General features: G+C 44.3%; 1 protein-coding gene and 1 long non-coding RNA gene across 2 annotated transcripts; both read right to left on the bottom strand.

The window, feature by feature from the left end:
- Positions 1–27,099: 27,099 nt before the first annotated feature.
- Positions 27,100–50,263, bottom strand: ZNF449 (zinc finger protein 449). The gene is made up of 5 exons (XM_047082131.1): positions 49,938–50,263; positions 47,792–48,240; positions 46,003–46,207; positions 30,213–30,326; positions 27,100–30,021 (listed from the first exon to the last, which is right to left on the bottom strand). The coding sequence occupies exons 2-5, from the start codon at positions 48,143–48,145 to the stop codon at positions 29,138–29,140; spliced, it is 1,557 nt and encodes a 518-aa protein (XP_046938087.1). The 5' UTR covers positions 48,146–48,240; positions 49,938–50,263; the 3' UTR covers positions 27,100–29,137.
- Positions 50,264–61,108: 10,845 nt separating this feature from the next.
- On the bottom strand, positions 61,109–61,732 carry LOC124513772 (uncharacterized). The gene is made up of 3 exons (XR_006962528.1): positions 61,641–61,732; positions 61,226–61,271; positions 61,109–61,147 (listed from the first exon to the last, which is right to left on the bottom strand). It is a non-coding gene; the product is annotated as an uncharacterized LOC124513772 (long non-coding RNA).
- Positions 61,733–72,089: the final 10,357 nt, after the last annotated feature.

Here is a 72,089-nt window from a genome sequence, read left to right as displayed (position 1 = left end):
TTGGGGATGTGTCAAGTAAGAAATTGCTACGGCTGAGGTCAGAGAGGTCTTTCCTGCTTTCTCCTCTAGGGTTTTGATGGTTTCCTGTCTCACATTCAGGTCCTTTATCCATTTTGAGTTTATTTTTGTAAATGGTGTGAGAAAGTGGTCTAGTTTCAACCTTCTGCATGTTGCTGTCCAGTTCTCCCAGCACCATTTGTTAAAGCGACTGTCTTTTTTCCATTGGATGTTCTTTCCTGCTTTGTCAAAGATTAGTTGGCCATACATTTGTGGGTGTAGTTCTGGGGTTTCTATTCTATTCCATTGGTCTATGTGTCTGTTTTTGTGCCAATACCATGCTGTCTTGATGATTATAGCTTTGTAGTAGAGGCTAAAGTCTGGGATTGTGATGCCTCCTGCTTTGGTCTTCTTCTTCAAAATTACTTTGGCTATTCGGGGCCTTTTGTGGTTCCATATGAATTTTAGGATTGCTTGTTCTAGTTTCGAGAAGAATGCTCGTGCAATTTTGATTGGGATTGCATTGAATGTGTAGATAGCTTTGGGTAGTATTGACATTTTGACAATATTTATTCTTCCAATCCATGAGCAGGGAATGTCTTTCCATTTCTTTAAATCTTCTTCAATTACCTTCATAAGTTTTCTATAGTTTTCAGCATACAGATCTTTTACATCTTTGGTTAGATTTATTCCTAGGTATTTTATGCTTCTTGGTGCAATTGTGAATGGGATCAGTTTCTTTATTTGTCTTTCTGTTGCTTCGTTGTTAGTGTATAAGAATGCAACTGATTTCTGTACATTGATTTTGTATCCTGCAACTTTGCTGAATTCATGTATCAGTTCTAGCAGACTTTTGGTGGAGTCTATCAGATTTTCCATGTATAATATCATGTCATCTGCAAAAAGCGAAAGCTTGACTTCATCTTTGCCAATTTTGATGCCTTTGATTTCCTTTTGTTGTCTGATTGCTGATGCTAGAACTTCCAGCACTATGTTAAACAACAGCGGTGAGAGTGGGCATCCCTACCCCTGTTGTCTTTATCTTTCACATCGTAGTGATTTTTTTAATTTTTATTTATTTATTTATTTATTTATTTTTTTTGAGAGACATAGAGCACAAGTTGGGGAGGGGCAGAGAGAGGAGACACAGAGGGTCCAGGCTCCGAGCTGTCAGCACAGAGCCTGACGCGGGGCTCGAACCCACGAACCTCGAGATCATCACCTGAGCCCACTTAACCGGCTGAGCCACCCAGGCACCCCGACCTTTCACATCATAGTGATTTCTAAGTACTCTTAAGTTTATCTTTGCCCTGGATACTGCACAAGGTCTTCTCAGTTTTTATTTGCCCTTGTTTATGGCTTTCCCCGCCCCCCCTTGCCGGTGGGCTTAAAAGTCCTTTCCTGGTTTCATCTCATCTTTGTTCTAAAGCACATCCAACCCAAACTTTACCACGTTTTCAAGACTACTGAAGTGTTCAAGCTTCATTATAGCATGACTTTTGAAAAGCTGTCTGCAAGAAGTAGATTCACCATGACCTCGGCCCAGTTTTCACAAGAAGGGCTGGCCTGGGTATTTAGGCTCTCTCAAAATGCCTATTCATCATCACATTGAACATGTGTGGCGTCTCTCTAATGAAGGAACTCAGCAGAGTTATATACGCTTTTTGAGCAATTGTCATACCTACATGGTCATTGGGGAAAAAAGAGAATTTCAGAAACACTAGGTTATTGTGTGGCATCATGGCTTTATCCACAACATAACCATGCACAGGTGTGAATGCATTAAAAAATGCTAGAGCAGATAGATCAAATAATCAACATTGTTTACCTCTGGTTAAGGCAGTGGGAAGACATGCTTTTTTTTTTTACTCTCTGTATACGTATGTATATCCATTTGTATAAGTATTATTTGTGTAATACAATGAAAAACTTCATCATTTGAAAAAGAAGGGCCACAGAAATTCAGGCTTAAGCCACATAGAAACCCTTTTGTTCCAGACTGAATCCAGCCTCATTCACTTCTATAGCTTATTTCCTCTAATCTAATTTCTGAAACCCCTCCTTGGCTTCATTTCATTTATTTTTTTAATTTTATTTGTTTATTGTAGAGAGAGAGAGCTCTGATGGTGGGGGCAGAGAGGAGAGAGAGGGAGAGAGAGAGAGAGAGAGAGAGAGAGAGAGAGAGAGAGAGAGAATCTCAAGCAGACTCCATTCTCAGCGCTGAGCCCGACTAGGATCATGACCTGGGCTGAAACCACAAGTCTGACACTTAACTGAATGAGCCACCCACGTGCCCCATCATCTCATTTATTTGTAACATTTTATTTTGAAATAATTATAGACTCACAGAAAGTGGCCAAAATAGTACGACAAAACCTTGTGCCTTTCACCCAGCTTTCTCAATGGCTACATTTTCTATAGACGCAATGTAATATCAAAACCAGGAAATTGACACTGGTACATTACTGTTATCTAGACTACAGGCGTAATTCAGTTTTCACCATTTTCCTAACCTGCCTTAATTTGTGTGTGTGTATGTGTATTGATCTAGCCATTTTATACCATGTCAGGATTCCTGTAACCACCATTACAATCAAGATACAAAAATATTACATCACCACAAAAGACCTCCTTTGTGCAACCTCTTTGTACTCACTCAGTCACCTGTACATATTTTGTTAGAGTTATTATCTATTTCATTTTATTTGGAGTGGCTGTGAGTGATACTATGTGTTTAATTTTGGTTTCCACATGTTCATTGTTAGTATATAGAACTGAAATTGAATTTTAATTAAATATTTTTAAATTTTGAGATAGTCGTAGATTTGCATGCGGTTGTAAGAAAAAATACAGAGAAATCCTATGTACCTTTCACAGAGTTTCGCACAGTATTGCATCTCTCAAAAGTATGGTACGGTATCAAAATCAGGATATTGACACATCTATCTATCTTGTTCAGATTTCCCCCAATTTACTTGTTCTTGTGTGTGCGTGTACATTTAGCTCTATGCAATTTTATCAGATGTGTAGGTTCATGCACAGTCAAGAAATAGCACTTTCTTCACCAGAGGGATCCCTCATGTTGCCCTTTTCTGACCACATCCACTTCCGTTCCCCTCTCTCCTTAAGACCTGGCAACCACTAATCTGTGTTTTCTATTTTCTTTCAAGAAGGTCATACAAATGGAATCATACAATGTTTATCCTTTTAGGATTAGCTTTTTTTTTTAAGCAGCATCATTCTGTGGAGAGTCATCCAGTTGTGGGGCATGTCTTGTCAATAGCCACTTCTTCTTATTGCCGAGTAGTATTCTTTGATGGTTGCATCAAAGATGCATGGATGTTTGTGTGCCATTCACCCATGAAGGACATCAGGGTTGTTTCCAGTTTTGCTATTAGGAATAAAGCTACTGTGAATACCTGTTTACAGGTTATCGTGTGAACCAAATTTTTTAACCTAAGATAAAGATCCCAGAGTTCAACTGCTGGGTTGTATGGCAAGTGCATGTTTAGTTTCGTGATTCCAGAGTGGCTGTGATATTATACATTCCCATCAGCAATTTATGAATACATCCAGTTTCTCTGCATTCTCATTAGCACTGGGTGTTATCACTGTTTTTTTTTTTTTTTTTTTTTTACTTTTGCCATTCTGGGATCTTTCGTTGTGGTTTTAAAGTTTATTTATTTATTTTTGAGATAGGGTGAGGGGCAGAGAGAGAGAGAGAGAGAGGAGAGAGAGAATCCCAAGCAGACTCCACACTGTCAGTGCAGAGCCCAACATGGGGCTCAATCGCACACCCCTGGGATCATGACCTGAGCTGAAATCAAGAGTCCGATGCCTAACCAGTGCTGGGAAATGTCTTTTGTCATTTTCTAATTGAGGTGTTTGGTTTTTATTATTAAGTTTTGTGAGCTTTTTTTTTATGTATATATTCTACATATGACAAACACACGGTTTGCAAATATTTTCCTCCCAGTCTGCAGGTTTGTCTTTTCATTCTGCTCTCTTGGAGACAAATTTTTAAATTTTGATGAGGTCCAATTGACTTATGGATTGTCGTTTTGGCATCAGATGTAAAAACTGGTTTGTTTAGTTTAGTTTTGTTTTTGCCAGGACTTAGGTCCCAAAGATTCTCTCCTGTGTTTTCTTTGTAAAATATTAGTTTTATTTCACATTTATATCTGTGGTCCATTTGAGTTCATTTTTGTGGAAGGTTTGGAAGTTTAGGTCCAGGTCCGATTTTTGATAAGAATGCCTAATTGCTAGAGCACAATTTGTCAGGAAGGCTATGCTTCCTTCATTAAGTTTCTCTCCCATGTTTGTCAAAAACCAGTTGAGTATATCTCTGTGGATTGCACCATATTCTGGCGCATTGACCTATGTGTCTATCCTTTCTTTAATGCTATACTGTCTTGGTTACTGTAGCTATCTAGTTTATGTTAATATCAGGTGGAGTGATTCCTCCCACTTTCCTTTTCTTTTTCAACAGGTCTTCAGCAGTTCTAAGGCTTGTGTTTGTCCATATATATTTGTCTATGGGTTCAGAAAGCCTATGCTAGAAATAGTGTGAGACTTACCAAGTTGGGGGAGAATTGACATCATTTCTGTTTTTAGTCTTCTAATCCATGAACACAGTGTGTCTATTTATTTATTTATTTACTTACTTATTTATTTATATCTTGATTCCTTTCATCAAATTTTGTGTAGCTTTCTGCATTTGATCCTATACATGTTTACTACATATTTCTTTTCTTCGAAGCAATTTTAAATGATATTGTGTTTTTCATTTCGGTTTCCGTGTGCTCATCATTGCTGTGTAGAAACTCTGTAGAATTAATTAGAAGTATGGTGTTTATTTTCCACATGTTTGGATATTTTCTGGTTAATTTTCTGTTATTAATTTCTAGTTTAATCCAATTGTGATCAGAAATCAAACTCTGCGTGCTTTCAATTCTCTTAAATATTTTTAGATTTATTTTATGATTTTAGGAAGAGCATTACTCTGGAGTGTTTCTAGAGGCAGCCAGTATGGGTGATAAAAGAACTGGGTCCCAGGTGCCTGGGTGGCTCAGTCGGTTGAGCACCCGATTCTTGATTCAGCTCAGGTCATGATCTCGCAGTCATGACATCAAGCCCTGGGATGGGCTCCATGCTGGGTGTGGAGCCTGCTTGGGATTCTCTCTCTCCTGCTCTCTCTACCCCTCCCCTGCTCATGCACTCTTTCTCTCTTTCTCTCTCTCTCTCACTCTCTCAAAATAAATAGATAAACATTTTTTTAAAAAGAACTGGATCCAAGTCTTATGATGAATGATTGAAAGAAACATTTGTAGTTTAGAAAACAAGACTTATAAAGGAGATGTAAGAACTCCTTCAAATACTTGAAGGTCTACCAAGCTTAAAAGGGATTAAACTACTGCTTTATTATTCCATTGTTTAGAATTCAGGCCAATGAGCTGAAACTATTCTTGGTCAACATAAGGAATGGACAGCCTTGACAAGTGATGAGGCTCCCACCATTTTAAGTACCGAGAAGCACGTGGAAATTAATTATTGGTTGGAGATATTGTTAAATTAAGTTTTCCATGATGGAGCCATTAAACTTCAGGGGCGCCTGGGTGGCTCAGGCGGTTAAGCGTTCGACTTCAGCTCAGGTCATGATCTCACGGTCCGTGAGTTCGAGCCCCGCGTCAGGCTCTGGGCTGATGGCTCGGAGCCTGGAGCCTGCTTCCAATTCTGTGTCTCCCTCTCTCTCTGCCCCTCCCCAGTTCATGCTCTGTCTCTGTCCCAAAAATAAAAAATAAACTTTAAAATAAATAAATAAATAAATAAACTTCAGTGGCCTGAGTGATCCTTTACAATCCCAGTCTCATGTGCTTCCAAGTTCACCCATGTTTATGTTCATTATAAAATTAAGTAATTTTATTTTGTAATTTATTTGGATACCTATTTTTTGTACAAGAAGCATAAAACTATGCTTAAATATGAATATATCTTTAAAATAATGTAACATTTGAAGGTTCTTGTAGACAGCATACAGTTGGGTGATGTTTGCACAAAACTCTATCCTGCTAATTTCTTTCGATTGCCATTCTTATGCCGTCTACATTTAAAGTAATTATTGATGCATTACAGCTTAAGTCTGCCATCTTATTCTTTGTTTTCTGTTTGTTCATTTTGCTTCTCATTCCTCTTTCTCTTTTCTTGTTTTCCGGTAGGATGCTTGAGCATTTTTTAGGAACTCCATTTTTATTTACTTACAGTGTTTTTGAGTATATGTCTCTGTAGAGCTGTATATCATTTTATTTTATTTATAATTTTAATATTTATTTCATAGTTTTTTCAATGCAATATACATGTGTACATATTACAGTTTACTGGTGTTAGCACTTAAATCCATGGAGTGAAGTAGAGAAACTTTACTTCCATTTAGGTCCTTTTATCCTCCTTCCCTTTAAATATAAATAAGTTAAGTATTTCCTCTATGTACATTGAACCCACATCAGATGATGCTATAGTTTTTGCTTTAACCATAAAATAGGATCTTAAAAACTCATGAGGAGACAGTGCTTCTATCCTATTTACTGCTACTTTTTCTCACTCCATCAGTCTGTCTTCTTGCCTGGAGGCCCATCCTCCTTATGTTACCATTTCCTTTCTGGTTTTAGGGGACTCCCGGTAGCCATTCTTTAAGCGTAGGTCTGTTGGCAACCAATTCTCTTAGATTTCCTTCATCTGAGAATGTCCTTGTTTCACCTCATTCCTAAAGGATGTATTTGCTGGATACAGAATTGGCAGTTGACACTGAGTGGGAAAGCAGAGGGCCAGGAGGGGATCAGAGTGGTGGGACGGAGGGTCAGCTCCCCACCCACCCTGCTGAAACTGGGAAAATGAGAGGGGCACTTTGGCTGAAGGAAGGTGGGTGTTGTCCAAAAGGTGTCCTATTCTGTGAGGCCACCCTTTTCCTGGCCTTGGCCCAGGGGGAGCAAGCTTTTCTTTGTTGACGGTTCTGGGTTTCAGACTTCCGCAGTGCCACTGTAGGGATAAGTGGCAGGCAAGGAGCAACCCGGAGAACTCATTGCCATGTCTTTCCTCAAGTCCTAAGGTCCCCAGGCAGCCTTGCTTCCATCTTTCAGAGATTTCTGTTTGAGATGTAATCAACATACAATAAAATGCAACACTATTAAGTATACATTTTGAGGAGTTCTGTTAAAGTTACACATCTGTGCAGCCATCACCACAGTCAAGATATAGAACATTCCATCATAACAGAAAGTTCTTTTGTGCCTCTCCCACTCACTCCTTCCCTCCACACCCATCCGCAGGCCACCCCTGATCTGTTTTCTGTCATTACAGATTTGTTTCTGGTATTCATTCCCTTGGGCAATCCACAGCCTTGAACATAGGCTGGACTCCATGACTTACATATAATAGTAACACTTACATTTATCAGTAACACTTACATTTAATAGTAACACTTTTTAATTGTAGCCATCCTACGGGGTGTGTACTGATATTTCACGGTGGTCTTCTTTTGCATTTCCCTTATGATTAATGATGCTAAGTATCTGTTCATATGCTTATTTGCTATTCGATATCTATTTTCTTGTAAAGTGTCTATCCAAATCTTTTACCACCTTTTATTTTACATATTTTTTTCATTTATTTTTTTACGTTAGAGAAAGAGAGAACACATGCGAGGAGAGGAGAGGGGCAGAAGGAGAGAGAGAGAGAGAGAGAGAGAGAGAGAGAGAGAACCTTAATCAGACTCCAGGCTCAGCGCGGAGCCCAACAGGGATCTCAATCCCCTGACCCTGGGATCATAACCTGAGCCAAAATCAAGAAATGGATGCTCAACTGACAGAGCCACCTAGGCATCCCTCTTTTTCCCCCTTTTAAAAATTAGGTTGTCAGGGTTCCTGGCTGGCTCACTCGGAACAGCAATAATCTTTGCAATATACTTCTGTCCTGAGCATGCAGTGAAGGCATGCACACAACTTGTGTCTTTCCAAGGCATCTGCTTTATTCAGTCACCAAGCAAGGTTAACATAATTATAAAGCAGGTTCAGGATTCCCAACTCAATGACACTTCACCATGTGTTTAACTTGGTTTCTTACATGTCACACACAAAGCAAAGCACAAGTCACACAACAAACAAGATAGAACAGGGGGTAGGAAGTTCACAAACCAAACACGTTATCAGGCTGCAGGCACACAGTTGAGATAAGGCCTCAGTCTGGTCCAGGCCAGCTCTCCGGGCTTACTGTTTATTTATGTTCAAGCAGTGACAGATCTCAGGTCTGTTCAGAGATCAATCAGGCAGAGCCCTGGGTAGCAGCTGCCCTTCTGAAGTGGTCAGACATAGAGAGGTCAGTGTCTGAGGAGTCTGACAGTTTGCTGCAAAAAATCCTCTTTTTAAAGGTTTTTAATCAGTCTTGGGCCTCTGCAGACCTCCTCTGTCTCTGCTGCTTATCAGTTCTGAGGGTCTCATCAGCTGGCGCTGGTCTCTGCGATATCTGGTGTTAGCTTCCATGCCCTTAGCTGTTACGCCATCGCTTGACACAGGCTCCTGCTTGACATCAGTGACTCCATCTTGCTCTCCACAATTTCAAAGACCAGAAGGTTTTAATCCTGATAAAGTGTATTTGATCAGTATTCTCCCTACGGTTCATGGTTTTTCGTCCTGTGTGAGAAACCTGTGCCTGTCCCAAAGTTACCAAGATCTTCTCCTATGCTTGACTTTAGAAGTTTTATAGTCTTCTTTTACATTTTTTTCATGTTTATTTTATTTTTGAGAGAGAGAGAGAGACAGACAGACAGACCATGAGTGGAGGAGGGGCAGAGAGAGAGGGAGACACAGAGTCCGAAGCAGGCTCCAGGCTCTGAGCTGTCAGCACAGAGCCCGATGCGGGGCTCGAGCTCACAAACCGTGAGATCATGACCTGAGCCAAAGTCAGACCCTTAACCGACTTGGCCACTCAGGCACCCCAGAAGTTTTATAGTCTTAGTGTTTCACTTTGATCTGTTACCCGTTTTAGAATAATTCTAGCCTGGCTTCCAGAAGTGTCTGTGCACAGGGAGAGAACTTTCCTGCTCTGGCTGAAAAAAAAAAAAAAATTGCGTCCCGCATAAAAGACAATGTCCATTTCATTTATCAGACACCATTAAGGAGGTATAATTGACAGAACATATTTAAAGTGTATAATTTAATAAGTGTTGTCATGTATATCCTCTTGAAACCATCACTGTGCTCAAGTGAATACATCCATCACTCTCGGGTCTCCTCACACCCTTTGTAATTTCTTCCTCCCACGCTTTCCTACCTCCCACACCTAAGCGGTCACTGATGCACTTCCTATCATGATAGATTCATAGGAGGAAGGGCCACTCACCAGGAGCTACAATTGTGGAGGGACATAGCCATTGCCAAAGACACAATGACAAGTCAGGGTTGTAAGAGGCAGGGAGGCAGGGAGGCAGGGAGGCAGGGAGTAAGAACCTTGGCCTCTCCCCTCCCATCCTTGGATTTCGTGACGTTGCTTACCATTGGCCAAACCCAACTACCAGCGAGAAGGCAAAGGAGGTCAGGTAATGCAATCTATGAGGTGCAGCCTTCTAGGGCACATAGCACATAGAGACAGTCACCTGCACATAGCATGTCCAACAGTCCTCTTTTTTCAGGAACTGTTGATGGAAAAGGTCCAGCACTGGTCAGCCTATGGGCTTGTGATGTGAAGAGAGCAGAACCAGAGCTGTCAAGACCAGCCAAACAAGTAAGTGCCTCCCTATGTAGGAGGAGGTGAGGGGTGCCGGGCAGAGGGCAGCCCCTCTCTCCTGTCCTACGTGCCATCATTAAAGATGGTGTTGAAACCCCTTCTCTGTGTTTGTACTGTGCGGTGACATGTTTTCCAGTCTTCATTTGTGTTCCTATGTCCACTGTGTGTGCTGCTGTTACAGACATATCGACTTGGTGTTTCCATGTAGGAAAAAGGGAAAAGATGAGACCCATGGACCAAGTGGAGAGCAGGGAGGGTGGTCTGCCAGTCTTTTCCTGCCACAGTAGAGTAGGCATGTGGTAAGGGTCTTGGAGGCATAGGCCAACAAAGTCACAAATACATCAGTGTTACTCTGCATTCTTCACCTTTGATACACGGTCCATTTTCTTGCTTTGCAGACATTGCTGGAACCACAAAGCATGTCTTACAGGCCTCCAGTATTGGAGTCTGGGAACCCCTTGGCTCATTCCCACAGAACTTCAGCTTCAAGCCTGGGTTTCCTCAGCCATAAAATGGGAATCATGCTTTGCTATGAGGAATGTTGCAAGGATCAAGAGAGATTATCTTTGTAAAGTGCCCAGCATGCAGGAGATAGTCAAGGGATTAGCAGCCCATATCCTTAATCCACATTTCGGGGCAGAACGTCCCGAACCTTGGTTTAGCATTTCTTCCTAGCCAGCCATCTTCCCGCTCCCTACCTCCCACCCCCACTCCTCCTCGTCCAAGCTCTTCAGACTTGATCATCATTTCCTTTGTTTGTCTTTTTTCCCAAGGGCACCAAGTTTCCTCAGGGATTAAATGGGCTTCTCTTTGGAAACCACACTTCTGTAATCTTACTCTGTAATCTTACTGTGAAACAAGAGGTGGCCCAGGACCCCCGGCTTTTCCTTGCTCTGAGCCATGTTCTGCCCCGGTGAACTTGGTTATGTGGAGGCTGACGTGGCTCAGTACCCAGCGCCTGTGAGGACTGTCTTTTCTTGTATAAGGTCACTTCTTTTCTGGGCAGTGATTAAATCATTGAAGATCAGGTGAAGACTTGACAATTAGAGACTGAGGGGTGGGGGGGGTGGAGATGACCAAATACAAATATGAACTATTAGAAAATGTTCTCAAAGAGACTTTTTAAAAAAAAAATTTCTCAAGTTTATTTTTGAGAGAGAGAGAGAAACACAGTGTAAGCAGGGGAGGGGCAGAGAGAGAGAGAGAGAGAGAGAGAGGGAAACACTGAATCCGAAGCAGGTTCCAGGTCTGAGCTGTCAGTGCAGAGAGTCTGACCCAGGGCTCGAAGTCACGAACCATGGGATCGTGACCTGAGTCGAAGTCGGACGCTTAACCAACTGAGCCACCCAGGCACTCCACTCAAAGAGACTTTGACCTTCATTCTCAACAGACATCTCTGGTTATTCTCTTTTTCTATATGCACAGGCTTGATCACCAGGGTGGTATCATGCATCTGATGTCAGGAAAAGCTACATAATTTGCGGGGCTTCAGTGCAACATGAAGATAAGTCTGTCATTCAAAACCTATTGAGAATTTCAAGATAACAATAGCAAAGGTTCAGACCAAACCCGGGCTTTGTTTGAATGCACAGGATGTCCATTCATGAGGCCAGCCCCACACCTAAGATTCAAACCCCTAAATTTCTATTTGGTTAGAAACCAAACACCCAACCTCGCTTTTGTAGAGCACGTTGACATTCCAACATTCACCATAATTTATTAAATAATGTAAAAATCTAGGAATGTGGGGATCATTGTTATTTTCTATCTGTGACATACTGAGGCCTTACATGTTTAGAAAAAGTGTAACCCCAAACCGTTTATTTGAGCCATGGCACTCAAGTTCTTTTACCAGGTGATTTGATGGTGACCAGATTTATAATCTGCTCTTGACCAAAATGTTGCTGATTTGCTCGACCAAGAAAGTTGTGAAGGTGAACTATATCTATAAAACTTCTCTTACCTTAGAAACCCTGTCATCTTGAATGCCTTTATTGTAGGCTGGGGGAAGACATCTGTGAGTTATTTGGTTTAATGAGCAACCTCACTGAGAAGAGGCGTTTAAAAAGGGCAAAGGAGTCCAAGAAGGGTGACTCTAATTGGTGGTAATCTCCAAACGTGGAAAAGTACTCACCCAAGGAAGGGGAAGGTTACTCTCCTCCAAATTTATGACGTCTGGCTCCTTGGATCATTCTTGAGTTGACTTCTAGGCGGGACAAAAAATTTGCTATAAATTAGGAGTGATGTATTCCACATCAAACGAAGTGTTTTCTTTCTCCTTGTTATTGTCCTTATTGAAAAGAGAATGAATTGTCATTGGAACTTTAAGGCAAGGCCATTGACTTAAACCCTGTGGACTACCTCTGGAGGAGGCACTTTTGCTAGCAATTGATGAAAAAGCACAACATATAAAAAGGCTGGCTATGCTAAATTTCTGTTCTATTCGAAATGACTGTTCAAACAATAGATGTGATATGTGCTAATGTAAAAGGTCTAGAGACTTCAGAAGTGCACAATCAGATTTAAGATCACTGAGAATCCACCTACCTAGAATTATACTGGTAGCATTTTAGTGAATTTGTAGTTAAGCTTCCCTAACTCCCTAGCTAGACTGGGCAGAAAGTCTGGGTGTCTCTACCACACTATTACATTAAGTGGCACAGAAGAGCCTAGTTACTGGCAGATTTCCAAAGAGCAGACCTATGAGCTTCTGCTAGAGGTTGCCTCACAGAGTCAGACTTTGCTTGGACCCTTCTCCATCTGATGATGCAGTAATTGATGTCTGGGCAAGGAATTCACCGGAGGGGGCAGAGTTAAGAGATGCCAGCTGGAAGTATGATGGGAAAGGAGCAGAGGGAGAACAGGACTGTTCTTAGTACACAAAGGAACCTGCGTAGCCTCCCATTCAGAGGGCAGCTTCATCCCTTCTCTAAATGTACTCTCTATGGGGCACCTGGCTAGCCCAGTCATGGAGCCTGGGACTCTTAATCTCGGGGTCATGAGTTTGAGCCCCATGTCGGTTGTGGAGCCTACTTAAAAAATAATATAAACAACCAACCAAACAAACAATTGACCCAACAAACCCAATTTCTTCTCTTCACTACTTCCCCCTTGGATGCTAAGTGGCTTCCTCTCTCAGGGTCTTTGTGAAGTGAGGATCTGTGCCAACAACAGAAGAGAAGCCCTATTTAAAAACCATTATAGGTGGGGGGCACCTGGGTGGGTCAGTCAGTTAAGCATCTGACTCTTGATTTTCCCTCCGGTCACGATCGCCTGGTTTGTGAGATTGAGCCCCGCGTTGGGTTCTGTGCTGGCAGCACGGAGCCTGCTTGGGATTCTCTCTCTCCCTCTGTCTCTCTCTGCCTCTCCCCTACTCGTGTTGTCTCTGTCTTTCTCAAAATAAATAAACTTAAAATATATATATATATCTGGATGGGGAAAGGCACTCCTTCCCTCTGCCCCCTGCTGGAAATTTCAGGCCTGTACTTGACCCTCAAGTGCCATCCTCAGTTCTCCTAGTGACTAGGTTGTTTTTTTGGAGCCTAGGTTCCAACCACAGATGGGAGACATTCGCCATGAGAAAAAATGTAGCTGTGTGTGTTCTTTCCTGTAAGAAAAAGCATTCCCGTTAAACCAGCCGATACAGGTACCCAAGCAGCAACAGTCCTTTTGGAAGAGGCACTTACTTGTTGGAAATGACCAAGTCATTGTTGCTGGTTGTGGAGGAGATGGTAATGAGCACACAGCCAGAGCTCCCAATGACTTAAAGCCTGACCGGGACCAAGAACTGTGCCCGGCATTTCATCTGTCTCCATCTTCTCAAAAACCCTATGGGATAAGTAACTACTCTCACCTCCATTTTCACAGAAGAGATTGATTATTCCAGCATTCATCATCATAGCTGACGCTACACCTTGTTTCTGTCACCATCTTCATGCTAGTTGTTCACACACCGAAACTTTAGCTTCTCTAGGGGCCATTTTGTTGCCCATAGTCTAACATGGCACCTTAAAATTATCCCAGCAGCCATCGTCATGCCTCTCGTGTTACATCAAACCTTCACCTTATTGCTGCCTTTCTCATCATGTTTGCTATTTCCCACCGAAGTTTATTATTTAGGAGTCTTATTCAGGAGTCAACGCTATGTGGTTGCATCACCCTGAAACAATCTTATCGTGGCAGTCATCTTTGTTCTTGGCCCACACTGCCATATGACCCTTTGAAGTAGCTGTCTTCATACCTAATGTCTCACACTGAACAACTGCCTTACTTCAGCCTCCATCATCGTGCTGTGGTCATGCATACAACTTCAGCTTAATCTGGTGGTCATTCACCTAGTTATTATCTGACACAATGCCGATTCAACTCCAGTGGTCCTCTCCATCTTCAGGCTGATTGTCTCACCTGCATGTCGTCCTTATTCAAAGACATCTTCTTGGTAGTTGTGCCATACTGAATCTTGACCTAGTGCATCAGTAATATTCTAGATTTTGGACACACCTTAAATCAAACCTTATTCCAGTGACGTTAATGGTTGTTGGGTCACACTGAACTCCAGCCGTTCTCCACCAGTCCTCTTCTTGCTTGTGTTGGCTTGGTGAACCCTAACTGTATCTCGGCTCTCATCTTCATCCTGGTTGCCACTCACTGAACCTCAAAGGTATTCCAGTGTCCTCTTGATGCTTTTGTTGCAGACTGTTTATTCACTTTACTCCAGCGATCAACTGAATGCTTGATATCACCAAGCCAACACAAGCAAGAAGAGTACTGGTGGAGAACCTTGTATCATACTGAATCTTCACCTTGTTCCAGCAGTCCCCATCGTGTTGGTTGTCTCATAAGGATCTTTAATCTAATTCCTATGGCCACCACTACACTTGTTGTCCCTCACTCAAGCATAATCTTATTCAAGCAATCATGACCCTGACACTGTTCAATCTTATGACACTTACCCCAGTGGTCATCTTCAGGTCTGTGGACTCCCACTGAACAACAGCCTGATGGGGGGGGGGTCAGCTTCATGTTTGATGCCTCACAATCAACCTTATCCATCTTCCAGTGGTCCTTTTCGTAACTGCAGTCTCACACCAAACATGTCCTTACTCCAGAGGATCTTCACATTTGTTTTCTTAGACTGAACCCTAACGTTTTTCCAGCAGGCATTTTATGCTTGTTGCCTCACACCGAAGCTTAAACACTTTTGTAATTCACCCGCTTGTTTATTGTTGCACACTGAACCTTGCCCTCATTCCAGCAGGTGTCTTCAGACGAATTGCCACATGTGGAGCACTAATCATATTTCAGGTTTGTCATCTCGTTCTGACCTTCTGTTATAACTGTCGTCAACATGCCTGAACATCGTGCTGAACCTTCATTCCAGCAGTAATCAAATCAGCAAGCCCATTCCTCACATTGACTGTGACTTTATTCCAACACCCAATTCCTAGCTTTGTATTCATTTTAAGCATAGCTTATGTATTACTCGAATTATTTTTTCTAGTTCCAGAACTCTTTTTTTTTTTAATGGTTACTTACTTATTTTGAGAGCAAGAGCGCGCGTGCAACTGAGCATATGGGCAGAGAGAGAGGAGAGCGAGAATCCTAAGCAGGCTCCCAAGCTGATAGCGAGGAGCCAGACGAGGGGCCCGACCTCATGACCTGAAGCAAAACCAAGGGTCAGACGTTTAGCTGACTGAGCCACCCAGGCACGCCAAGAACTCTATCTCTCTTTATTTTTAATTGAAGTCTAGTTGACATACAATGTTACATTAGTTTCAGGTGTACAACATAATGATTGGACAAGTCTATACATCCCGCTGCGCTCACCGCAAGTGTAGCTCCCATCTGTCCCCATGAAGCGCTCTTACAATATCACTGACTACGTTCCCTATGCTGTACCTTCCACGCATATAACATTCATCCCATAACTGGAAACCTGGGCCTCTCATCCCAGCTTTTTGTTGCGCACTCGGAATCACCTTAATTCAGGGGTTGTCTCTACAGTCACCAACTCACGCTGAACATTAACCTTATTCCAGTCGCCACTCTTCACACTATTGTCGCACTCTGATCCTTAACCATAATCTCTCAGCCGTTTTCTTGGTTGCTGTGTCACACTGAATGTTATCCTATGCCTGCAGTGACCTTCCAGCTTGTGGTCACAACTCAAAGCCTTTGCCTTACTCCAGCCGTCAAGTTCATGGTTGTTGCGTCACACTAAACTTTATTCCCCCAGTGATCTTCTTTCTTGTTGTTGCACACCAAACCCAACCTCACCCACCAGTCAGCTTGGATGCTCTTCGTGTCACACTGAGGAACAAACTCACTGTGGCATTTGTCATCATCCTCGTGTTAAACTGAAACAATCCTTTTCTGAGAGGCCATATAATTGCTAAAGCTGCCCGGTGAACCTTAACTTCATTCCTACAGACACCTTCAGGGTTGTTCTTCACACCAAGGACAGCCTTATTTCAGCACTCATCGTACTGAACTTGGTGTCTCGTACTGAACCATAACCTTTTCCCAGTGAGAGTTGCCTGCTTTTGTAGTACAATGAACAAACGGTCATCCTCATGCTTCTGCTTTCAACCTGAATCTTAATTTCACTCCAGTGGTCACCTGCAGAAGTAATGCTGCACCTTCTGACTAGCCCACCAGTCGGGTCTCTAAGCCTGGTATCAAACGCTGAACCCTCACCTTATTTCAAATGCCATCTATACTTGCTGTCTCGCTCTGAACATTAACATACTTATGGAAGTCATTTTAAAAAGTAAATGTGGATGCATTTGTTTGGTGCTAAACATTTAAAATAAAACAATCTCCTGAACTGTTATAGTTTAAAAATAAAATTTTCCAGGGCACCTGGGTGGCTCAGTCGGTTAAGCAACTGACTTCGACTCAGGTCATGATCTCAAGGCTCGTGGGTTCAAGCCCCGCATCGGGCTCTGCGCTGACAGTTTCTCTGTTCCTCCCCTGCTTGTTCTCTGTCTCTCTCTGTCTCTCAAAAATAAATAAACGTTAAAAAAAATTTTTTTAATAAAAATAAAATTTTCCAGTGCGGCCTGGGTGGCTCAGTCCGTTAAGCATCCGACATTTGGTTTTGGCTCAGGTCATGATCTCACAGTTCATGAGTTCCAGCCCCACATCAGGCTCTGCACTGGCAACATGGAACCTGCTTGGGATTCTCTCTCTCTCCCTTTCTGTCTGCCCCTCCTCTGCTCTCTCTCTCTTGCTCTCTCAAAATAAAAAATAAACTTAAAAAACCCCAAATTTTTCCATTCTCTTTTAGAAAAAAACTGTAGCACAAATCAACTCAGTGAAAACAGAATTACATTTAAAATACATCTAGAGGGGCACCTGGGTGGCTCAGTCGGTTAAGCGTCCGACTTCGGCTCAGGTCATGATCTCACAGTCTGTGAGTTCGAGCCCCACGTCAGGCTCTGTGCCGACTGCTCAGAGCCTGGAGCCTGTTTCAGATTCTGTGTCTCCCTCTCTCTCTGCCCCTCCCCCGTTCATGCTCTGTCTCTCTCTGTCTCAAAAATAAATAAACGTTAAAAAATAAATAAATAAATAAATAAAATACATCTAGAAAGCAGGGGTGCCTGGCTGGCTCAGTTGATAGAGCATGCAACTCTTGATGTCAGGGTTGTAAGTTCAAACGCCACATTGGGTGTAGAGATTATTTAAAAACAAAATCTTAAAAAAATGTTTTTTAACTTTAAAATTTTTTAATTTAAATCTGAGTTAGTTAACACATAGTGTAATAATGATTTCAGGAATAGAATTTAGTGATTCATCACTTACATAGAACACCCAGTGCTCACCCCAACAAGTGCCCTCCTTAATGCCCGTCGCCCATGTAGCCCATCACCCCACCCAACACCTCACCAGCAACCCTCAGTCTGTTGTCTGCATTTAAGAGTCTCTTATGGTTTGTCTCTCTGTTTTTTGCTTCACTTCCTCTATGTTCACCTGTTTGTTTCTTAAATTCCACATATGAGTGGAATCATCTGATATTTTCTCTGACTGACTGACTTTGCTCAGTTAGCATAATACAGTCCAGTTCCATCGACATTGTTGGAAATGCCAAGATTTCATTCTTTTTGATCACCGAGTAATATTCCATTGTATATGTATGCCACATCTTCTTTATCCATTCATCAGTCGATGGACATTTGGGCTCTTTCCATGCTTTGACTACTGTGGATAGTGCTGCTATAAACATTGGGATGCATGTCCCCCTTCGAATCAGCATTTTTATATCCTTTGGATAAATACCTAATAGTGCAATTGCTGAATCATAGGGTAGTTCTATTTTTAATTTTTTGAGGAACCTCCATACTGTTTTCCAGAGTGGCTGCACCAGCTTGCATTCCCACCAACAATGCAAAAGGGTTCCCCTTTCTCCGCATCCTCACCAACATCTGTTGTTGCCTGAGTTGTTAATGTGAGCCATTCTGACCGGTTGAGGAGTGGTTTTGATTTGTATTTCCCTGATGATAAGTGACGTTGAGCATCTTTTCATGTGTCTGTTAGCCATCTGGAGGTCTTCTTTGGAAAAGTGTCTATTCATGTCTTCTGCCCATTTCTTCACGGGATTATTTGTTCTTTGGGTGTTGAGTTTGGTAAGTTCTTTATAGATTTTGGATACTAACCCTTTATTGAATATGTCATTTGCAAATATCTTCTCCCATTCTGTCGGTTGCCTTTTAGTTTTGCTGATTGTTTCCTTCACTGTGCAGAAGCTTTTCATGTTGATGAGGTCCCAAAAGTTCATTTTTGCTTTTGTTTCCCTTGCCTCCAAAGACATGTCAAGAAGTTGCTGCAGCTGAGGTCAAAGAGGTTGTTGCCTGTTTTCTCCTCTGGGATTTTGATGGCCTCCTGTCTTACGTTTAAATCCTTCATCCATTTTGAGTTTATTTCTGTGTCTGGTGTAAGAAAGTGGTCCAGGTTCATTCTTCTGCATGTTGCTGTCCGGTTTTCCCACTACCATTTGCTGAAGAGACTGTCTTTTTTTCCACTGGATACTCTTTCCTGTTTTGTCGAAGATTAGTTGGTCATACGTTGGTAGGTCCATTTCTCAGTTCTCTGTTCAGTTCCATTGATCTATGTGTCTGTTTTTGTGTCAGTACCATATTGTCTTGATGATTAGAGCTTTGTAATACAGCTTGAAGTCCAGAATTGTGATGCATCCAGCTTTGGTTTTCTTTTTCAACATTGCCTTGGCTATTCAAGGTCTTTACTTGTTCCATACAAATTTTAGAATTGTTTGTTCTTGCTCTGTGAAGAATGCTAGTGTTATTTTGATAGGGATTGCATTGAATATGTAGATTGCTTTGGGTAGTATCAACATTTTAAATATTCATTCTTTCAATCCATGAGCATGGAATGTTTTTCCATTTTTTGTGTGTGTCTTCTTCACTTTCTTTCATAAACTTTCTATAATTTTCAGCGTATATATTTGTCACCTCTTTGGTTAGGTTTATTCCTAGGTATTCTACGTTTTTTGGTGCAATTGTAAATGGGATCGACTCCTTGATCTCTCTTTCTTCGGCTTCATTATTAGTGTATAGAAATGCAACTGATTTCTGTACATTGATTTTATATCCTGCAACTTTGCTGAATTCATGTTATCAGTTCTAGCAGTTTTTTTGTGGAGTCTTTTGGGTTTTCCACATAGTGTATCATGTTATCTGCAAAGAGTGAAAGTTTGACTTCTTCCTTGCCGATGTGGATGCCTTTTACTTCTTTTTGTTGTCTGATTGCTGAAACCAGGACTTTCAACACTATGTTAAACAACAGTGGTGAGGGTGGACATCCTTGTCATGTTCCTGACCTTAGGGGGGAAAGCTCTCGGGTTTTCCCCATTGAGGATGAGATTAGCCATGGGTCTTTCATATGTGGCTTTTATGATGTTGAGGTGTGTTTCTTCCATCCCTACTTTCTTAAGGGTTTTTAATCAAGAAAGGATGCTGTATTTTGTCAAATGCTTTCTCTGCATCTGTTGAGAGGATTATGTGGTTCTTATCCTTTCATTTGTTAATGTGATGTATCACATTGATTGACTTGCACATATTGAACCAGCCCTGCATCCCAGGTATAAATCCCACTTGATTGTGGTGAATAATTCTCTTAATGTGTTGTTGGATCTGGTTTGCTGTATCTTGTTGAGAATTTTTGCATCCATGTTCATCAGGGAAATTGGTCTATGGTTCTCCTCTTTAGTGGGATCTTTGTCTGGTTTTGGAATCAAGGTAATGCTGGCCTTGTAGAATGAGTTTGGAAGTTTTCCCTCCCATTCTATTTTTTGGAACAGCTTCAAAAGAATAGGTGTTTACTCTTCTTTAAATGTTTGGTAGGATTCCTCTGGAAAGCCATGTGGCCCTGGACTCTTGTTTGTTGGGAGTTAAAAACAACATATGAAAATATATAATAAAATATAATATAAACAAAAACATATATATATATATATATATATATATATTTAGAAAACAAACATACTCATAGTAGGTTAGTAAGTATGATATGTAATTGCTGGTAACAAAACCCAACACAAATAAAACACAAACACAAACATTTGTGTTTTATTGTGTTTTCATGCATCAAAAAAAATAAAAACATGTTTTAAACTTTTCCAGGAGATGAATATAAACATATAAACAGACTATTTTCTTACATCATACATGAGAATAAACTCAAAATGGATTAAATACCTAAATGTGAGACCTGAAACCATAAAACTCCTAAAAGAAAACATAGGCAGTTATTTCTGGGACATCAGCAATATATTTATGGATCTGTCTCCTTGGGCAAGGGAAACAAAAGCAAACATAAACTACTGGGACTACACCAAAATAAAAAGCTTCTGCACAGCAAAGGAAACCATCAACAAAACAACAAGGCAGCATACTAAATGGGAGAAGATATTTGCAAATGATATATCTGATGAGGAGCTAATATCTAAAAATATACAGAACTTATACAACTCAACACCAAAAAACCAGTCTGATTAAAAAATGGGCAGGAGGCTTAAATAGACATTTTCCCAAAGAAGACATACAGATGGCTGTATGTAGACACGTGAAAAGATGCTCAGCATCACTAATCATCAGGGAAATGTAAATAAAAACCATGATGAGATTTCATCTCCCACCAGTCAGAATGGCTAGTATCAAAAAGACAAGAAATAACAAGTGTTGGTGAGGATGTGGAGAACAGAAAACCCTGGTACGCTATTGGTGGGAATGTAAATTGATACAGCCACTGTGGAAAACAGTGTGGAGGTTCCTCAAAAAAATTAAACATAGAAATAGCATATGATTCAGTAATTCCACTACTGGTTATTTATCCAAAGAAAATAAAAACACTAATTCGAAAAGATACATGCACCCCTATGTTTAATGCAGCATTGTCTACAATAGCCAAGTTATGGAAGCAGCCCAAGTGTCCACCAACAGATGAATGGATAAAGATCTCTCTCTCTCTTTCTCTCTCTCTCTCTCTATCACACACACACACACACACACACACACACACACACTGGAATATTACCCAGCAATAAAAAAGAATGCTATCTTGCCATTTGTGACAACATGGATGAACCTATAGGGAATTCCGCTAAGTGAAATAAGTCAGACAAAGACAAAATACCATATGATTTTTAGACAAAATATCACATGATTTGCACTTACATGTGGGATCTAAAATGAACAAACAAACAAGAACAGACTCTTAAATACAGAGAATAAACTGGTGGTTGCCAGAAGAATGGAAGATGGGAAGATGGGCAAAATAGATGACAGGGAATAAGAGATACAAATGTACAGTTATAAAAAAAATAAGTCATGTAGATGAAAAGTACAGCATAAAGAATATAGTCAATAGTATATTGTAATATAACGTTGTTCGGGGACTACACTTACGGTGAGCACTGAATATTGTATAGAATTGTTGACTATGTTGTACACCTGAAACTAATATAACATTCTATGTCAATTATACTTTGATATTAAAAATACATATAAATAGAAAAAACTGTCCCTTGTTTCTTTTTGCCGCAAACTTTCTTCTGTATTCAGTGATAAAACTTTTTACTCTTCAAAAGCGTATGACAGCTCTCAGTATGAAGTTCTCACCGTAACATTCACATTTCATTTTATGATATACACAGCAGGCATTCATGATGCGTTTTTAAACGGAATAATTTAACGTCAAACCCGGGATGCGGCCATGTAACCAGAGAAGACGTACAGCCAGGAATGTACCACATCAGACTGTGCATGCATGCAACGCTGTGGTGTCTCACTTGCTCCCTGCTCACACACAGTTGGGCCTGAAGGTAACTGCACACTAGACTTATAGCTTAGGAGCCGTGTCCAGTGCCTGATCCTGCTACAGAAATGCGAGCTGAAGCAGGGCTTGAATTTTGACCGGTCTGAATCTGCATATGAGCAGATTCATTCTCTGCCACCAGAATCTGTTCCACAGAATGTTCCATCCCGCTGAGAGTCAATGATTTCCACGATCACTTGTTTTAATAGAATTTATCCTGCCACCTTTGTCCATTACTAAGCCGTTTGCAATCAATGCTTTGCTCCTTCCCCGTTTCATTCCTCAATTATCCAGTGCGATGTGATTTCTGTAAAGGACCTGGTCACTGAGTGTAAACAGAGGAGGTAGAGATGAGAGCCCACTGCCCCCTTGGGAAGGGTGCTCAGGCCCCCAAGTCAGCTCTAAGGCGCAGGCGCACTTCTCCCCCCCACCTCCACACCAACCGAGACTGGTAGCAGTCCTTTTTAAAAAAAAAAAAAATTAATGTTTATTTATTTAGGACAGGTAGAGGCAGAGCACGAGAGGGGGAGGGGCAGAGAGAGAGAGGGAGACACAGAATCAGAAGCAGGCTCCAGGCTCCGAGCTGTGAGCACAGAGCCCAATGCGGGGCTCGTACTCACAGACCGCGAGAGCATGACCTGAGCTGAAGTCGGTCGCTTAACCGACTGAGCCACCCAGGCGCCCCTTATCTCACTTTGAACGTAAACTTATTCCCAGGTCTGCTTCGTGCCACGTCTTATAGTGAAACTTACCCTTTCCAGGCTAGAATCCTAATGGGCACCTGTAGACAACACTGGGTGCCCAGGTGTCCAGGCTGGCAGCCTGACCCTACTATTCCTGAATGCCTAAGAAGGCATATACCTGCACGCTGCCTCAAGGAAGAGGCTCCAAACGGCATATGCTTGATATCGGGAGAATTACTAAGTCCCTGAATCACATAGAGATCCAATCAAGTATACTTATCCCAGGAACCACTCCTTAGGCCATGACCAAGAAGCAGACTACCCCTGTACAAGTTTATGTGATGTGGTTTCAAATCAAAAGTAAGACACTCAAATGCTACAAGCCCACTTGAAACCATGGATCGTTTACTCCTTGAGGGAACTAGGTCATCACATTATCAGGTACAGAGAAGAAAGGGAAACCTGAATGACTTTTGTAAAGTGAAATGCAGAGGGCTCCCCGAGGCTTCAGAGATAAAGTTCTGGTAAGCAACGCCCCTTTGAGGCAATGGAAGTGCCCCTGTGAGAAAACCAAAATGGCAAATGGGTTCAGACTACCAACAGCCAACGGCTTTTAGCAGAGAAAAAAGGAGAGAGCCGTTTTCTTGAGGACAAACCCACTTCTCCATACTAAAGATGTTCAAAAACTAAATCCTGTAGCAACACGTACCTTTACTATGAGCAAATGACTTGTACTAAGAGGCTTTCTGGCATCACGTGGAAGAATTGACACTCAGTCCCACCTTTACCAATAGGGGTGACCCCTCCCTTGTGTACGGGGTAAGGTCTTGGTACGGCTGTATTAATCCAACAACTCGTTGATGTTTTTAATCCCAGGGGACTTTGAAAAGGTAAATCAGACTGTAGGGGCATGAGAAAGTTAAGACACGCCCTCTAAGGGGAAAAACCAGATTCCAAAGTTTGGAGACACTATTGCCAGAACTCAGTGCATCAAGGAGATCAGAATGGAACTTGAAGATTGAGATGGATAGAAGGCGCATCCTGGTTTGGACTTACCACTCGCATGGAAGGTGTCGTGGACACAACAGAGAGATTTATTCAACTTCTTGTAGTTCTTCGGCAGCTGGAGTGGTTGAAGGATAAGGTGGAAGTCGTATTCAGAGGGGTGGTTAGGTTTCTCTATTTCACTGTTTTGTCTTCTCTAGACGCTTGAGCTCTGGGTCAGTTTAGGTGGGAGTCAGAGCGGGGGCTTTGGTAAAACTAAGAGAACAGGAATTTTGTTTTGAAAGGCAGTAAGACAAGGGGAGTAGTTTAAGGAATATGGAAAAGCCTGGAATGAGGTACAGAGTATTATTCATCCTGGACTTTCTTCCACGGCATGTAGCACTTCAAAATGCAAGCCATGTTGAAAGGTGAGGACAGTGGTAGGAGTGTCCAGGAGAGCGAGGGTCACGGATGGAATCCGCCATGGCCCTGTTGAAAGGAAATTCTGAGTGCCGCGGTGACTGCGTACATTCAACACAAACTACTCATATTGTTCATTTCGAATAAAAATCTCGAGAAATTCTTCAGTGACTCAGCAGTTCTGTATCTTTTGAACGTAAACTGGTTTTCTAATATATGAATCAGGTTTCCAGGTAATCCTTGAAGATAAAATTTCAGTGTTGAAAATCAGTGTTTCATGTGTATCAGGGATTGTGATGGGTTCCGCTCACCCAGAGGAAAGATGAGTATTTTCGTTATCTTTGGATCCTCAAAAAATGTGAACTTAGGCGTTGCTAGACCTCTGAGAAGTCCTGTCTGGCAAACCAAGATGGAAAAGCTGAATAGAGAATAACTTATCCATCATCACACCGGTGAGAAAAGAATCTACGACCACCCTTCAGTCCCAGTAGTTAAAATTCCAGAACTCGGGGCAGGCGACGGGGAGTGGGGGGGAAGGAAGGGGCGGAGTACACTGATTAATGCTAAGGAGAGGCTAGGAGGTGAGCTGTCTGCACATGTGTTCCACATCTGTTACAGAGGGACTAGAAAAGAAGCCGGGGCTGCCCAGGGCTTAAGTGTGAGCTTTGGTTATGGACGAGATTATTCAGCCCATATCCCTAGGCTAGAAATGACAGCAGGCTTCACAACCTGCCAGTGAGCCACTAGGGGCTGATTCACCTGTGTGTCCCGATTGCCTGGACTTGACCCTGGGTAGCCTCGTCGGCACACTCTGAAGCAATCCCCGCTGATTCAGCAGGGCCACAGTCGCAAACACCTCAAGGCATCCAGTGCAGGCTCTCTGCTTTCAGGGGGATAGACCACTATGGAATGCTCGGATTCTCGGCTGGGTATGGAGACTCTAGGTCTCTCCTAGGTCATTTGGCCTCCTGCTTGTACTGCTGGCCTTGACAGCTGGGCAGCTATTAACAACTGCTATATAACATCCAGAACGTATTCCCAAAAACACTTCTTGCCGAGGGAGCAAGGAGTGCAAAAATGAAGGGAGGCAGAATGAGGAGGAAACCAATCTCTTCTGTGTCACTGCTCCCTTCACAAACACCGAGACGCCCCTAAAGACATTAAAGTAATGGAGAGGTCCGAGACTGTATTCTAAATGTGTGCCTTACATCCAGGATCCTTATTGTCTAGGGCTTTGGGATACCTCCCAAATTTTATCAAACAGAAGCTTAAATTTTTTAAAAGTCTAAAATGAACTTTAAAAGCAGAAATAGAATGAACCTCATTTTCGAGTCTCAATGGGGCAAAACCAAAAGTTAAAAGGAACACTGCAGTATCGTATAGCTTTGGATCAAGGGGAATTGTAACGAAAACTGCAGTAACAAATAATTTTGAAATCATCAGTCGTAACAATGGGATGATTAATTCAACATGTCAACTTGACTGGACTAAGGGATGCCTGGATAGCTGGCAAAACATCACTTCTGGGCCTGTCCATGAGGGTGTTACCAGAAGAGATCCACATTTGACACAGTGACTGAGTAAAGCGTTCTGCACTCACCAAGTGCATGGACAAGCATCCAATCTTGAGGGCCTGAATAGAACAAACAGGTGAAGAAGAGTGAATTCCCTTGCTCTGTTCTTGAGCTAGGATGTCCATCTTTTCTTGCTCTTGACCATTAAAAGCTTCTGCTTCTCCGATTCTCAGACTCTGGGACTTACACCTGCAACCCCCCGGTTCCCAGGCCTTCCACTTAGGACTGGGAGTTACACCATCGGCTCCCCTGGTTCTTACGTGTTCCGGCCGGGCTGAATTATACCACCAGCCTTCCTGCCTCTCCAGCTGGCAGATAGATTATGGGACTTCCCAATCTTCATAACTGCATGAGCCAATCCCTATAATTTCTCTCTTTCTTTATATATATATATATATATATATATATATATAATTGGTTGTTTCTCTAGAAAATCCTAATGCAGACATTATATATAAAACTATACAATGTGACTAGGACTAAAACCGTATTTAGAGGAAAATCAACAACTGAAATGTTTTTTATAATTAAACAGCAAAGAATTAAAAGACAGTATCCTGGGGCACCTGGGTGGCTCAGGCAGTTAAGTGTCTGACTCTTGATTTTGGCTCAGGTCATGATCTCATGGTTCATGGGCCCGAGCCCTGCATTGGACTCTGCACTGGTGTGGAGCCTGCTTGGGCTTCTCTCTCTCTCTCTCTCTCTCTCTCTCTGCCCCTCCCCCACCTGCACTCTCCCAAAAATAAACACATAAACGAATGAATGAATGACATATCCTGAATATTTATTGAAAGCTTATCCTGTGTAAGGCCCGAACAATACATCTCTCATTTAATCTTCTTAGCACTGCTGAGATGGGTACTGGTTTTTGCCCTTCGTAGTAGGTAGATATTTTGCCCTTACCTTTCTGAAATGTTCAGAAATTTAATCAGACACAGCCACACAATGTTCTAACTAGGATGTCCGTTTCCAAGATTTCACATATTTCTTGATTTGATGTCACCAGTACTTATTGGTGTGTGTTACATATGGGACAGTATCACAAGGCAACAGGTAACGGATGTTCTCTACCCTGCAAAACCCGGCTATGTGTGTATGCTACAGATGAGGGGGAGGATGTGGCTCACACTATGCTCACAACTAAGCCCACTAGCTAAACTTGCCTGTAGGAAATGCTCAGAATGATGCGTGAAGCCGGCACCACGGCCGCAGGGAGTAAAGTGATCCCACCTTTGGGTGGGAGCAGCAGTCAACTGTGGCACTTGCTGCCATAGCTGTCGGAAGTGCTTCCGAGTTGTTCAAACCATCAGTTAATGGGATTGAAGCAGGAAGAGCATACACATTTCCACTTTATTAAAATATTGCATAGATACAGAGCAGTTGGGCACATCCATTCTAAGGCACTGTTCTGGTTTGAATGCAAGTCCACAAGAGAGAAAAGAGAAGCCATTACATTCCGTATTTTTCATCTCTACATTCAGACTCCTCCTGTGTTACATGTTTATTGCTACCGGGATGTCAATTTTAACCCCACACTTATAGCAGCATCATACAGGGACCTGGATGACAGGAATTAAAGATACGTCCTGGTTGTAGCACGTGATATGCTTTGGCACTTAATTACAAACTCTCTTGCATTGTTCTCCATTTATTTCCCAACTCTTGTTTAACTAACGATACTATAAACTCCTTATGAACCGGACTCACGGATTCATGTCTTTACTAGTTTCCATTAAGCCTAGAACAGGACCAATTAGGCACAGAGTACTTGCCCCCGAAATACTTATTTTCAACATTACTTCCGAGAACTTCAGTGGAATAGAACAAAATGCACTTTCCCTACTCCTAGTTTAGGGAAAGAATGACTGGTGTCTTCATAAAGGGAAAATACTTGAATGTCCTACTTCTTGTATTTTATAACAAGGAACTAGGCTGAATGAATATTTTCATGTATTAACAGCTATAACTGACAAAGAGCGTGCCTCCCTTGCTACAGGAATTTGAGTCCTTACCACGATTATACAATGTTTATATAAGTAGCAATATGCGTGTGTGATTATAACTAAAATTCAAAGAGGTTGAGAATCACTGAATGACTGATAAATTATCTCGATTGGTGACCCTCACCTCCTTAAAATGATGTGTGTTATATAAAAAAAATGTATATACGTAAAGAATTTTTCATAACACCCTTGAAAACAACTGAAGATAACTAGGCTTGGGAGCAACAAAACTATACTGATAGCTATAGAAATGGTTAAAGGCGGTGTGTTCCAAGGAATGTTTGCAGAATACTAGTTCTGTGGGTTATTACCGGGTATACATGAAAAAGGGTTCTGGGCGTCAAATAAGTTTAGAAAACACTCAGCCAAAAGAGGTGCTTTTTCTGCCTTTACCGGAGGACCTCTCAGAGATCCTTGTATGCTGATGTGCATTGTGCATCTAGAAAAGTGGAGACAGCAGGGATTCCCGCACTTATTTGTAAAATATCTTGTAGAACTAAGTGCTCTATGACACACGGTTAGGGGGACACTGAATTAAAGAATGGGCAAAATCTTAAAAGCACGGAGAGACACATCGGTGAATACCAAAGGACAGTAAAAAGCCACAGACACTGGTTTCGCAATCTAAATTAAGTTAGATTCTACTTGTATGACATCAATTGTCCAAGGGATTCTTCCACAAAGAGCTTAGTTATTCTGTGAACAAAATAAATCATCAAGTTGATACTCAGCTCTAAGCAGCATCACCCCAGACCGCCAACTAAACAGACTAGCAAACTTTGCAAAAATTCATAAGTAAAGGTTAAAATCTTAATTTCCTTCGACATAAACAATCTCAATGGAAATAACCCAGTTCTTACCAGGCAAATGTGTTCTCGACACATTTTTATTATTTGACAAAACACACTGTCTCCTTGCTTACTACTTAGAGGACACATAGAAAGCTTTGCACGAACATCATCCCCTTTCGTAATGACAGCAGAATAATTATGGTGCTGCTTTAGTAGTTATGTTGATAGACATGATCATCCATCATATTGACCCTACTCTGAAAAGGATTGTCATCAATTCTATGCTTTATGCTTATATCTATGACATAGTTGGCTTAGGACACAAAACATTTCATTGTAAAAAAAAAAAAAAAAAGGAAGAGAGACAGCATAAATCAAATCTGGGAATGTTGCAAGAGTAGACAGATAGTCTAGAATTCATATACTTTGGAAGAAGGGCTTTTTAAATAGTTTTTAAAACCTGTTCTCATAAGCTCAAACAAAAAGATTCTTCCAAGGCAAACAGGCTGCTGTTGGTTAACTTTTTTTTTTTTTTTTTAGTTAGTGTCAATCTCTGTGGGAACCTGTTCTCTTCAAGATTCTTAAAGAAGTCCTCTAAAGTGAGTGACCTGGTGCATAATAAGGCCTGCCCTCTGCCTGAAGCTTTTAGAACAGTGACTACACTTGTATGGCTTCTCCCCTGTGTGAATTCTTAAATGAATAACAAGGCTCGGTCTCTGTCTAAAGCTTTTCCCACAGTAATTACATTTAAAAGGTCTCTCTTCGGTGTGAGTTCTCTGATGCAAAGTAAGAGCTGTCAGTCTACTGAAACTTTTCCCACAACTGTGACATCTGTGAGGTTTTTCACCCGAATGAGTTTTCAGATGTCTTTTGAGACTCGATCCATGACAAAAGCTTTTCCCACACTCAAGACATTTGTAGGTTTCTTCTTCAGAATGCGTTCTCTGGTGCCCTATAAGGTGCGACCGTCGAGTGAATCGCTTTTTACACACAGTGCATTCGTAGGGCCTCTCCCCGGTATGAAGCCGTTGGTGTCTATAAAGGTCTGAACTACGAAGGAATCTTTTTCCACACTCAGGGCATTTATGCGGTTCCTCTCCAGAGTGAATTCTCTGGTGCCCTGTAAGCTGCGACTTCCGCGCAAAACATTTTCCACACTGAGGGCATCGGTGAGGTTTGTCCCCTGGACTCTTTTTCTTCTGGGGTCTGGGGTCGAGAGGCTCTTCTAAGTTGGAATTCTCAGGTTTCTCTCCTGCAGAGGGGTTCGGATGATCTATCAGTTTTGTTAAATCTGTCTGTAGATCCTCCGGGGGACTTTCCCACTGATTTTCCAACTGTACATAGTCTTTTTGCAAAATGGGCCCATGGAGAGCATTCCCCTCTAAAGTAACAATAAATGGATACATATTCTCCAGTTTTTTCTGTTTTGAAGAATCTTCTTCATTTTCTATCCCCATCTCAAAACCTGAGAGAAGAAACAGAAACTGAAGATGTCACTGCGTCCCACAGAGAGGAACACACGAGGGAAAAGGAAGGATTGTATTAAACCACCAGCAGGAATCCAGAAACTCCTTGGTAGAATCCCAAACTCTTTACCCTGATGAAGGCCGAATTTTTCTTTTCTTTATTCCATGACGTCAATGAACCATGACTTACCTATCTTGGAGTCAAGTAACTGTTTCATTTCTTTGGAATCTTGTAGTTCCTTCACCCATGCCTCTTCTCGAGGCTCCAATGAAAAGTTCACGTCCAGCTTTGGTATTGGATACCCTGGCCATAAGAAAGATGAGAAGCAGAATAGTTTATGTCATCGAGGGTTTTCTCTGACGACATCTGGGACATGTGGCCGCTTAAGGTCTACTTTCTCCCCAATGACTATGACTCCACCCAAGATCTCTCACAAGAGACTCTCTTTTTTAAAGACGAAAACAAAACATGTGATGAGAGAACATCCTTTCATGCTCAATTCAAGGCCATTCTCCTCTATGGGAGGAGAGTAAACCATTTCTGTGTTGAAATCAACACACTACATGATTTCTATATCTAGTCTGATATTCAATTTATTCAGGTTAGAACCAAAATAGGCAGTAAATCTTCATAGAGTTTTGGCATATCTTGGCGTAAAACTGAGAAATGCTGCTATTGATACCGAGTGAAGAGAAAGCTAAAAGTTGGGGTCAGGAGGGGCACCTGGGTGGCTCAGTCAGTTAAGTACGTGACCCTTGATTTCTGCTCAGGTCATGAACTCTTGGTTCGTGAGTTTGAGCCCCAAGTCGGGTTCTGTGCTGAGAGCTCAGAGCCTGCGTGGGATACTCTCTCTCCCTCCCTCTCTGCCCCTCCCCCGCTCCTGCACATATGCACGCCCTCTCTCAAAAATAAATGCGCTGAAAAAATTAATAAATAAATGTATGCGTTATGAAACTATTTACTAGAATCTTTTCTATTGAGATTTTCAAATAAAATGGAAAATGACTAGGTTGCCAACAAGCAAAAGCAGGGTTTATGTTTATTTCAGGGGAAGTCTAGAAGTGCACTCTCTGGAAATTAACCCAAAAAACCATCCAACAGTATTTCTATCAGTCTAAGAACAACTAGAACAAGTTCCTACACTCACTGTCCCCATGTCCTACCACCTCTCTCCCCACTGACAGCTGCTGTGGCTCACATTCTCTTTCCACGACCTTTCCTCACCTTCCTCGGTCTGGCAAAGTATATTGGTCTGCAATAAAGTGTGGGATGAAAACTGTTGCCTTGAAATCTAACTGCAGGATGCTGTTTAAACATCAGCAATATTTTTTTAAACAGTAGCATTATTAAAATACATTAGCAAAGGAATGAAAATTTACGTTTCAAAACATTATGTCAAAACATAGGAAGGGGACTAAAATACCGTATTTTATAGTTTCGTGGATAAAAGACCTTTTGCAATTAAGAATGACAAACAAAAATGCATTTCAAATACAATTTTGTTTAAGTTCACTATATTGTTGAGGTGCCCAGGGTGGCTCAGTCTGTGAAGTGTCTGGCTCTTGATTTCATCTCGAGTCAGGGTCTTGCTGTAAGTGAGTGTGAGCCCCAGATCGCTGGGGCCTCTCTCTCTGCCTCTCCCCCCATGTGCTCTCTCCTTCGCTCAAAATACATAAACTTACAAAAAATGAAAAATAAATTCACTGCATTGTTTTTGTTTAGATTGCAAAGCGAAGAGTGGGATCAAAGGGTAACATGGCTCAGGTCAAACAAAACTGGGGGTTCCAGATCAAAGGAAAGCTGCCATGAGGGAAAACTGAAACTTGAAAGAGGCAGACTAGCAAAGGCCTCGGTGTAAAATGTGGATTTATAACCGAAATGTAGTCGGGGAGGTGGGTTTCCAACATATCAGGAGGAGCTCTGCGGACCTACTTCCCAATGAAACTAGTGACAATTATTAAAAATAAAAAAAAACAGGATGGGGCGCCTGGGTGGCTCAGTCAGTTAAGTGTCCGACTTTGACTCAGGTCATGATCTCGCGGTTTGTGAGTTCGAGCCCCGCGTTGGGCTCTGTACTGACAGCTCAGAGCCTGGAGCCTGCTTCGGATTCTGTGTCTCCCTCTCTCTCTGACCCTCCCCCGTTCATGCTCTGTCTCTCTCTGTTTCAAAAATAAATAAACGTTAAAAAAAATTTTTTTAATAAATAAAAAAAAAAAAAGGCACCCGGGTGGCTCAGTCAGTTAAGCGTTATTTGGGCTCAGGTCACGATCTCACAGTTCATGGGATCGAGCCCCACAATGGGCTCCATGCTGACAGCTAGGAGCCTGCTTGGGATTTTCTCCCTCCAGCTGCCCCTCTCCTGCTCGTGTTCTCTCTCTCAATAAATAAACAAACTTTTTAAAAAATTTAAAAAAATAAAACAAACATTGGTCCTAAGGGCCTACAGCAAACTAGGAAACATCTATTTTTTTTAATCTGCTAAAATTCACAGGTAATAGGGAGATTCTTTTTTTTTAAAGTTTATTTATTTTTGAGAGAGAGCCAGAGCACGAGTGGGGGAGGGGCAGAGAGAAAGGGAGACACAGAACCCGGAAGCAGGCTTCAGGCTCTGAGCTGTCAGCACAGAGCCCGATGCAGGGCTCGAACTCAACTCGGAAACAGCGAGATCATGACCTGAGCCGAAGTCAGACCTTTAACTGACTGAGCCACCCAGGCGCCCCGGTAATAGGGAGATTCTTGAGGATTTAAACCACAACAGTTCTCTTTGGTGCCTCTCCCCGCTCCACTCTACACTGGCACAGGGACCGAGGCAGCCTCTCCCCCAGACCCTTCCGAGGGCTATCTTCTTGGAAGGGGCAGGACCTCAGCATTTCTCATCCTACCCCAGCTACCCATTGTTGATTCTAAGGTCCAAACAATCGTGGCTGCAAGGTGGGGACAGCTTTTATCTGCCCAGTCTCTACTGGTGGCATGGAGGAGCCACCCTGGGTGTCCTATTGGTGACAACACTAGAGTACTCCCTGTCTGTCCTTTTAAGGCAGTTGTGATTATAAGACAGTGGTTCTAAGCCTGGAGATGCAACCCAAGAAGACCTGAGGGCCGGACCTAGTGCTCAGCTGGAAAGTGGCAGTTTCACTTAGAGATAAGCACACCATTTCCCCCACCTCCAGAGCAATGCATCAGAGATTTGGCCTCAGAGAAGCAGGCCTTAAAACAGGTAGCTCCTAATAAATTCTCAAAAAAAAACAAAAAACAAAAAACAAAAACCACCTGATTCATTTGCAACAGAGGATGAACATTTAAGCCTAAGGATATTCTAAAAAAGAGCACAGATGATAATGAAAGGCAACAGGAAAGAGTTTGATAGATTTATGGACTATACACCCTAAACCCCAGGCTGACTAGCTTGCCGAAGAGAAGTGGGGAAAAAAGACAAGCTGGGAGGAGCCCTCCTGGGATCACAACAAATCTCAAAACCTGACCTCAGGAGCTAGCCCAACAAAGGTATCTGAAATTGACTAGATTGGTCCAGGGAGAAATTATGCTCCAGGGCATTGCTGAAAACAATAGAGCAATTAGCTGGAAATTAATGGCAGGGTCAGGTCAGGGAAAGAGGCAGCCAAAGAAAGCCCTGTAAAAGTGCTGCCTTTCCAGGGTGACTGTGTGCACATCCGAGACTGTGCTCCCTGAGGGGCAACATCAAAAGGTTAACATTTCACAGTGGACTAGAGTTGACTGCAGGAACGCAGCCATTACCAAACAAATAAGCAAACAAATAACAATAACAAGCCCTAGGGAGGGGAAAGAAGGACTCCGGAGTTGCTACAATGTTTTATCTAAAATGTCCAGTTTCCAACAAAACATGATGAGCCATGCATGTGGACAGGAAAGTATGACTCATACACTAGAAGAAAAAAAAGAGTGGGGACCAGACTCTGCCTATGTGAGTGACTAGATAGTGAATTTAGCAAAGACTTCAAAGTAGCCATTATGAGTATCCAAGAACGAAACCAATCCATGATTAAGGAAGTAAATTATGAAGACAAACAGCATCACATCACATCACATCACATCAAATAGAGAATATCAATAAATAGAAAGTATAATAAGAATCCAGTGGAAATTCTGGAGCTGAAAAGTACCATAACTGAAATGAAAAATTCCCTAGAATGGCTCAAGAATGGATGTGAACTATCAGAACAATCAGTGAACTTGAAGACAGATCAGTAGAGATTATACTATCAGAAGAACAGAGAGAAAAAAAGAATGAAGGGAAGTGAATAGAGCCTCAGAGAAAAGTCGGGTACCACTAGGTGCCATTATAATAGATGCATAATGAGAGAACCAGGAGAGGGTGAGAGAAAGGAGCAGAAAAAAAAAAAAAACCAAATTGAAGAAACAGTGGTGCCAAACTGCCCAAATGTGTTGAAAACACATTCATCTACACATCTTGGAAGCTAGATGAATTCCAAGCAGGACAAACACAAAGAGATCTTCAAACAGACATATCAGAGAGCCTGGGTGGCTCAGTCAGTTAAGCATCAAATTCGGCTCAGGTCATGATCTCCGGGTTTGTGAGTATGAGCCCCACATCAGGGCTCTCTGCTGTCAGCACGGAGGAGCCTGCTTGGGATAATCTGTCTCCCTCTCTCTCTCTCTCTCTGCCCCTCTCCTGCTCTCTCTCAAAAATAAACATTTTAAAAAACCAGACATATCATAGTAGAAATCCTAAAGGTCACATAAAAAGAAGAAAACCTTGAAAGACAGCAAGAGGAAAATGACTTGTCACTTACAAGGGAACTCCAATAAAATTAAAGGCCGAGTTCTCACTAGCAACGCTGGAGGCCAGAAGACAGTGGGACAACATATTCAAAGTGCTCAAAGAAAAATGAGAAATTATATCCAGAAGAGCTATCTATAAAAAATGAATTGTGAGGGGCGCCTGGGTGGCTCAGTCGGTTAAGTGTCCAACTTCAGCTCAGGTCATGATCTCACCATTCATGAGTTCGAGCCCCACGTCGGGCTCTGTGCTGACAGCTCAGAGCCTGGAGCCTGCTTCGGATTCTGTGTCTCCCTCTCTCTCTGCCCCTCCCCCTCTCACGCTCTGTCTCTGTCTCCAAAATAAATAAACACTAAAAAAAATTTAAAAATTAATCTGGAATAACAATATTTCTAATAAACAAAAACTGAGAGAATTCATAGGCAGCAGTCTTGCCTAACAAGAAATACTAAAGGCAGTTCCTCAGTCTGAAAGCTACTGATTCCAAATGGGAATTCAAATCCACACGAAAAAACAAAGGGCACAACAAGGGAGGGTAATTATAAAAGACGGTATAAATACTAATTTCTGCTCCTTTCTTCTCTTAAAAGATTGAGAGAGAGAGAGAGAGAGAGAGAATGAACAAACAAGCAGGGGAGGGGCAGAGAGAGAGGGAGACACAGCATCTGAAGCAGGCTCCAGGCTCTGAGCTGTCAGCACAGAGCCCGACGCGGGGCTCGAACCCACGGACCATGGGATCATGACCTGAGCCGAAGTCAGTTGCTTAACTGACTGAGCCACTTAAGTGCCCCTCTTCTCTTAAAAGATTTTAAAAGCAGTGTATGGAACAATATATATGTAGTGCACTGTTGGGCAAATAATCTGTAGAAATGTAATATATTTGCCAATAACAGCACAAATGAGGTGGATGAGCGCAAAACTGTATGGGGGTAAAAAAATGACTCTAATTAATAACTAAAATCCACAGGAAAGATGAAGAAAACCGGAAATATAAATAATGTTAATACAACAAAAGTCATAATATCTATTTGTATTTCTTTCTTCTCTAGCTCTTTTAGAAGGCTTAAAATTATATAAAGTAATATCTTTAACAATGTATTTTTGGGTTTCTAACATTTTTTGAGGTTTTAACATTTTTAATGCAATATGTATGATAGTAACACCACAAAAAAGGAAGAAAATAGAGGTATATATAAGAAATATTTCTATATTTTACTAGCATGAAATTAGTATAAATCTAAATCTGATTACGTTAAGATGTACATGCTAATCTCTAGAGTAACCACTAAGGAAATAATTTTTAAAAAATAGTGAAAATTGATTTAAGTAAAGTGCTACATTCAAAACATTTACTCAGTGCAAAAGAAAGCAGCAAACGAAGGACAGAGAAACAAAAAAGATATGAGAAATATAGAAAACAAAAAGTAAAATCGCAGATGTAAATTACACCATATCAAAAATCAGGTTAAACATAGATGCATTAAACAACTCAATCAAAAGGCAGAGATCATCATACTAGGTTTTAAAAATCCATCTACGGGGCGCCTGGGTGGCGCAGTCGGTTAAGCGTCCGACTTCAGCCAGGTCACGATCTCGCGGTCCGTGAGTTCGAGCCCCGCGTCGGGCTCTGGGTTGATGGCTCAGAGCCTGGAGCCTGTTTCTGATTCTGTGTCTCCCTCTCTCTCTGCCCCTCCCCCGTTCATGCTCTGTCTCTCTCTGTCCCAAAAATAAATAAACGTTGAAAAAAAAAAAATTTAAAAAAAAATAAAAATCCATCTACATGCTGTCTACAGGAGACACACTTTAGATTCAAAGATACTCACTGAAAGTAAAGGGATGGAAAAAGATATATCATGCAAATAACAACCACAAGACAGCCAGACTGATTACACTAACATCATACAAAATGGACATCAAAACAAAAAAGTTTCTAGAGATAAAGAGGATCAGTTTATAATGGTAAAATGACCAATCAGGAAGATACAACAATTCTAACCATACATGCACTTAAAAACAGAGTACCAAATACATGACTGCAAAAACTGACAGAAAGAGTAAAAGAAATAGACAATTGAGCAGTAGCAGAGACTTAAATACCTCTTTGCACTACTGGATAGAATATCTAGGCAGAAGATCAACAATAGAAGACAAAAAATTATAATCCTACTAAATGTCACAGACATTTATAGAACATTCCACCCAAGAAGTACAGAATATGTGTTCTTCTCAAGTGCACATGGAAAATTCTCCAGGGCAGTCAAGATGCTATACCATAAAACAAATGTTCAAAAATGTGAAAGGATCACAATTACAAAGTATATTCTCCCACCAAAATGGAATGAAGTTAGAAAAAAATAACAGAAGGGTGCCTGGGTGGCTAGGTTGGTTAAGTGTCCGACTCTTGATTTCAGCTTAGGTCTTGATTTCAGGGTTCTGAGTTCAAGCCCTGCATTGGGCTTCACGCTGGGTATGGAGCCTACTTAAAAAAGAAATAACAGAAAGAAACTTGAGGACTTCATAAATACAAGGTCATTAAACAACACACTCTTAAATAAATAATCATAAAAAAATCAAAAGAGAAATTAGAAATACTTTGAGATAAATGAAAATGAACACACAATATACCAAAACTTAGGAATGTACCTAAACCACTGCTTAAAGAGAAATTTATAGCTATGAATGCCTATATTGAAAAGAAAGAAAAATCTGAAATTAATAACCTAACTTTGCACCTTAAAATATTAGAAAAATAAGAGCAAACAAAACCTAAAACAACCAGAAGAAAATAATAAAGATTAGAGCAGGATTTAATGAAACAGAACGGTAAAACAATAGAGAAAATCAATAAAACCAAGGTTGGTTCTTTGAAAAAAATTAACAAAATTGACAAATCTTCAGCTAAATTGACCAAGAAAAGAAGAAAGAAAACTCAAATTACTATAATCATAAATGAAAGGGGAACTATTACTACTAACCTTACAGAAATAAAAAGGATTATAAAGGAACAGTATGAACAACTGCACAGAAACAAATTAGATAAATGAAATGCACAAATTCCTGGAAACACAAAAACTACCCAAAATTGATTCAAGAAGAAATATAAAATCAGAATAGACCTATAACAAGTAAAGGTACTGAATTAGTAATCAAGACACTTCTTACAAAGAAAAGCCCAGGTCTGGATGATTCAGTGGTGAATTCTACCAAACATTTAAAGAATTAACACCGATTCTACATAATCTCTCACTGAAAACAAAAGAGAATGGAACACTTTCCAACTCACTGTACTGGCATAAGGAAAGAAACATGTATCAGTGGAATAGAATTGATAAGCCAGAAATAGCCTTGTCATTTATTGTCAATCCATTTTTGAGAAAGGTACCATGACAATTCAATGGGGAAAGAATAGTTTCCTCAACAAATGGTGCTGGGCCAACTAGATATGCACATGTAAAAGAATGATGCTAGTCCCATTTCTCACACCATATACAAAAGTTAATTCATAATGGATCAATGATCTAAATTTAAGAGCTAAATCCACAAGACTCTTAGAAGGAAACATAGGTACAGAGGCACCTGGTGGCTCAATTGGTTGAGCATCCAACTTTTGATTTTGGCTCCGGTCATGATCCCAGGGTCATGGGATTGAGCCCTCTGCTGGGCTCTGCATTGAGCCTGGAGTCTGAGTAAGATTCTCTCTCTCTCTCTCTCTCTCTCTCTCTCTCTCCCTCTGACCCTCCCCTGACTCACGCTTTCTCTCTCTCTTAAAAAAAAAAAAAGAGGGGCACCTGGGTGGCTCAGTTAGTTAAGCATCTGACTTTGGCTCCGGTCATGATCTCACAGTTCGTGGGCTCAAGCCCCACGTCCAGCTCCACGCTGTCAGTGTGGAGCCTGCTTGGGATTCTCACTATCTCCCCTCTCTCTGCCCCTCCCCTGTTCGTGCTTTCTCTCTCTCTCAAAAGAAATAAACTTAAAAATATATTTAAAAAAAGAAGGAAACATGGCTATAAATCTTCATGACCTTGAATTAGGCAACAGTTTCTTAAATGTGACATCCAAGGTATAAACAACAAAAGAAAAAAAACAGAAATTCTTCACAAACACATCCAAAAAATAGAAAAGGAACAAAGACTTTCCCACTCAGTCTATGAGGCCAATAGTACCCTGATAACAAAACCAGATAAAGACAGGACCAAAAAAAAAAAAAAAAAAACACCTACAGACACTATCTCCGATGAAAATAGATATAAAAATCTTCAACAAAATACTAGCAAACCAAATCCAGCAACATATAATATGAATTATACACCAGGATCAAGTAATAGTTGCATCAGGAATGCAATGTTGGTTTAACATTCAAAAGTTAAGGAAATACACCATTACAAGAGAATAAAAAGTAAAACCATGATCATCTCAATAGACGCACAAAAAGCATGTGACAAAATTCAAGAGTTTTTTTTGATAAAAACACTCAATAGTCCATGAATAGAAGGGAACTTCCTCACCCTAATAAAAGGAATCGAGGAAAGGCCCACAGCTAACATCATAAATAACAGTAAAAGACTAAATACATTTCCCCTGAGATCAGAAACAAGACAAGGATGTCCGGTCTCACCACTTACATTGAATATTGTACTGGAGGTTCTAGCCAGGGTAATTTGGCAAGGAAAGGGAAGAAAAGGTATCTAGATTAGAACAAGATAAGTAAAGCTATCTCTTTTTTCAGATGACATAATCTTTGATATAGAAAATCCTAAGGAACCCACTAAAAAATAATTTGAACTATTAAACAAGTAGGATTACAGGACTCAAGATCAATATGCAAAAATTAATTATAATCCTATAGAGAGAGATATTAAGTTTATTTATTTTGAGAGAAAGAGAGCACATGCACAGGAAGGGCAGAGAGAGAAAGGGAGAGAGAGAATCCCAAGCAGGCTCCATGCTCAGTGCATAGCCCAATGCGGGGCTAGAATTCACAAACCGTGAGATCATAACCTGAGCTGAAACCAAGAGTCAGATGCTTAACCGACTGAGCCACCCAGGCGCCCTGTAATCCTATATATTTTTAATGAACAACCCAAAAATGAAATTAAGAAAACAGTTCCTCTGGAAGAACTATTAAAAAGAATACTTGGGAACAAATTTCATAACAGCAGTGTAAAAACTTATACTTGGGCAACTATAAAAAATGTAAAAAGGGGCGCCTGGGTGGCGCAGTCGGTTAAGCGTCCGACTTCAGCCAGGTCACGATCTCGCGGTCCGGGAGTTCGAGCCCCGCGTCAGGCTCTGGGCTGATGGCTCGGAGCCTGGAGCCTGTTTCTGATTCTGTGTCTCCCTCTCTCTCTGCCCCTCCCCCGTTCATGCTCTGTCTCTCTCTGTCCCAAAAATAAATAAACGTTGAAAAAAAAAATTTAAAAAAAAAAATAAAAAAAAAAAATAAAAAAAAATGTAAAAAAAAAAAAATGAAAGAAAATCTAAATAAATGGAAAAGCACCACATGTGTATGCATCACAAATTTAACACTGTTAACATGGCAATACTCCCCAAACTTATCTACAGATTCAACACAACCCCTATGAGAATCCCAACTGACTTCTTTGTAGAAACCGATAAGCTGATGCTAAATATCACATGGAATTGTATCAAACTCAGAACAGCCAAGACAATCTTGAAAAACAAAAGCAAAGTTGGAGCCCTCACACTCTCATATTTCCAAACTTACTGGAAAGCAATAATAAAGACAGTGTGGTATTTCCATAAGAATAGACATATAGAGGGGCGCCTGGGTGGCGCAGTCGGTTAAGCGTCCGACTTCAGCCAGGTCACGATCTCGCGGTCCGGGAGTTCGAGCCCCGCGTCAGGCTCTGGGCTGATGGCTCGGAGCCTGGAGCCTGTTTCCGATTCTGTGTCTCCCTCTCTCTCTGCCCCTCCCCCGCTCATGCTCTGTCTCTCTCTGTCCCAAAAATAAATAAACGTTGAAAAAAAAAAAAAAAAAAAAGAATAGACATATAGATCACTAGACTAGAGCTGACCGTCCAGCAGTAAACCCATATACCTGTAGTCAACTGATTTTGGACAAGAGTTTCAAGTCCATTCAATGTGAAAAGAATGAGCCTTTTAGCAAACCATGCTGAAACAACTGAATATGCGAGAATATATGTAAATATACATATTATTTGGGCCGCTACTGTGCAACTTATACAAAAATTGATTGAAAATGAATCAAAGCATTAAATGCAAGCTAAAACTATAAAACTCCTAGGAGAAAATTTAGGGGTAAATTTTCATGACCTTATATCAGGCAATGGTTTCTTAGGTATGACATAAAAAGCACAAGCAACAAGACAAAAAATAGTTAAACTGGACCGCATCAAAATTAAAAAAAAAAAAAAAAGAACTTTCGTGCTACAAAGGACACTATTAAGAAAGTTAAAAGACAGTCACAAAACATGAAAGACTACTTATAAGTCATATATCTAATAATAGACTTTTATCTAGAATACAAAAAGATCATACACAACTCAATAATAAAAACACATATAATCCTACTTAAAAATAGGCAGGGGTGCCCAGCTGGCTCAGTTGTTAGAGCATCCAACTCTTGATCTCAGGGACCGGAGTTCAAGGCCCACGTTGAGTGTGAAGCCGACTTAAAAAAAATAAAAAAAATAAAAAACAAAAATAGGCAAAAAATCTAAATAGGCATTTCTCCAGTGAAGATACACAAACGCCCAATAAGCCCATGAAACGATGCTCAACACCATTATAGTCTTTGAAGAAACACTTCACACCCACTAAGATGGCCAGAATAAAAATCTCAGATTCTTCTCAAGTGCATATGAGACAGTTTCTGGGATGCAGATGGTATGTTAGGCCACAAATTCGTTTCTATATATTTAAGAACACAGATCTCATTCAAAGTACTTACTCTGACCACAATGGAATGAAGTTAGAAATCAGAACAGAAGGAAAACTGGAAAATTGACAAATTTGTGAAAATTAAATAACACCCTGTTAAATAACCAATGGATGCAAGAAGAAGTCACAAAGAAAATTAGAAAATACTTAAGAGATCAGTGAAAACGAAGATGCAAAGTACCAAAACTTTTGAGACATAATGAATGCAGGGCTAAGTAGGGAATTTATAGCTATAAATACTTACATTAGTAAACAAAAAAAGCCCAAAACAGTAACATAACTTTCCAACTTAAGGAACTAATAAGAAAAGAAAAACACTAAGCCCAAAGCAGAAGGAAGGAAACAATAAAGATCAGTCAGAGATCAACAAAATAAAGACCTAGAAAGACCATAGAGAAAATCAATGAAACCAAACATTGGCTTTTTTTTTTTTTTTTTTAATTTTTTTTTTTTCAACGTTTATTTATTTTTGGGACAGAGGGAGACAGAGCATGAACGGGGGAGGGGCAGAGAGAGAGGGAGACACAGAATCGGAAACAGGCTCCAGGCTCCGAGCCGTCAGCCCAGAGCCCGACGCGGGGCTCGAACTCACGGACCGCAAGATCATGACCTGGCTGAAGTCGGACGCTTAACCGACTGCGCCACCCAGGCGCCCCCAAACATTGGCTTTTTGAAAAGATGAATGAACTTGACAAACCTTTAGCCAGATGAACTAAGACAAAGAGACAAAGAGAAAGAAGGCAAAAATTGTTAAAATTAAAATTAAAGTCGGGATATTGCCAATCATTCTACAGAAATAAAAACAATTACAAGAGACCACTATGAACAACCGTATACAAACCAACTGGATAACCTAGATGAAATGGATAAATTACCAGAACCACAAAACCTACCAAGACTACATAACAAAGAAACAGAAAGATCTGAATAGACCTATTCAGTAAACTAGTAAAGAGAGTGAAGCAGTAATCAAAAATCTCCTGACAAAGAAAAGCCCTAGACCCGATGGCTTCACTGGTGGATTCTACCAAACATTTAGGGAAGAACTAATACAAATCTTTCTCAAACTTTTCCAAAAAAAAATGAAGGGGGGGAAACACTTTCCTCATCCTCTGAGGCTAACATTACCCTGATACCAAAGCCAGAAAAGACACTATAAGAAAATGACACAACAATATCCCTTATGAACATTGATACAAAAAACCCTGAACAAAATATTAGCAAACTGAATTCAGCAACATATTAAAAGGATTATATAACATGACCAAGTGATATTTGCTTCTAGGATGCAAGGCTGCTTCAACATATGAAAATCGGTCAATGTAATATACCACCTTAACAGAATGAAGGGAAAAAAACACACCATTTCAAATGATGTGGAAAAAGCATTTGACAAAATTCAACATCCTTTCATGATAAAAAAAAAAAAAAAACCACTCAACACAATAGGAACAGAAGGAAATTACCTCCACATAAATAAAAGCCATATATGAAAAACCCACAGGGAACATCACACTCAGTGGTAAAAGGCCGAAAACTTTCCCTCTAAGTTGAGGTAGAAGGCGAGGATGCCTCACTCTGTTCAACACAGTACTGAAAGTTCTAGCCAGAGAAATTAGGCAAGAAAAAGAAGTAAAAGGAATTGAAATTGAAAAGGAAAAAGTAAAATGATCTCTATTGGCAGATTATATGATCTAGTATGTAGAAACCTTGAAGATTCCATTAAAAAACTGTTAACATAAATAAATGAATTCATCAAAGTACCAGGATACAAAATGAACCTGCAAACATCAGTTCCATTTCTATATACTAACGATGAACAATAAACAATTCCAGAAATTATGAAAACAGTTCCATTTACAATAGCATCGGAAAGAATAAAATACTTAGGAATTAAGTACATCGAAGACTTGTACCACAAAAATGACAAAGCATTGGTAGAATAAATTAAAGAAGATATAAATAGGAGCGCCTGGGTGGCTCAGTTGGTTGAGCACCTGACTTTGGTTCAGGTCATGATCTCGTGGTCTGTGAGTTTGAGCCCCACATTGGGCTCTGTGCTGACAGCTCAGAGCCTGGAGCCTGCTTTGATTCTCTGTCTCCCTCTCTCTCTGCCCCTCCCCTGCTCGCACTCTGTGTCTCTCTCTCTCTCTCAAAAATAAATAAATATTTTTTAAAACAAAAAAAAATAAAGAAAGAAGATCACATCCCATGTTCATGGATTGGAACACTTGATACTATTAAGATGTCAATACTACCAAAAGTGATCTACAGATTCAATACAATCTCTATGAAAATCCCAATGGTACTTTGTTTGCATTAATAGCAAAACCCATACCTAAAATGATATGGACTCTACAGGGACGCCCAAACAGACAAAAATTCGTGGAAAGGAAGAACAAAGCTACAGGACTCACACTTCCTGATTTCAAAACTTACTAGCATATAGACTAATGGAATAGAACAGACAACCCATACACAAACCTTAATATATATGGTGAAATGGTTTTTAACAATGACACCAAGATTATTCAACGGAGAAACAATACTTTTTTCAACAAATGGTGCTGGAAAAACTGGATATGTGTGTGCAAATGAATGAAGTTAGAACCTTACATAACAGCACGTGCAAAAATTAACACAAAACAGATCAAAAACCTAAAGTCAGGACCTAAAATTATGAAACTCTTAGAAGAAAACATAGGGGAAAGCTTCATGACACTGGATTTGGCAATTATTTCTTGGATATGACACCTAAAGCATAGGCAACAAAAGAAAAGGTAGACACAGAGTAGCTCATGAAAAATTTAAAAATTTACCCATCAAAAGACAGTTTCAACAGAGTAAAAAGGCAACCCACAAATGGGAAGAATATTTGCAAATCATATCTGATAAGGGATTAATATCTAGAATATATAGAGAATTCTAAAATTCAACAACAAAGCACATTCCGTTTTTGAAAGGTACAAAGGGAAATAAACTTTAAAAAAAAATGGGGCACCCGGGTGGCTCAGTCGGTTAAGTATCCAACTCTTGGTTTGGGCTCAGGTCATGATCCCGTGGTTTGTGAGTTCGAGCCCAGTGGCAGGCTCTATGCTGACAGCATGAAGCCTGCTTGGGATTCTCTGTCTCTCCCTCTCTCTGCCCCTCCCCCACTCATGCTCAGGCTCACGCTCCCTCTCTCAAAATAAACAAATAAACCTTACAGAAAAAGAAATGTTCAAGGATTTGAATACACATTCTCCAAAGAAGATATACAAATGGCCAATAAGCACTTGAAAAGATGTTCCATGTCACTAACATTTGGGAAACACAATTCCAAATTACAGTGAGATACCACCTCACATCCAATAAGAATGCTACTATCACAAAACAGAAAATAACAAGTGTTGATGAGGATGTGGACAAATTAGAAAAGTTACGCACTATTGACGGGAATGTAAAATGGTACAACTACCGTGGAAACCAGTGTGGCTGTTCCTCAAAAAATTAAAAACAGAATTGCCGTATGATTCAGCATTTCCACCTCTTTTGGGTAGTTGTATACCCAAAAGAAGTAAAAGCAGGGTCTCAAAGAGATATTTGCATACTAGCTAAAACATGGAAGAAAACTAAGCATACATTTATGGAAAATAGAGAAAATGCAGTAGGTACGTACAATGGCATATTATTTAGCCTTTACTTGGACGGAAATACTGCCATATGCTACAAAATGGATGAACCTTCAGAACATGTGTTAAGTGAAATAAGCCAGTCACAAAAAGACAAATAGTGTATGATTCCATGTAGATGAGGTACGCAGAGTAGTCAAATTCATAGAGACAGAAAGCTGACTGGTGGTTTCCAGGGCTAGAGACATGGGCAATTATTTGTTTAAATGAGTATGGGGTTTCAGTTTTACAAGGTGAAAACAGTTATAGAAACGGATGTTAGTAGTGGTTTGACATTAACAATGCACTCAATACCACTGGACTATACACGTCACAACGATTAAGAGGGTAAATTTTATGTTACGTGCATTTTCTAACAATAAAAACAACTGAAAAGGGGAAAACAGGCTTCTTGAGCAGGGTCATTAGCTTACAGGGTTTTTAATCCCATCTGACGTACCCGTGCTTTGTTCTCGGCTCCTCCCAGAGAGGCGTCCCTCCTCCCACGCGGCATCACAGTGGTCCCCTTCCATCCAGCAGTGGGTGTTTCTGACCCACCCCCAGACCTGGAGAGCGCTTCAGCTCTCAAAGTACAAACCTCAGAAAGGAAATAAAACCCCTGCCTTACCGGGGTCCAGGAAGGGCTGGCACTCCTCAGCGGCACCATAGCTCAGCTCCTGCAGCCCTGCCTGTGGGATCCAAGGCTCTGCCACTGGGCCCTCCGGGGCAGGTCCCATTACTTGGAGTGGGGGTGACTCCAGGTGGATGTTTGGTGGTACGTGTGCCGTTCCCACCGGTGCCAGTTCTTCCAAGAGCATTTCCTGCCTATCGATCTGGGGCAAATGGCAGAACCCATCACTCTAAAGTCTAGACCAGCAATGCCCGGTAGCGACAGTGTGACCCGTGTACGTCATTTTGCTTTTGCAGTACCCGCATAAACAAAGAAGAAAGCGGTGACGTCAATCTTAATAACATGCCTCGGTTAACCCAGTACCGCTAAAATACCCTACGTTCAGAATGTGATCAACGCCAACCATGACTAGGGAGATATCTCACCTACTTTATTTCTCATGCTCAGTCTTCTGAACGTGGCCAGCATCTTCCACTTAGAGCGCATCTCAGTTTGCACTGGCCACATCGCTAGCGCTCAAGGGCCACCCACACTTGGCTGGTGGCGGCCGTACTGGGCAGTGCACGATTAGGCCACAGGCACGTAAAATCTGCTACCGTAAGCCAAACCCAGAGGACAGAGAGAGGAAGGGAAACCATAAATTCCTTACGCCCTGGGGCGGGCGCAGGAAATTTTGCAAGGCTCCGGTTCAGTGAGGCTCACTGCACAGCCCCGTCAACACACAACACCGGGCACCTCAGGCCCAACTCGAAGCCCTTTCTCCCTCCTGCCACAGGTTCTGCCCTGTGCCCTTCTGAGCAGGGGACAGTAGCGCCACCACCACAGGGTGACGTGGCATGAAGGCAGGTGGCCGGCGGCATTCAGTGGGCAGAGACGGGAGTATATACCGTTCACGGTGCGGCACTGCTCCGGGTCCCCGCCAACTCTGTAGTTCCCCCTCAAACTTCCATCCAGGTAAAAAGAACCTGTCAAGGACTTCACGCTGTGGCTCATATACACACCAAATAGTTTTGCATATGGTAGCGTGACCTGAATTTTCTAGGAAAGCCCTACCTGGGAAATCAGACCACCACTGTATTCCTTGTTGTTCACATTGACTGACACTCGTTGCCACTGTGGAAAATCACACGACCAGCGGTGCCACCCAGTGTCTGAGCTGTCCCAGTCTGAACTGGTGGCTGTCGCCTTCCCGGTGACTTTATGCACAGATGCGGGCATCTGACAACTTCAAGTCTTCTGTGCAGTCAAGCCCGAAAAGGGAGTGTGTTCAAATGCTGATTCGGTTATGGCAAACTATGTCCCCTTTCCTTGATATCCTTTCTAGACTCCACCTGACCCGGGCTGGCAACATTTTCTTATAGTCATATATTAAATAATTTACACTTTATGGGTCATGTTGGTCTATCACCTACACTTCTTGTATTTAACAACCTTTTAAAAAGGTAATAACCATTATTAGCTCATGGCCTGCATAAAAACAGGCCTGGCGCTGCATTTGGCCCACAGACCACTTATTGTAGTATTGTTTTTGATTTTGTGTGTATGTAAGGTTACATTATATGTAAATTTCATTTCAGGACAGCAGAAGAGACATTGCTAAGTATTTGTTACAGAACAGAAGCTGGGTTTAATAGTTGAGAATCACGGAACCATATGCCAATTCCAGCAGAAGGAAAAAATGAAAATCATTTCAGGGAAAGCGCGGGGTTGGAATTGAAATGTCTGATCTGGTATCAGACGTCTCTGCTACTTCTGTCTAATTACCAAGATCCCCAACTCTTCTCACCTGCTGATCTGGAATCTCAAGTTCTCTCTGTAAGTCTTCTATCAGCGACACAACTCTTTCTCTATTCTCTGGGCAATGTTCCCTCACCCAGGTCTCTATCTCTGTGGGCAGGATGGTTAGGAACTGCTCCAACACCAACAGCTCCAGGATTTGTTCCTTAGAGCGCATCTTTGGCTTGAGCCATTGACAGCAGAGCTCCCAGAGTTTGTTGAAGGCTTCATGAGGCCCGGCTGCTTCTTTGTACTGGAACTGCCTGAAGCGCTGGCGGAAGACTTCACAGTCCGCGTCATAGTCTTGAAACACAGAGCCCTGATTCAAGGAAGCCTGGATTGCACAACCCAGGGCCACAGCCATCGCCCCCTTCTGGCCGTGTGCAATTTCTCTGGGGCCTGCAGTCTCAGATTCCAGTATTTCTTTGTGTACGTGTGTCAAGGGGGAGCCACCCACAGCTGAGGACCGGACAAAAGGAAAGGAGAAACAGCAGTGATTACCAGAAGCCATACTTACTTCCCTTAACTTGTTTACATTCCGCCAAAGCCCTAAAGCAGCAGACCTTAATCTTTTCTGGTGATTCTGAGAATCTAAGGAAGGCCAGGGAATCACTTCCTAGAAAAATACACATACACATCTAACGCTGCATCCATTTTCCAAACATTTACAAAATGTTCTACGCCCTACACGGACCCTCTAGAACCGTGCTGCCCAATATGGTAGTCACAAGTCCCATGTGGTAGATTCAGTTCAAAGTCATTGAAATTAAAAATGCAGTCTCTCATTCATACTAGTCACATTTCAAGTGCTCCACAGATATCGCTGTAGAAAGTTCTACTCGATAGTGCGACTCTAGAATTCCGTGGACCCAAGGCTAAGAACCTCTTCCCTTAAATGAACCACCCTAGATGTGCTGCCCTGTGACTATACTCCCAAGCGAATACAAGCTATTTTGTGTCTCTGAATATATACAGGCCACAAAAGAAATAGGGGAGCAGTGGTGAACCACCCTGAAAGTCCCTGTGCTATTGGAACCCTTGGTTGCCTTGAATAACAGGCATCTTAGGAGAACCACACCTCCAAAGGCTCCAAATCCGCAACCTTTCATTCTTCTCCACTCAAGGCGTGTGGACTTCAGCCCACATCAGCGTGACCCTCATCCTGCTATGGCATGCCTGCTGGCTTTCTCATGAGAAAAATACACTACATCAGGGCAGGCCATCAGCCATCTGGGCTGCATTAATTCCGAAGGCCACTGATGGCATTCATGTTGCTAAGTCCAAGTGCTGTTCTCGGCTTCCTGCATTTATTAGGTCAGGTAGCCCTCACCCAAAGAGAGGAGGTGGGGACTAGTATTATGCCATGAATTCAGATGAGGGAACTGAAAGTTGAGGCTCAGGAGGACTGAATAACTTGTCCCATGTCACCCAGTAAATGCCAGACAGAAATGGTGACAAGGTTAGAATGAACAGATTCCTGCAACGCTCATGTCTAAAAAACATCCAAATGTTCTTAGGGCAATGCCTGAGGTCACAGACGTGTCTCAATACCAGCACCCACCCTAAGCTATGGGTCCTCTCTCTCTCTCCGCATTTGCCAAGATGCCTCAGGTACCTGTCCTCTTCCCTGGAGTGGGACAAAGAAAAAAATACTCATGATCTTCCTACCTAGTCATTCCAAATGTACACTGTGACCCTATCACCCCTTATCTCGATGGTAACCTGGACTTCAGCGGCAGACCATCCAGGCGGGATAACCTGCTCGCTTTGTGAGCCTGACACCCAGCGCTTCTGTCTGTAACATGAAAATGATGATAGCATCGATTTCACAAAATTTCCTGTGTCGGATGCAACTGCACGGAAGCGAACGACAGCATGCGGGGCACAGAGGAAGCACTCAGGACACGTTATTGTCCTGAGCACTGATTCCTAGAAAGCTTCCCCATCTCCCGCCTAGGCACCTAACCGTCGCTGGAGGGCATCCAGGAACTCGGCCGGCTGGGGCTGTGGACCCGCCCTTACCGTGCTCAGCCTGGCAGCCCGCAGCCCTCCCCAGACGCGCCGACCCCTCCACCACGTCCACCAGGGCCCTGACCGTCCCGCTGTCCCCCCGTCCGCCCTTCCGCAAAGAAACGTCACTGCACCCCGGGACTCACGGCTTCTCCCCAAAGCCGCCTGAGCGAGCCTGCTCTCACCCGGCCCACGGATAGAGAGGTGTTTGCAGAGCGGGCACTCGGAGAAAGGCGAGGGGGGACACGTCGTGGGAACGTCTAAAAGCCAGTCACAAATCGGCTGCCTGGGGCGCGAGCATGGCCCCAGCGCGCTCCCGCCCACGACGTCCCGCCGCCTCGAGGGGCGATCCCGGTCTCGGACAACCTCGGGAAGGCCCGGCCCGGTCGCAGGGAGCGGTGGTAGGGTCCCGGCCGGACAGCGGCCCGCCGCCCGTCGCTCGCCCCTGCACACGCCGCGGGGTCAGAGCTGGCGATGGACGGTTGCCGTAGCCCCAGCAGCACCGGAGCACCTCCGCCCGCGCCCGCGCCCCAGGGACGGCCACGCCCTCTGGCCGCTCGGGGACTCACCGCCTCGGCGCCCACGGCTCTCCCAGGCTCCCCGGGGCAGCTGCGCAGGGCGCAGGCGCGCGCCCGCCTTTTGGACTACATTTCCCGGCAGGCCCCGAAACACCCGCCAGCCGTCTGGGCCCCTTAGCAAGCTGACGTGGGAGGGGTCGCCACTTCCTTGGCCTCCCCTGGGCCTCCAGCCGCTAGGGAAGCCTTCCCGTTTCCGGTCTTAAGTGCCTCTGGAGCCCAGGGGCTTGGGTGGGACGTTCCCGGTTCCTATCCTAGGGAGGGCTTCTCTCCCGGTAACCCTACAGAAATCAGAGCGGTGGGGACCTCCGTTAACTCTGTTAGGTCTGGGTCACTGATTCCCAAACCTCTCTGTGCAGGAAGAATTTCTTGGGAGAGCCTGGGAAAACTTCAGATTTCTGGGCCCCTTCCCAACACCCTGAAGCACCGCAGCTTGCATGAGCTCGACAATTCGCATTTTAACAACCTTTCCTGGGCTTATGACTCTGGTCAGGCTCTCACAGATCGCAGTGGTCTTGGGCTACCTTTCTAGTTTCTTCACTTGAAGACCCGAGCTTCAACCTCGCTACCCTGTGTGCTCCTCTCTGCCTACCGCCGCCACCCGCGGGCTTCTGGGACTTTGGGTTCGCCCAGTGGCCCTGCCTCTTGTCTTCTGATTCGTGCCTCCCGAGCCCCGCGCTTAGGTCACATTTCCCCTCCTGGGTGAGTTGGCGCAAGGCCAGAGGGGATGCTGTGCCTGGGAGATCTAGTCCTCACATCGGTCCTCAGTTAGTGCTGATGGGGTTCGGACGCCAGACTTTAGTGCTGGTACTTCCCTCGTGGGACCAGGACCTAGTCCTGCGTGGGCCCCGGACGGAGAGCCTCCTGTGATTGTGCCTCCCAGACCTGGGCGGAAGTGAGATGAGGGGCCAGGCGTCCCACCGCCCCGAACACGCAGAGGCCCGGGCACTGGAGACAGCTCCCCCCGGGTCGGAGTTGGGCTGGTGGGCTGGGACTGGGGGCCAGGGGCATGCGGATCCTGCACGTGCTGTTTATTGTCGCACGGGGCTCCGGACACCTCTGCCGGAGGTGGCGGCTGGTTTCGGGGTCAGGATGTCTAGGAACCTGACCATGGCATCTGGCCCAGGCTCCCAGGAGCAAAAAGGGCCCCTGTTGTGACACCCCAGGAGTTACTGTGCCTACAGTGAGGACCTGCCCTGCCCACCCACCCCCTTGCCCCCCGCACCTGATGGCCCAGACTGGTGGCCTCCCGCTTGCGCTTCTGTGGCTCCTGGCGCTAGGTCCCTGGAAACCGTCAGGCGGCTGGCTCCTGGAGCTGTGTCACTCGAGGGTGGCTTTGGCCTGAGACGCGCACCCTGGAGCAGGCCCTAGATCTGTTGGTGTCCGAGCGGTCCCTGGCCCTCCTGTCCCAGGACATCCACAGCCAGGTGCAGAAGCTGTTTCTGCCTCTTGCAGCGTCTATGCAGAGAGCTTGAGAGATGAGGCAATAGGTGAGAGAGAGGGACAGAGAGAGTGCTTTTATCTGGTTTGGTTGGCCCCGAAGACTGGGACGCCACGGAGACTTACTTCCCCATTCGGATTTTCTTGATTCCCCGGAGTAGCGCTTACTTGGGCAAGTGACTTTTTCTCATTTCGTCTGGAACTGTGATCCTCCAGATTTTCCCCAGGCGCAGAGTGAACGGGGAAGAGGGAGGCAGTGTTGCTGCTACAATGGTCAGTGTCCACTCGAGGTAGATCCTAGGGGTTCAGGTCCTGGCTCTGCTCACTGCCCACTGACGATGTGACTTTGGGCAGGTGACCGTTGCCCCTTGGGCCTCGCTTCCCGCGTGGCTCAAAGGCTTATGCGGTGGTTTTGAGGACTAAAGGGGGAGCACCGTGTACATTTGACGGCACTGCTGGCATGTTGGTGCTTAAAACTGTTGCTGGCCTGGCCTGGTGGCCAAACCTGTAGGTCCAGCTGCCCCGGAGGCTGAGCCAAGGAGGATCGCTGGAGCGCAGGAGTTCTGGGCTGGAGAGCGCTATGCTGGCGGGGTGCGTGGGCCAAGGTCGCCATCTCTTTGGTTAATCTCTCAGAAGCGAGAGACCACCAGGTTACCCGAGGAGAGGCGAACCCACCCAGGCCGGAAACTGAGCAGGTGAAAATTCACAGGTGGACCAGCAGTGGGCTTGTGCCTGTGAATGACCTCCGCCCTCCGTCCTGGGCAACATAGGGAGACCCGTCTCTAGACAAACACAACGGTTGGTTAGCCGTTGTGACGTTAGGGTCAGCAGTCCGGTCCCATCCGCAGAGCTGGGTCTCAGTTGACGGTGAGCCCAGAAAAGCAGTTTGGCTTGAGGCGCTGAAGTCATTACCCCCACACCCCCCCCCCAAGTCAGGTTATCCAGCAGTGAAGAATGGGAGAACTGGTGGGGGAAGGAAAGAGGGAGTGGAGTACATCGGAAGATGTATGGGGGGAAGGTGTGCACTGGGAACGTCTCCCCACACGCTGCACATACAATCACATGCACACATTTGCACTCTTGAAGCCATTTGAAGCTCTCGTGGGGTCCAAAGTGACAAACCGGTCGTCTGTTATGAAAGTTTGTCCTCGGATCCCTGTAAGAATTTCCCTTGCTGTTTGGCCCTTTTATGATAAGTGATGGCAGGTTGGCTTTTAGGTCACAAACAATGGGCTGGGAACAGACATGCTTTCCAGGGAAACTTTGCCTCAGGGAACAGCGTTAACATCACTGAGCTTCAAGCTGTGGCCAGTGGACACTCAGGGAAGCCCTGAAGCCTAGAGTAGTTGCTACTTCTGGTTCGTTAGGTCTAATCCGCTTATCATCATCAATATAGTAGTTCTTGGTGATGTCTTGTGGAAGGGAAAGTTGATCAAGATTCCCGGACCTAGAGGTGCCTCGGTGACTTAGTCGATTGAACGTCCAGCTCTTGGTTTTGGCTCAGGTCACGGTCTCGCGGTTCATGGGTTCGAGTCCCGTGTCGGGCTCTGCATTGAGAGTTTGGAGCCTGCTTGAGATTCTCTCTCCCTGTGTCTCTGCCCCTCCCCTGCTCACTCATGCACTCTCTCTCTCTCTAATATATAAACTTTTTTTAAAAGCTTAAAAAAAATAAATTTAAAAAAAAGTTCCAGGGACTAAATGAGGACACAGATTTAGAAGTTGACAAATGCCCGAGGTGGGACAATGAAAATGTATTGCTGGCCTTGCTGGCTGAAATCAAATGGCTTCTGGTGGTATTTACTGACAGTTATCGAGGAAACACATTTGCCAGGAGCTGCATACCAGGTACCAGCAATGAAACCACATCTGAAATAGTATCTGTAACTGTGGCCCCCACCTGGGCGAGTTTACGGTAAGGCACTGTCATCCCCCAGGATGCATGTGGTGTCTACACAGGCTAAATCAGCAAAGTGAATTGGGGCACGGTGGGAATCGCCATTCCTACGTGTTTCAGGTCCTTGGTGGTGGCGCTCACCCCTGAAATCCCTCTAAGAATGTGGCATTGCTTCTGGATTACTACTTTTCGTAAATAAAGGAAGTTCTAGTGGTTTCCACTTGGCCTTTCTCACCATAATAACTGTCACTCCATAGGTCAGGGAAGAAATGTGGGTATACCTGTTCCAGTTATAGTCTGAAACGGGGGAAATAATCATAGGGTGCATTTGGGGACTTAATGGGCCCTCTGTGAGACAGTACTAAGCCAAAACTGCATTAATCACCTGACCTCCACGAGCCCCCACTCTGACTGGTGGGCCACAGCAATGCTTCGGGTCTGCTGGAATTAGTGTCAGCTCAGAAGCAGTGTTCATTACTCCCCCAAAGGTCTGCTCATCTCCTTTTCCCTAATGCACAGTCACCCTGGTAATAGGCCATAGGTCCCTTCGGGGAGAGGCTGGCTGAAAGATTAACATTCTATATTTTGGGCAGTGTAGTGAGGTCTTTCCTTAGGGGCCTGTGTCCCCTTCATTCAAAGGGAGCTGGGTATACAAACTGGCTCAGGGCACCTGGGTGGCTCAGTCGGTCGAGTGTCCGACTTCGGCTCAGGTCTCGATCCCACGGTCCGTGAGTTCGAGCCCCGCGTCGGGCTCTGTGCTGACAGCTCAGAGACTGGAGCCTGCCTCGGATTCTGTGTCTCCCTCTCTCTCTGACCCTCCCCCGTTCATGCTCTGTCTCTCTCTCTCTCTCTGTGTCAAAAATAAATAAACATTTAAAAGAATTAAAAAAAAAACTGGCTCAAATCTGGCAGTGGGTTGAGGGGCTGTGACTGTTTTGGTCAATCAATTTCAACTTCTGCACACTCAACCGGGAACACTTCCACTTAAATAGCTCAAGTAAGAAGTTAGTAGACTGTCCATTTGCTTCTCTTCAAGGGACACCATGATCAGCTATGACACAAAGCTCATCCCTGGATTTTGGTGGAGGGCATACACTGTGCACTGTCCAAGTTTTCCAACTTTTCTGTGTGTAGACAATCCTCATGAGAAAGAGTTGGGGAAAGTCTTTTAAAAATACCATGGTTTGTGCCCACCCAGGGACACACACAAAAAAGGGGAAACCTCATAAAACAAGACCCGTGTACCTTATGATCACAAGCACACTGAAGTACAGGGGAAGGAAGAATCACCCTTCCGCCTGCTTTCATGCGTCAAGTACACGAAGTGGTCACAACTGTGAAAACATCGACACTAATTCTGCAAAGGGGTCACAGTTTCTGTTTCCTTTTACTGGGACCATCTCCACTGTCACCATGTCACTCTTCAACCGCTGCGGTGCCCAAGGTGGAGCCCAGCCCCTTCAGGGAGCACCAGATACGGAGGGGAGTCCAGATCCCCGCTTCTTGCCATCGGGCTTGTCCGAAGTCTCTGTCCGCAGGCGGTGGAGGGAGGTTTGCTGTTTCTCTTTGTAGCCTAGCACACACCAGTTGGAGTTTTGATTCTTGACCTCATTTTCCTCTGAACCCCAGGTCCCTTTCTGGTTACCCATCTTTTTTTCTCCTTCTGGAGTTTCCCAGTCACATACAGTTTTGGTTGATATTGACACATGAGAGTTAAGGCTCTTTTATCATATTAAACCCACGCTTCAAGGAACGTACCGTCTCTCCCCACTGTCGCCTCCCCCAGGCAGACCCTCCCCTGTCGTCAAACTGATGTGGCTCTTCCTGGAGGCCTTGTGTCTTGAACCTAGAACAGTGAGGAGCCCCAGATACTTGAGAGGCACTAGAAAGTCACCCCGAGGAGAGGCCTCACCCAGCCCCAATCTTGTGCCGTTACTGGCAAACGTCACCGGCATAGCTATTCTCTGCTGTTTTCATGAGATGATGTCACTACGAAACATCACACGTAAAACATGGGCCAGGTGCACACGTGTGTCCGTGCTGACCGGGGACAAGTAAGCTGGCCGATTTGCTTTCTTATTAGTCCCTGGCCCTGGGGTCAATGTCAGATAACACTGGCCGGACTTTGTGGTGATAACCAGCTATGGGAAGGCAGCATCGATGGGCCCCATGCTCTCGTAGTGGTATTTCATACAGCAGGCCCAAGCCCCTTCCTGGAGGATCCCATGAGGTCCCTGCGAGGGTGTTTTGTTTTGGGAAGCAAATTGTGCTCAGAGACTGAGCAATGTATTTCACACAGGTTCGCTTGGGAATTTCATAAGCCACTCGCACACAGGGTAATGGCTTTTAAAAATTTTTTAAATGTATTTTTGAGACAGAGAGAGAACACAAGTGAGGGAGAGGCAGAGAGAGAGGAGCCACAGACTCTGAAGCAGGCCCCAGGCTCTGGGCTGTCAGCACAGAGCCGGACGCAGGGCTCGAACTCACTGACCACGAAATCACGACCCGAGCCAAAGCCAGACGCTGAACCAACGGAGGCCCCCAGGTGCCCCCAGGGTAATGTCTCTTAATAAATGAAGACAGAAGCGTCATGATCCAAATCGATCACACTGTTGTTCCAGGTAAGGGAGATGAGAGGAACCAAGCGCAGATTTAGTTGAGCTGTACCTTTCTATCAGTTGGTACTGGGCAGGGATGACTTAGCCAGCTGACAGCTGGCATGCAGCCACCACCGCAAAAGCAAAAGCCCCCGTGGCTAGAGCAGGTTGCTAGAGAACCAGTGCGGCTACCCGTGTTGCTGGGCAAGAGGATGGCCTTCCCAGGGCCAGTGGGTGGCTTTCATCACTGGTGGAAAAAGAGGCGCCTTTACTGTGGCAGTAGCTAATTGCCCCCAAGGTCTCTGGAGAACTGTTTGGATCAGCAAAGTGTGGCCTGGCCCAGGCCAAACACTTTTGGATTGCCCTCCCAAACTCTGCGTATTGATAGCCAAAATGTCCCCTTATCTGGACGTGTTGCTTCTTCGTATGTTTCTTATAGATAAGCCCCCAGCGAGGGCTTTCAGCAGCTGAGCTGCTGCGTGCTTATCAGTGAGAACAGACAGATGATGACGTCCTGACACAATCTGCCCATTCTCCTCTCAAAACAACTCTTTTGTCTTGTCAGAAGCAAGTGGATTTGAGATAATACCAAACCACTGCACAGCAAAGAGGCAGCTGAGTTCATACCTTTTATGCTCCTACTTTTACATCACGTACCACACGCTGTTGCGCTCTGACACGTCTGTAAAGGAAACCAGAACAGATTTCAACTGGTTTTATACAAAAGTGAGGTTGATGCTGGGGACAGTAAGGACCCCTGGCCCCTAAGACCCAGAGGCCACAAGAGCGTGTCTGTGAGACATGGGCCGACCCTGAGCAGGAGCCATGCCTCTTTGCGGCAGAGGTAGTGTGAGAGAGGGGCCGAAGGCTGCTGGGTAGAGAATCAGTGCTACCTTTCTACACTGATGGAAACAAAGCCCTAGTACCAGACCTGGGGGAGGGAGGTTATATTGTTGTATAACAACAAAAATCCCTGAATTGTATGATTTTTTTCAGGAAGTCACTTTATCTAAAAATTTTTACTGGAGCAGTAAAGGAATGTATGGATCTGAACGTCATAATCAGAAATTTGAGGTTTTAGACTCAGCAGCCTTTTAAGAGGAGGTTAGCAAGATTGCTGCCGAATCACTACATCAACACACACAATTTTAGAATGCCCAAAATCGCCACTGCTGGTTTAAGAGTTGCAATCTATCTAAACGTTTCCTAAGAGTTGAGATAACTAATTCTTGATATGTATTACCGGAAAACCTACCAGCACGTTTCTTAACATTAGAAGAATTCCTAACTCTGAATGTCAGGACTCAAGAATAGCAAGGTGCGTGGGTGGCCCAGTCCAGTAACCAACTTATTCTTCTTGATCTCAGCTCAGGTCTGGATCTCAGGGCCCTGAGTTCAGGCCCCACGCTGGGCTTGACACCTGCTTAAAAAAAAAAAATAGCAAGAACAGTTGAAGGAAAAAAAATGCATATATTTTAAGACATGTTTAATTGAACATCTTATCTTATCTTACCCTATCCTATCCTATCCTATCCTATCTTACTATTTGAAAGAGAGCCCCTCAGCAGGGAGCCTGACATGGGGCTCTATCCCACCACCTTGGGATCATGACTCCAGCTGAAATCGAGTTGGATGCTCAACTGACTGAGCCACCCAGGTGCCCTGAAACATTTATTTAGCTTTCAGTCTAACTTGCAAGCAATTTTAATAAAAATTCCTTTCCATTCTTGAAATGAGATCTCATTTCTTCCTGATAATATTATTTCTTACTAAGAGTGGATTATATACATTTCCTCCACGAGAGAAAATGCTTAAGGTTACCCCTTGCCTGACAGTGATACAAAGGACGTGTGCAGAGCATGTGTGTTACAACGTAGGTAAATTCAACAGTGTCGCAAAATGGTTGCGGATGAAAAATACTCATACAACACCAAAAAGAAACCTGATAAATCTTCCAGTAAACATTAATATCCTCAATTTATTCCTCAACCTGGTAAAGAGTATCTGAAAGCCCACAGCTAATATACTTAATGGTGAAAGATTAAATACCCCTATGATCAGAAACAAGGCAAGAAGATTTTATAGATGTCCCTCTTCTGGACTGTTATATGAACGGAACCATATAAAAAATGTGGCACTTTGTTTCTGGCTTCTGTCACTTAGCACAATGTTTTCAACGTTTGTCCATGTTGTAGCAGTATCATCACATCATTCCTTGGTATGGCCAAATAATATTCCATATATGGATCTATAATTTGTTTATCCAGTAATCATTTGTTGGACGTATGGGTTGTTTCTTTTTTGGCTGGTATGAATAAAGGTAAAATTCACATTTGTCTGCAAGTGTTTGTGTAGCCATATGCTTTCATTTCTCCTTGGGTATATGCTAGAGGTCGAATAACTGGGTCATTGGTAATGTTATGTTTACATGTTTGAAAAACTGCGGGGCTATTTTGCAAAGTGTCTGCACAATTTTACATTCCTGTAATGCGTGAGGATTCCGGTTTCTCCATTTCTCTCCAGTGCATGTTAATTTCCGTGTTGTTTGGGGGGTTTTTTGGCTACCCTAGTGAGTGTGAAGTGGTACCTTAGTCTGCTTTTTATTTACATTTCCCTAGTAACTAACGATGTTGAGCATCTTTTCATGTGCTTGTTGGCCGTGTGTATATCTTTTTGGAGACATTTCCATGCAAGTCCTTTGCCAATTTGTAAATTGGGGGTTTGACTTTTTGTTGTTTAGTTGTAAGAGTTCATTATATCTCAGAATGGATCAAAGACCTAAATGTAAGTCGTAAAACTATAAAACTCTTAGAAACAATGTAGAGATGAATTTTCATGACCTTTGGATTTGGCCGTGGTTGCTTAGATATGATTCCAAAAGCACGACGAACAAGAGGAAAAGCCAGGTAAATTGTGCTTTATCAAAAATTTCTAAATTTTTCATCAATGGACACTATTATAAGAAGGAAATGACAACTCACAGAATAAAAGAAAAATTCTTCAAATCATACGACAAGGTGTATTGTCCAGACTATAAAGAATTCTCACATTGTAACAAAAAGACAAACAATACAATATTTGTAAATGGTCAAAGGACTTGAATGGACATTTCTCCAAAGAGTCTCAATGGCCAACACCCAGATGAAAAGATGTTCAACGTGATTAGTCATCAGGAAAATGCGAATCAAAACCACAATGAGATACCTTAGACCGTGGAGTTGACCAAGAACCCACATGAAGATTTGGGAGGTACCCCCTGCTACCTGTTAGGTCCCTCTGCGCTGCTCGTGCTGTCTCTCAAGGTGCTATCTGTGAGATTCCTCCCCGTTGTCACGGGCCTCTAGGTCCCAAGACTTATGGATCGTCTTGCCTCCTTTTTCTGTGAGCTGCGTGGGAGAGGGTGCGCAAAATCGCCCCTCCGGGGACACGAGAAGCCGAGTCAGAACTCACATGGCAAGGGGACAGGCCCGGGGAGGAGGTGACAGGATGCAGAGGGCTAGAGTTGTCCTGCATAACCCAAGGTAGGGGGTGGGGTGGGGAGCAGGAGCCCTGATGTGCGGGCAGGTGGAGGGTGGCGGGGGACCATCCTCGACCAAAAGCGGGGCTGGGGTCAGGCAGCTGTCCCCACTGCCCAGGACAGTCGTGCCTGCAGCTGCACTGCTCTTGCGGCTCCGCCCTCTCTCTCCCTGTCTCCTGCCTGGTCCCCGGGGCTGGCCATGTCGCCAGGGCACCCTCCCCGCTTAGCTTGCTTCTTGATGCCCGAAGTCCTCACTCCCATGCCGACTTCCCCAGGGGACTGTTGCGCCCTGCACCCTCTCCCCAGCATCTCTTCCAGGGGACCCCGCATCCCAGAACTGCCGAGATGGGCTGGGGCCTTCAGTCCAGGACATTCTCCGCTTCCAGCCACCACCACCACCGACTGCCAGGTTTTCCCCACCCGGCCGGATAAGGGCCTGACCGGTCCAGACTTTGGGGACAGTGAGAAGAGCCATTCCCTTCAGGGGGCCCAGAGGGTGTGACATTCCCATATTAAAATGCCCTGTGCTCTGACTTTTAAAATATGAAATAGAACCAACAGTGACGCAAGGCTGTCGTGTCTAAATGATAATCTGAGCATCAGAATGAGAAACCCCAAAGGAGTGTCCTCAACTTCCCGCCCTGCTGGTGGCCTGTTCTGAAACAATGTGTGTCCCTAGGCTAGTACCTGGGTTTTCCAGGGGAACCCAGAGGGTGTCTCAAAACCGCCTAGGGAGAGGAGTCTCCCTTCCTGGGGGGACCTGCTTCCACACCGCGGTTCCCTTTTGTCCCGGGTTAAAGGTGGAAGAGACCCGCCCTGCAGTGTGACCTCGCCGTGCCCCGGTGTAGGAGAGCTCCTGCACTCCGTGTGACCATGAGTACGATCCCCTGTCCAGCGTAACTGACCTAAGAATGCTGTTCGGGCAATAAGAACACATGGAACCAAAAGGAGGAAAACGCAGCTTTTATTTCAAGAGCTGACACGAGAGAGGTGTTTGTTATTTTAAATCAATTTTTCTTTCGCATTTTCAAGAGGTGGGGGCGGGGTGGGGGTGAGCAGGCAAGACCCATGGTTGTTTGGAAGGGGCCACCTGCACCGGGACGTGGCTCAGTCCAGCATCCACACCCACATGGACAGGTCCACGTCACTTCTGTGCCTCCCCAGCTGCCTATTCAGTAAAAAGCACACGATATTTTGGGAAGGCCTGGGGCGTCTTGAGGGTCTGGTTGTCTTCTCCTCGTTGCTGGGTGCGGGTGTGCTGGGTTTCACTTCAGGTTTTTCTTTCTCCATGACTCGCTGACGCCACAGACGGCTTCACGAAGGAGCACCACTCCTGGAAAAGATGATGAGAGTCAATCGACCCAGGGGACCCGGGGGGCTCTTCCCCCCCCCACCCCCCCACCACATGCACCTGTTTCCAGGGTAGTCCACAGAGATCGCTTTATCTGCCTTGTTCCCTGCAACAGGCAAGAACAGTTAAAGAGAATCCACTCCAGGCATTTCAAGAAGGAAAGGATCTAAGGAAAGGATCCTTAGGAATCTAAGGAAAGGATCTGTGTAAGGCCCGGAGGAGCAAAGGACAAGGGCTGTGAGTGTGATGACAAACTGCCTTTGGAGACCGCACTCACCCCTAATACCTGACCTTGACCCCCACACCCCTGATCCCTACCACGACCCCCAGACTGCCCCCCCCAAAACTTTGTGCTGTATTTCTGAACCCGACGCAGTGCCCGTTTTATCCAGTAGGGTTGGGGGTCATCAGGTGGGTGGGCGAGGTAATGTCACAAAGAAATATTACATGTTATTGGTGGATATGGATGTCTTACCTCTCAGACCACCGAGCTCTCGCTTCAGGAACGTCTGGAAGAGAGGTCAAGGAGTGAGAGAGAGGATTCTTCTCCTCCTTGTCTTATCCTTCCTGCCCTGAGCCCCAGGGCCTGACTGGCTAAGCCCAGAGGTGTCACGGTGACTCACAATGGCTCTCAGAACCTTTTGGCCACACGCAAGTTCCGAGCGCTGGACACGATCACCTTGGTTACTACTGGTTCATGGCTGAAAACTGCAAGTGGGCCAGTGGTGCCGGGGCCGGGGGGCGGTCAGTTGTTACCCACATTCAGTGACACCTGGATCTCATAGTTGAGGACTATGAGAACCAGGTCATACCTCCTTTGCCTGAGAGGCAGGGAGGGCCCAGCCTCCAAGCTATCGTCCCAAACCGAGTAGAACCACATCAAGACACTAAGATACGGAGTTCAGTCTCTAAAAGACCTCAGAAAGGGATGAGAACTATTATTAGTGTCCGACTAACACAAGACAGTGGCAAACCTGCCTTTCTCTTAATGGATTTCCTTCTTAGGAGAACCAAAGTAAACACCCAGGAAGTAGATCAGGAAAGGTTGGCTGACATCAGTTAAACACATAAGAAAATAAGTTTTGTAGACACTTCTATTAGGAAATACAATACAAAGAAAATGTCTTATTCAAACGCATCATGAGCATTGTAAAATACCTACAAATATAATTAACTTAAAAAAAAAAAAAAAAACCTAGGGAAAACGTCCATGAACCTTTTCATGAGCTTCCTGTTTGGACACTGAAATAACATTTTTATTTATTTTTGGGGGGAAAAGGAAGGCTAATCTTTGAAATGTTATTGATTCTGCTCTAAATTCCCCCCTAAATGTGTGATTTCAGTGTGATCGCAATCATAAACCACAACAGGAATTTGAGTGTATACTTGGAACCAGTACCTGGGGTATAAAATGACCTTGAAGAGAAAATGGGAGGGATTATCCAAACGGGGGAGTTTTCCCTACTGGATATTAAAACTTACTCTATAGGATTAGCAATGAAACAGGAATTGACAAACACATCAGTGGAACAAACTAGAGAGTCTAGAAATATTTTCATATATATGTGGGGATCAAGTAAGTGATAAAGCTGGCGTTTCACATCAGGTGTCACCTTTAAGCAGTATCTTATGACTAAGTTGGTGTGTGTGTGTGTGTGTGTGTGTGTGTGTGTGTGTGCGCGCGCGCGCGCGCCCTTGCGTACACATGTTGCGTGTATTCTTAAAGTGCGGAGGAGCTTCTGGGGCCACTTGTTATCTCTCCTAGAGGTAATTCTAGATCCCGTCAACTTTTACAGGCTTTTTCAGTCGTGCTTCTTCCCGAAGCCGGCTCTGGTGTCAACCAGTCATGGAGAAAGGACACGGAGAAGTCGGTCCCAGCGCGCCCTCGCAGAGCATCAAGAAGGCAGGTGAATACCTGAAACCCACCTGGGCCTGTTAAAACGTGCTCAGCTTTTTACTGGGGCGGCAGCTGGGGAGGCACAAAAAGGATGAGGCTCTGACCCGGTGGCTGTGGACACTCACACAACGGTCACCAGGGTGGACGTGGCCTTTGCCAAAAAGCCGTGGGACTGACCCACCCAAGATCCTTGGGGATCATGAAAAATCCCAGGAAATGCTGTGGGTCCACGAATCCTTCCCCTGAGGAAACCATTCAAGTTGAAACATTGATTTCACTTCTCCTGGGTTCGTGTGTTTCTTGTTCTCGTGCCCTCCGTGCTTCCGACTCTGTGCCAGCCAAAGGCCACCAACGTGTCAAGTCCTGCTATTCACCCTTAGACGGTGTTTCCTAACTAACACGGCAGCGTCTGGGGGATTTGGAATTGAGAGGGGCCCCCTTTGGAGAAGCTGGAAAGGCTGCTGAGTTTAGGAGCGAAAAGGCCTCACACCTCCAACTTACTAAGGAGACGGGTCTTGCGGGAAGCCGCTCGGAGGTCTCAGAGTTTGCGGGGGACAGTGGGAAGAAGTCAGAATCCAAATAAGTTTCGAAAGGGGGTGACTGGGGGGAATGAGGACAGTTCTCCATGTGGGGGTCTAATGGTTGGAAACGGGGAGGGAGGCATATTCTGGCTGAGTCGCAGTGGGATGAACGTGCCACACCTGGTCCCCCTTTCCTACTTAGGCCTTTAGCCCGGGCCAGGCCCGAGCTGGGAGGGAGCGGAGGCATAAACATTGGCTTCTCTGCGGTGTCAAGCCTGCTGCCTTACAGACTACAGCCTACACCTACATTGTCGTGGGCTCACTGCGGACTGGAGATCTTGGGACTTCTCAGCCTCCATAAGAACACAAGCCAATTCTGTTTCTGTTGCTTTTTGGTTTACTGTTTTAATTTATGCTTTTTTCTAATTAGGCTCCATGCCCAATGTGGGGCTCAAACTCACGACCCTGAGATCAAGAGTTGCACGCTCTACCGACTGAGCCAGCCAAGCATCCCATAAATACTGTTTATTAAGGCTCCCCACGACCTGATTCTTTCTGATAAATCTGACTCTATCAACCTACCTACCTACCCGTCTGTCTGTCCATGCTATTCGGTCTGTCTCTTCAGAGAACCCTGACTAATACTGTAAGAAATGCCAAATCTTGCCAGCAAGCTAGGCAAGGGCCTGGAACACATTCTCCCTCCCGGCCCTCAGAAGCAACAACACTGCCCACTCATGACCTCTGACTTCTCGTCTCCGGAACTGTGACTCCATACGTTTCTGTTATTTCCTCCACCGAGTTTGTGGCAAACTAATGAACCTTCTGACGCTACAAGTCGCAGAAGAGAATTGAAAAAGCAGCCTGCGCTTTCCCCCTCGTAAAACCGAGTTCCCCAGTTCCCAATTGTTGCGAGGATGACAAACACCCAGAGGTTAACGCGTTGTTCTTTTCTTCCACGTTTATGGCCGTTTGTAAAGCGGCTGTTATTTCTTAGGTGTTTTTTCTTTTCTATTCTATTTGCTTGTACCCGTTCATTCTGATTCCTGATGTTTCTAATGTGGCTTCATTTCAGCAATGGCTTTATTTCTTACTGTTTTTTTAAGAAGTATTTTTTATTTTATTTATTTATTTATTTTTTATTTTAGAGAGAGAGCAGTGCAAGAGGGGGAAAGGGGCAGAGAAAGAGAGAGAGGGGGACAGAGAGAGAGAGAGACAGAGAGACAGAGAGAGAGACAGAGAGACAGAATCCCAAGCAGGCTCCATGCTCAGCACAGGGTCCAGAGACACGGCTTGACCCACGACCCTGGGACCATGCCCTGAGCCAAAATCAAGAGTCAGACACTCAAACGGACTGAACCCCTATTTCTTCCTATTTTTACATGAACTTTGCCAGCTCATTGTTATCTGTTTATTTCCTTCTTTATCTTATCATTTCTCTTTTATTTTCATTTTTTCCATTATTTAAAATTTCTTAGTGCTATTAAAAAAAGAGTATGCGAAACTTTCTCTGACACTACCTGGTAGTGATTCTTTTCCCTAGAATGATACTTTCTCTGCCTTTTGTATTTTTTTGTTGTGTTACTTTGTTCCCTTTCTTCTTCTTTCTTTCTTACTTTTTTCTGATAGCATCAACCCCCCATCTCATTTATGTAAACTTCTGCTTACTACTTGATTGCAATTACAGCAACCTTAACTCAGCCCGACACTGCTTAATAATAGATTGTGGGGCGGGGGCGGGAAGTGTGAAGCATGAACACAGGGAGGGTCACTGGTAGTTAAACAGGTAGTTCTTATGTGATTCCCACTTCTGATTTTACTCCCCTTTATGTTTTTATTTTTATTTTTAAGAGACAGAGAGAGTACTCGCATGCACGAGTGGGGGAGGGGCAGGGAGAGGGAGACAGGATCCAAAAGGGGCTCAAACTCACAAACCCTGAGATCCTGACCTGAGCCAAAGTCGGACACTTAACGGACTGAGCCACCCAGGGGCCCCCGATTTTGCTCGCTTTTGTTGGCGCTAGAATCTAGAAGGCTCCCTGCCCGCCTGCCTGCCTGCCTTAATGTCTCCTTCTCTTGTTTTTTTTTCAAACTTTATTTATTTAAGTAATCTCTACACCCGACGTGGGGCTTGAACTCCCAGCCCCGAGATCAAGGCTTGCATGCTTCTCCAACTGCGCCAGCCGGGCGCCCCCTTCTCGCATTTAATGACATCTGCACATTGTATAATGTCTGAAGATCTTGTCAGAGCTCTGCATCCTTGCTCTATATGTGGTTTGTGTCTGATTCTATTCCTACTATTATTGCAAATGGAATTTCATTCCCAATATTTTAACTTTTGGCTCACAGCTATCACAATGAGTCTCTACTCGCTATTCTACAAAAAGCCACGGGGAGGCAAGTTGGGGACACTAAAAATATCTGCTGAAACCTCATGGAGGAACACAGTATAGAGCTCTAGGCAGCATGACTGAGTGCTTCCGTCAGGACGTTTGAGCCGCAGACCAGGGACAGCCCCAAGTCACTACGCCCTGCTCAGGTCTCAGCTTCCTTGCGTGTAACATGAAGGGGTTAGAGGAAGCCCGTTCTAAGCCTTCCACAGTTCTAAAATGTTACAACAGTAAATGTGATTTCATGAACCACAATTGAATTATTTCAGGGAAGAGGGACACTTTTTGAAAGGTTTCTCTTAACTGTGCTGTGTGTAGGAGATTGAACAGGCAAAAGTATATTGCCAACGTTTGTTTGTTTGTTTGTTTGTTGCCTGATGGCCTCACGTTGACCTGTGTCAATGAGAACTGCGTGTCCCAAGGAACAAAGTACTTTTTACGGCAATTTTGCTTCCAGAGAGAAGTCATAGTGTCAGAGTCTGTATTTGATGCTAATAGAACTTTTGTTCCTGGACAGATGTATGTTTTCTTTCGCAAGATTCCTTCCGATTATAAGTGTATTCGTAATGCACGAGCATCGTGTCCGTGCACCATTCTGTTGAAGGCTCTCTGGTGTCCTTGAGAGCACAGGCCCCTTTACACACATCACGGAGCCCTGCCTCCTCTCTCCTTCCGGCCGCTCTAATGGGGGGGGAGGGGAGGGGAGGAGGGCAGCCAATTGAGTAGAGGGAAAGAGAGGTGGCCCACCCCTTGCTGGTTACATTTTCACTTCCTGTTCCTGTCCCCACCCCAGGAAGACAGAGGAGGGGTGGGCATTGTGTCCCCTCTTCCAGAGCCTTTGGGAGCGATGGAGGGTCTTCCCTGGCCATTTGGCGCTGCTTCTGCAGGCACTGGACAGGGGATGCTGTCAAGCTCCCCAGGAAGGACTCTTCTAGAAGAGGGTCTGAGCCCCTGGACAAACCAGAAGGCGGGAGGCTCCTAAGGGGGATGGGTGTGGACTTGGCTGGTCCTGTGCAGGGGGCCCAGGATCGACTTCTGGGGCCTCTCTCTGCCCGCCGCCACCCCTTTGGATGTCTTACTTGTGCTTCTGACTTCTGGAGACACAAATGACGCTGAAATGCATCCCTCCAGTAACATTGTGGTGGAGGGATGTCCCTCCAGTCCGATCTGCACACCATGGGGGCTCCTGGGGAGGCCTCTGTGACCTCCAAGCCCCCCCTTCTTCCCCCCTCCCCCCTCACAGCAGGGCCCTCAGTGGCGGACCTGTCACATTTGCCACCGCAGTGTCACTGCCCAGGGCTGGGCCTCTGTGGAGCCTCAGCTGGGCTGCTGCTTGGCTCAGGCACCCCTGGGAGATGCAGGGTAGGCGGTGCCAGCCGCTGCACGGGGTCCCGAGTCCCAGGAGCGACAGTGCCACCTGCTGCACCAGGTCGAGACCTGCGTGCACACACGTGCACCCATGGTGCCCGGCACCAGAGGGTACATTGCGCCGTCCCTCTGCGCCGCTCGTGCTGTCGCTCAAGGTGCTATCCGTGAGTTTCCTCCCTGTTGGAACGTGGCCCCCTGCGTCCCAAGGTTCATGGCCCATAGCAACTCCATTTGCTGTGAGTCGTGAGAGGTAGGATGCCAGAAGCCGCCCTCCAGGAACACTAGAGGCCGAGTCAGATTGCACTCGGGGAGGGCACAGGCTCGGGGCGGAGGTGGTGGGATCAGAGGGCTTGAGTTGTCTTGCGTAACCCAAGGTCGGAGGGGAGGGGAGGAGCAGGCGCCCCGACCTGCGGGCAGGTGGGGGGAGGTGGGGGGGACCCCCACCTGCCCGCAGTGGGGCTGGGGTCAGGCAGCTGTCCTCACTGCCCGGGACAGTCTTGCCCGTGCCTCACTGCTCCCCCACCTGCGCTGCTCCTGCACCTTCTCTCGCTGGTCCCTGGCTGGTCCCCTGAGCTGGCCATGTACCCAGGGCGCTCTCCCCTGGGCCTCAGCTTGTTTCTCAATGCCCAATGTTCTCACTCCCATCCGACTTCCCTGAGGGACTGTCGAGCCCTGTACGCTCTCGCAGGGGATCCAGGGCCCCGTACTGCCAAGATGGGCTGGGGCCTTCAGTCCAGTACATTCTCGGCTTCCAGCCTCCACCACCACCGACTGCCAGGTTTTCCCCACCCGGCCGGATAAGGTCTGGCCGGTCCAGACTTCGGGGACAGTGAGAAGAGCCATTCCCTTCAGGAGGCTTTGAGGGTATTGGTACTGGACAGAAAACAGGCTCCAAACTCCAGTTCAGCTGCTCGCAAGTGAAAAATCAATACTCGGGAGACAAGTGATGGTGGGTAAGGAAAGGTTGCTTTATTCAGGAGGCCAGCAACCTGGGAGGATGGTGGGCATACGTCTCAATGACCATCTTCCCATCCAGGGGAAGCCTGAGGGTTTTAAAGGAGAAGGCTTGGGAAAAGGGAGGGGGGCTGTGCACAGGAGAAGCAGGTGCCCGGGTGGTCAGTCGTGTGTTGACGCGTCCTTGAACAGACTTGCGTTTGCAATGGCTGTTTTCGAATGCAGTCAGGCCTTATCTTCTGAGAAAGTCTGGCCCTTCACTCCTCGAGGCCACTGGTCTGCAAATCTCAAGGCAAGTAGGTTAGTTCCACTACAGACCAAGGGACTTAGGTCAGTAAGGAAGGAGTGCATAAGCTTCACGCACGTTAACCTTTAAGACCGGTTGGAGTGTTGTTTCGGTATGATGTTCCCCTATTAAAATGCCTCGTGCTCTGATTTTTATATGAAATAGAACCAACAAAGACACAAGGCTGTAGTGTCTAAAGGATATTCTCATGAGCATCAGAATTTTAAAAAGTGGCTACCCTAAATTTCCCAACCAGCCCAAGGCCTGTTCTTAAACCAGTGTCTTTCACCAGGGTAGCAACTGGGTTTTCCAGGGCAACACAGTGGGTGTCTTTGCAAACGCTAGGGAGAGGAGTCTCAGTTCCTGGAGGGACCTGCTTCTACATCACTGTTCCCTTGCTTTTGTTCCAGGTTAGAGTTGCGAGAGACGCCTCGCAGTGTGAGCTCACCGTCCCCCAGTACGTGAGAGCTCCTGCACATGACGTTAGCGCTGGTTCCGTTCCATTCCATTGTCCAGTGTAACTAACCCAAGAAAGCTGCTCGGGCACAAAAAAAAAAAAACGTATCAAACCGTAGGAGTGAAAGTGCAGCTTTTATTTGAACAGCTGAAACAAGGCAGGAGTTTGTTATTCTAAAGCATTCTTTTTGCCTTTTCCAAAATTGTGGGCAGGCATCAGCAGGTAAGTCGTGTGATTTTTTTTTTTTGTCAAGGGCCACCTCCACCCTGGTGTGGCTCGTGTCAGCATCCCCAGCCACTTTGACAGATCCAGATCATTTCCGTGGCTCCCTAGTTGCCTACCCAGGAAAAAGCTCAGCACGTTTTTGGAGGCCTGGTTGGATTTTGAGTATTCATCTGCCTTCCTCTTGATGTTCAGTATGGGTATGCTGGGACTGACTTCCGAGTGTCCTTGTCCCTGACTGGCTAACACTACAGATGGCTTCGGAAGGAGCGCAACTGAAGAAGCCTGAAAAAGCTGATGAAACCCAGTTGAGCCAGTGGCCCCGGGGGGCCTCTTCCCCCCACCCCCCACACCACATGCGCCTGTTTCCAGGGTCGTCAGAGGATGTTGCTTTGTAGAATCATGCGTTTTGAAATGCCAGCCTTATCATTTTTTCCGTTCTGTCACGTACACAGCTCTGCGCCTAGAATCTCTAATCTGCTCCATTGACAGATTGTTCCTGTTTTATTTATTTTTTTTTAATTTTTTTTTTCAACGTTTATTTATTTTTTGGGACAGAGAGAGACAGAGCATGAACGGGGGAGGGGCAGAGAGAGAGGGAGACACAGAATCGGAAACAGGCTCCAGGCTCCGAGCCATCAGCCCAGAGCCTGACGCGGGGCTCGAACTCACGGACCGCGAGATCGTGACCTGGCTGAAGTCGGACGCTTAACCGACTGCGCCACCCAGGCGCCCCAGATTGTTCCTGTTTTAATCGCTAAGTCTGCAGTGTAGATTTTCATATCTTGTGTGGCAAGCTCACCATCACGGCTACTCCCACATAGGTTCTCTCCCATTTAATTGAACAATCAGCTCGTTTGATTTCATGGCGAAATCCTGTTAAGGTTCATGACTGTGCTTGCACTGAATTCATAGATTTATTTTGGGAAGAATTCATAGGATCACAATAACTAATTTTCCTATCGGACAAGAAATGGTATTTTTAGCATCAAAACAGTTGACTCCTAAAACAGTTTCATGCGTATTTCCCTCTATTTTGTTTAAATGTTTATTTATTTATATATATATTTTTTATGATAGTAGGCACTCTTCAGTATTTATTTCCTTTTTCTTTAAAGTGCTATACACAGTAAGAAATATACTTTATTTTTTTAATATATGAAATTTATTGTCAAATTGGTTTCCATACAACACCCAGTGCTCATCCCAAAAGATGCCCTCTTCAATGCCCATCACCTCCCCTTCCCTCCTTCCCACCCCCCCATCAACCTTCAGTTTGTTCTCAGTTTTTAAGAGTCTCTTATGCTTTGGCTCTCTCCCACTCTAACCTCTAAATGTTTATTTATTTTGAGAGTGTGTGGACGCCAGTGGGGGAGGGGCAGAAAGCGAGTGAGAGAATCCCAAGCAGGCCCTTCATTGCCAGTGCAGAGCCTGAAGCAGGGTTCTGTCCCTCAGGTCATGATCTCATGGTTCGTGGGATCGAGCCCCGCGTCGGGCTCTGCGCTGGCAGCACGGAGCCTGCTTGGGATTCTCTCTCTCCCCCCTCTCTGCCCCTTCCTCTACTTGTGCTCTCTCTCTCAAAATAAAATAAACATTAAAAAAACTATTTAAAATAATAAGAAAGAAAGAAAGAAAGAAAGAAAGAAAGAAAGAAAGAAAAAGAAAGAAATTCATGTGTGTTTTGTGGCCAGTGTGAACCGGATATATTATTTCTATTATTTCATATTTTATTCTTGGAGAAATGTCCTCTATGTACCAACATGGAAATGACTTCCAAGAAGTGGCAATTGAAGAAAGAAACTTGAAAAACAATATGTATTCTTATCCCCTCTGTCTTTTCTTCACAGAGTCATCTATACAGATAAATGCAAAGGGTAAGATCTGAAAAGTTTACCGCCAACTGCAAATGCCAGTTCTTCTGGTCGGGGGTGTGAGACGGTGGAGTATAGGAGAGGAGGGGGTCATATGATCTCTATGAATGTAAGTCTTGTATTTTTTTTTCCAACAAGAATGCAAAAATGCATGGAAGCAAATTCTGTAAAAGTCTTTAGGTACTAAGCAACAAGATTGCTCAGAAGCATAAATTTGAGACAGAGAGAGGTGCAGACCCCAAGGCGGGTTGACTCAGTCTCATCTGCTCAACCTGTTTCCTCCAAGGGAAGGGCACCGGAGCTCAGAAACAAGGCACCAAAACCCAAGTCAAACCAACAGTGAGCCGACCTGTAAACGGAGCTCAAGGCAGGAGAGCCAACTTGGCCAGAAAAGATTCTCTACCCTTGTCTGTGACTTTAAGGGGTTCGTAGGAGGGAAAAAGGATGTGCTGACACCCACTCTCTGGTCTCTCACAGATTATAAGGGGCTCAGGGTATCTGCCTGCTAGGTACCTCACCAAGGGCTTTACATACAATAGCTCATTTCGCTTCTCACAACTGTGGTGGGTGCCCCTGTCACACCCATTTATCCAGGTCAGGGAACTGAGGCACAGGAGAGGTATGTAACTGACCCAAGGTCACATAGCTAGTATGTGGCACAACCAGGATATGAACCCAACTTGTCTGCTTCCAGAGCCCCACCCTTCTACCCATTCAGGATTCTTCCCCTTGATCCTTGTGGAAGTCAAGGAAACAGTTCTCATCCTTCTATTGGTTTTGGTCATGGCACACAGTATTTTTGTGTCTTTACGTGGTTCTATCTGGGAAGGGGAGAAACCCAGACGACTGAGCATTTCCTGCCACTCAAGAAAAGCAGTGTGTGACTGGGTCCCCCTTACAGGCATCTGTGCCTCAGTTTCCTCAGTTGTCATGGGAGACTGAGCGGGGTAGCCGGTGT

The sequence above is a fragment of the Lynx rufus genome, unplaced genomic scaffold (assembly GCF_022079265.1).
Source record: "Lynx rufus isolate CCGP_SWC_20201006 ecotype Redwood Valley unplaced genomic scaffold, mLynRuf1.p SCAF_19, whole genome shotgun sequence".
NCBI classification, from domain to species: Eukaryota; Metazoa; Chordata; class Mammalia; order Carnivora; family Felidae; genus Lynx; species Lynx rufus.
Note: the sequence above shows the minus strand (reverse complement) of the source record. Positions and strands in the feature narration are given on the sequence as shown.

What these genes read in the sequence shown, in the direction of transcription:
- ZNF449 (XM_047082131.1), bottom strand. Translation starts at nt 48,145, where the DNA reads ATGGCTGTGGCCCTGGGTTGTGCAATCCAGGCTTCCTTGAATCAGGGC. An exon ending in TTGAGATTCCAGATCAGCAG is followed by an intron (nt 46,208 to 47,791) that starts GTGAGAAGAGTT and finishes CATTTGCCCCAG; the next exon opens with ATCGATAGGCAGGAAATGCT. An exon ending in CCAGCCCTTCCTGGACCCCG is followed by an intron (nt 30,327 to 46,002) that starts GTAAGGCAGGGG and finishes TCTTATGGCCAG; the next exon opens with GGTATCCAATACCAAAGCTG.